At 50.2% G+C, this 61,717-nt stretch overlaps 1 protein-coding gene across 2 annotated transcripts; it reads right to left on the bottom strand.

The window, feature by feature from the left end:
- Positions 1 to 1,123: 1,123 nt before the first annotated feature.
- BCAN (brevican) lies at positions 1,124 to 55,783 on the bottom strand. Of its 2 annotated transcripts, none has more exons than XM_039512090.1 (14): positions 55,553 to 55,783; positions 35,231 to 35,317; positions 30,710 to 31,102; positions 28,378 to 28,552; positions 27,272 to 27,399; positions 26,200 to 26,493; positions 22,899 to 23,321; positions 20,190 to 21,500; positions 13,691 to 13,798; positions 10,943 to 11,101; positions 6,604 to 6,686; positions 4,995 to 5,139; positions 3,138 to 3,320; positions 1,124 to 1,372 (listed from the first exon to the last, which is right to left on the bottom strand). In XM_039512090.1, exons 2-14 carry the CDS (start codon positions 35,307 to 35,309, stop codon positions 1,356 to 1,358), a joined length of 3,498 nt encoding a protein of 1,165 aa, XP_039368024.1. In that variant the 5' UTR covers positions 35,310 to 35,317; positions 55,553 to 55,783; the 3' UTR covers positions 1,124 to 1,355. The 2 variants fall into 2 exon arrangements, with proteins under 2 accessions (XP_039368024.1, XP_039368025.1); XM_039512091.1 differs by lacking the exon at positions 55,553 to 55,783 and adding an exon at positions 47,000 to 47,101.
- Between the last annotated feature and the right edge of the window lie 5,934 nt (positions 55,784 to 61,717).

The raw sequence follows: 61,717 nt of genomic DNA, 5'->3' as shown, positions 1-61,717 counted from the left end.
CCTGGGAAGCATTGCCAAGCTCAGGCAATTTTATCAGGAGTCTCATGAGAATTGCTCTGATTTTTCTTAAAGCTCCAGCTCCTGGAGTCAAAGAACCATAGAACTGTTGGGCTGGAAGGGACCTCGGGAGGTCTCTAGTCCAGTCCCCTGCGCTGAGGCAGGGCTAAGTATTATCTAGACGACCCCTGACAGGCGTTTGTCCAACCTGCTCTTAAAAATCCCCAATGATGGAGATTCCACCACCTCCCTAGGCAATTTATCCCAGTGCTTAACCACCCTGACGGGAAGTTTTTCCTAACGTCCAGCCTAAACCTCCCGTGCTGCAGTTGAAGCCCATTGCTTCTTCTCGGTGGTTAAGGACAATTTATCACCCTGCTCTTTATAACAACCTCTTATGTACTTGAAGACCGTTCTCATATCCCCCTTCAGTCTTCTCTTCTCCCGACTAGCCAAACCAGAACCCCGTGTGGGGGAGACCGAGGACAGAGGAGCCGTGCTGAGCCAAAGGAACAGTGGAGGAACTCTGCAGGGCCTGGGACCACGGGTGGAGAGCAGGGAACCCCAGCCTAGCAGGTGAGGGGTAGAAGGATCTTTGCTTATAGGGGTGGATTCTGTACTGGGGCTTTTGTTACCCCGGAAGGGGGCGGAGCTGGAAAGAGGGGACCTGACCAGAGGGCTGGGCCGCGGAAGACGCAGCCAGAGACAGGCCATCGCAAAGGCAAAGGAGTGGTCAAGAGGGATGCTGGAGAAGACCACCCCTGAAACACCCATGTTCCGACACCAAGGGGCACTGGAGAGGAGGATCCATGCAAGGCCCCACACCCTACAGCGGTGAGTACAACGGCATATGGCGCTGAAACCCAAATTGCAAACCTGCTCAAACTCCAGGCATATCCCAGGTCAGATCTGATTCTGGAGCCCAACGTGGGGCCCATCCCTAGTTCAAACCCCCAGAGCTGGGTGAAACCAGGGAACGTCTTTTCCAAGGTGGGGAAAATACAAAGGGGTGCATTTTGGAGAGACGTCACGTCACTCCTCCCAGATACAGATTTTTTTTTTCCCCATGAAATGGGCTGTGGGGTTTTGTGGCAGGAACCTGAGACAAAATACTCCTTCCACAAAGTGAAAAGTTACATTTTATGTTGCTCTCAATTTTTTTTTTAAAGGGAATATTTAGTCATTAGAATTTCTTTATACATACATAAAAAAAACATGATGGGGAGGAAGGCATCATTGCTTTTCCTGCTGGTTTTCAGACTGTTTTACAAAAGAATATTCCCAGCTCCGTTTCCATTCAGAACTAGTCTCAGTGCTCTGGGAAGGGATGTCTTCCATCTTGGGTCCATCCTCAGTCATCAAGGGTTTGGTCCAACTTTTCAGAGAGAAATATACAAGGAGCAAAAACATCAGTCAGATGCCAGCACGGTTGGATTCATAGATTTTAAAGCCAAAAGGAACCGTTAGATCATCCAGTCTGCCCTCCTGTATAACACAACCCAGAAAATTTCACCCAGTTACCCCGATACTGAACCCAATAACTTGGGTTTGACTCAAGCATCTTCCAGAAAGGCAGCCAGTCTGGATGCGAAGACATCAGGAGCTAGAGAAGTGGTTCTCAACCTGTGGCCCATGGGCCGCTTGCAGCCCAATCAGCACAAAGCCGCAGCCCATGTGACATCCTCCAGGCCATACAGGTAGTATTGGATGCGGCCCACAATGGTAAATAGGTTGAGCCCCTCTGAGCTAGAGATTCCACCACTTCCCTTGGTAGTTTATGCCAGCGGTCAGCCCCCTCACTGTTAAAAATATGCACCTTGTTTCTAATTTGAATTTTTCTGGCTTCATCTTCCAGCCATTGGTTCTTGTCCTGCCTTTCCCCACCAGATTACAGACCCCTTCCGTAGCTGGTGTTTTTACATGGGATAAGGTATTTAGATATTGGAATCAAGTCACCTCTTGGTCTTTTTGCCAACTAAACAGACTGAGCTCTTTAAATCGCCCACCATAAGACATCTTTTCCAGCCCTCAGATGAATATTGTGGCTCTTCTCTGCATCCTTTCTAATTTTTCAACTTTTTTTAAAATCGTGGTACAGAACTGGGCGCAGTATTCCAGGATTGGTCTCACCAATACTGTATACACCCCCCTGCTCCTACTCACGCGTCCCCTTTACACATCCAAGGATGGCGTTGCCCTTCTAGCCAACCCATCGCACTGGGAGTTCATGAGTTGCTTGTCCAGCAGCTCGTTAAGGCTCAGAGTTATCCCACACCAAGCTCACATGTGCATTTCCTCAGGCTATCTGTCATGAGCTAGGATTTTCGACGACACATGGATGGGATCAATTATTTGCTATGCATGTTTTGCTCCAGCTCTCACAAGTTGCCAGGCATGCTCAAGCAGATCACCCAAATCTTTGCACTAGCCCTCCCACGTATACATCACTTCCTGCTCCCCATTCAGCAAAATACACACACGGGGCTCAAGACACGGCATCTTTGCTTGGTTTGGGTTAGCTCACCCATTGCCATAGGGGATCAGACAACTGATCCGTTTAGCCCAATACGCCACCAATGGCCATCCTGTAGCAGACCACGCAAGCTCAGCGTCCCACCTCCTCCCAAAGCAGATCAGAACATTGGTCCACCCAGTTCTGTGTCCAGGCTCCAGCCCAGGACAATAGCTGCTGTTTCATCAGTCGGTGGGAAGCTTCCACAATGCATCTAATTGACTTTGAGTGACACGTGGGGGGCAAATCCCTTCCTGATCCTGCAGGCAATGACGTCCCGCTGTAGAACATGGCATCTAATGACCTTTCTTAGAGTCTCACCATGCCCATCTGGAAACAGCTAGCCTGATTCTGCATTGCTTGTGCGCCCATTGAAATCACCTGACCTTTGGGGGCACAAGCAATGCAAAAACCCACCCTCTGCCAGCGCTGGCGAAAGGAGCCCGTGTTCTAGCCTCCACAGAACTGTCACCTGGGCTGCTCTTTAGCCAGCTGAGAAACTAGGGACCACATCCTGAACTTGTGTAAACGGGCACAGATCCCCTGCTGGTGTGACTAAGCATCATTTCATTGAAATCAAAGGCGCGATGCGGCTAGGGATTCAGCCCTGCGTTTGCCAAGCACTCACTCGGAATGCAGCTGAGCTGCGGCTGCTCCCACCGGCCGTCCTCCTGGCACCGAACCACGGGCGAGTGGCGTTGGGTGAAGCCATCCAGGCATCGGTACAGGACAGTGGCATTGATCTCATAGCGCTGCTTTGGTTTGCCAAACCGGTGGGCGTTTGTTATCTCGGGCGGGGAGGCGCAAGACACTGGGGGATGAGGGAAAGGGAGACAAAGGGTTAAAGGTCATGCAGGATGTGACACTGTCTTGGCCATGGTAGACGTGATGTCATCCTCACAAGTACATCATAGCAAGATGACCCCCCCACCTTCCTGATAAGTAGCCCCTCTGCAAGTCGATTCCCCCCTCCATTGCCTCAGGGAACCCAGAGATGACAGAGGTGGGGGGAGGAACCTTTCAAAATTCAAAATTTCACTGAAACTTTTCACCAACATTTCTCATTTCTACCAAAAAAAAGTGGGGGGTGGGCAGGATTTTAGTCTAAATTTTTGGCAATTTTTTCTTATCCCCTTCTATCTTTCAATCTAATTTAGGGTTTGCATCATTTCCACCCAGTTCTCTTGGTGATATACTTGGGAAAATGAGTCTCGTGCTTTCTTCTCATGGTCAGTCCACATAGAGGATAACGGCCCACTACTGCTGCCTGCTAGCAGTCGCTCAAGGGGCATATAGGGCTGTGGAAGGTCCATATTTCAGACCTGTGCGTGGGAGTGTCATTGTACCTTCAAAGGGGCAAAAAAAATGGAAAGGGAAACCCTATGGCCAACTTGCTTTGTACGCAGCCTGAGCAGATAGGAAGGGACCCCCTGCAGGTTCAGCAAGTCCAATCCCTGCTATCACAGGCATGTCATCCCATTCATAAACCGATGGAGTGCCGTCTTCCAACTAGTTAGCTTGTCTGCCCCCACTACTGCTCTCTTGGGACGCTGAATCTGTCACCTCAGATGGTTAGGAAGCTTCTGGTTTCCAGCCTAAATTCATTCATGGTCAGTTTATACATCTATTATTTATTAGTATTTATTTAGAGGACCAGCTTATGTTTATTATTATTATTATTCTTAATGACTTATGTTGTGGTAGAGCCTAGCAGCTCCGGCCATGGCCCGGGACCTCCTGGCTGCACAAACAGAACGAAAAGCCGGTCCCCACCCCAAAGAGACCGGCTTGATTCTCTGCTCCCCTGCACCTTGTGCCGTTATCAACCCCAGTGCCAAATGGGTGTAAAAAGCTCCCAGGCTGACTCGTAACACGTTGTATGGGTGGAAATACCTACAGAAGAAAGTGCAGTGCAACGGAGAATCAGGCAAGTGAATTAGAAGCTGGTTCGTGTTGCTTTTGTATAGTGCTGCAGGCATGTCTAGGAGAGGCAGTTGGGGATGTTTTGTGTAAAAGTTAATTGAAAACTTTTTTTGTTTTGTTTTTGTCAAAATGTTTTTACACCATTTGGGGTTTCCCCTCCCCCGCCACGCTGAAAAACCCAAACCTGAAAATGTTCGTTTTCAGCAACAAACGTTTTTTGAAAAATGCTGAGTTTTCGGCAACCGAAAACCAAAACCCTCCTGCCGTTTGGGCAAAAATGATTGGCAAAATCAAATCGATTGCCTGACTGGCCAAAATGCTTGGTGGTTTTGGTTTTAATTTACCAAAAACCAACGAAACGTCAATTTAGGGTTTTTTGATGAAAACTTCAAAAGTTTTGTCCAAAGTGAACAATTCCAATGTCTGTTTTGGACACGAGGCCCATTTTCCATTGGAAAAAACCTTTTCAATGGCAACTGTCTTCCCCCCGCCCCCATGCTAATGTCTAGGTCTCAGAGCAGAAGCCGGCGCCAGTGCAAGAAGTGGTACAACCGAGGCTTACCTAGGCCCATTTTACAGGTGTAGGATAGGTGGTAGTTGCAAGGCACGTCGCTCCACTGGCCCCCGTTATGCCACGCTATGACCACGCAGTCTTCTCCAGACAGGAAGTAGCTGTCAGGCTGCCCGTGGTACCAGTTCTCATAGAGCTGCCAAGAAAAGGAGCATGAGTGAACTCCACCGCGGGGAATACACTGCACACAGGGCTCCAACACAAAAGAGTCACCTGGCTGCCATTAGATGTAGGAGACTGGACCGAGCCTGGGGAGATTCATAGATCGATTTATTTTTAAGGCCAGAAGTGTCCATTGTGCTCAAGTCTCACCTCCTACGTTGCACAGGCCAGAGAATTTCATCTTGTGTTGGATGCATAACTTGTCACCGAGCTCAATGGTGTCGTTTAGCAAGAGGCAGCGAGTCTTTAACTCAAGACCCCCAGGGAGGGAGAAGCCACTGTGCCAAAGTCCATCACGCTCGCTGGGTTGGGTTTAGCTAGGCGTAGCATGAGGAGCAATTCTAAAGATTGATAACCTGCAGGCCTGCTCTGGAAGGGATAACGGCCAACCCAAGGTTACCATGGAAAACCTTCAGGATGTCAGACAGTAACCCTAAAAGTCTCTACACCCTTCCTTTAGATGCCGTCACCTCTGGGGTGGTGGGTTTAACTGCCCACAGCAACAGAAAGGGAAGAATACTACATTTCCCCCCCCCGGAAACTGCCCAGCGAACTGAAAGAGGTGCAGCAAAAGGGAATTTAATGTGAATTAGCTCCCCCCTCCCTCTGCTTTGGAAAAAATACCATGAGGGCTTACGGCCAAGAATTCTTGCAAGGTTTCAGCACCTGTAATTGAAAGCAGGCTTTCAGCCGGTCTTAGCTCCCATTGAGAGCACTGAGTAATCTCTAAACACACACACACACACTCTCTCTCTCTCTCTCTCTCTCCTCTCCCCCCCAGCCCCCAAGGTTGAATCTGATCCCAAGTGTGGGTGCTGAGCACTTGACCGTCCAGGCCTGGATCCTTTGACAGTCAGTGGGATTAAGGCTCATAAGGTGTCGGTTCCTGACTCAGTGAAGCGCTGCACTGCTGAACGCAGCGATGCCAAAGTGCCTATTCATATCCTGGGCCCTGGCCCTTAACAACAACGGGGCGGAGGGAGGGGTCTTTCCTGCAAAGATCCCTGAAGCAGCCCAATGCCTCGGCAGTAGCCCAGCACTGACTCAGAGAAGGAAAATGCCTATGGCTGAATCACTGAAACCAGCGCTTCGCTTTTCATCAGCGGCCTCTCAGCCAAATCTGGCTTCGCTTGTCCAAGCTCAAGGTGGTTTGGCACGAGTTTACAGCCTGCCTTCCAGGGTAGCGAGACCACGTACCCAGCAGACTCTCAATGCAAAGTATGATTTAAGTGTCTGATTCATCCTCACAGCTGCAGAATATTTTCCGAGTGATTGTGAAGAACAAAGGGCCATTGAGAGGGTCTTTTCCTCCTCTTTACTGTGTCTGATTTGAAATGGCCATGCTAAGCCAGTCTCTGTGCCTAGTTAACTGAGTTCTCATGCTGACGTACAGGGGCCTTTGCACTGAAGAGTAGCACACGGACCCCTTGTGACTTACCACGGGGCTCCCATCAGACCACTGAAAATCTCCTTCGATGGTTCGATCATTCAGGCCAATCCACTGATATTCCTTGTACTGATCTGGAATCCAAAGGGGGTTTGCGGTTAGTGCAGGGCAAAGTAAACCAGCAGGAATCCCCAGACTGGATCAGAACCATGGCCCATCTGGGTCAGTATCCTGGCTCACATCAGCGGAAGGGGCAAGAATCCCACCGTGGGTAATGAGGGAGCTACGTGGACACAGGGCCCCTGACTCTCATCCTTCAGGGGCTGCTCCCTGATGCAGGAGACCTGACGTCCCTGCCAAGACGGCTGGTTAGATATTTAGCCTGGGACCCGTGTGGGAGGCTGGCTGACTTCCCGTGGGATTTAGACGAAACAGGAAAACTCCCAAGCAACTGCGACCAGCTCTAGGGTCCGAGGCGGTCGCTGTGATTTGGTAGCGTCGGGTAACCCCTGTGCACTGAGGTAAATGCACAAAGTGCAGGGCGGCCCAGAGTCGAGCTCAAGGTATTTCGTTTAAACGGGGCTCATGCTTGGGTCCTTCCAGGAGAGGGCAGCAGAGTCCATCCATTTCCCCATCCTCTCACCCCGCACTCCAAGCTGCAGCTGCTCCCCAGCTTCTCTGGGCAGGGCCACTGCTCACACTGCAAGCGACAGCCCTGCCAGGTAGGGCGGCAGCCTTGGGCATGTAAGCCCCTTCCCCCTACCCTGTCTCACTCCTTCCCTTCCTCCGGCCCTGGACTGCTTCTTTGCTCCACTACAGCATCCGCTTTCTCTCTGATCCTCTGTCCCTTTCTCATCGTGTCCCACTGTACGTCTTTCTTTCCCTCCCTGGGTTTTTCATGATTGCTCATTGCTTTTCTTTAAACCTTCGTTTCTACCTATCCGTCTATCCCCATACATCCTATCTAGCTAGCCCTGAGTTTTCCATGATCATTTACCTCTGTGGCTTTCACCACTTTCAGTGAGACAAGCCTCTTTCACACACGTGCATACACACATGTGCATGTTCGTGCGCACCTCAGACACGTGCACACACGTGCTGCACATACACACGCAGCAGCACTCTCTAATCTGCAGGTTGTTGCTGCCATCACCCTGGCTTAGCAAATGCATCAGGGGAGGAAGGCAAGGGAGCTGCACTCCCGGCTGCAACAAAAAGCAGGGAATGCTGCCCTGGGGAGGGAAGAAGCGTTCACAGGCCGCAGAGGGAGTTCCCTGCTTTGAAACAGGAGTAGATTAAAGTGCGCTAGGGAATTTTCAGTGCACGGCAGCAGGATCCAGACAGACATGGTGCGCGGCAGGCAAGCACGGTGTAGATTGATACCCCATTTTATCATGAATTAACTTGTTCACCTAGGCAAGCCCTCAGCTTTCACTGAAAAACAGAAGTAAGTTTCTAACCATCGTGGTTGCAGGGAAAAGCTCAAAAATGTGTAGGGCCTGTCTACACTGCACGCCAAGGCTGGGCTCTGGCTCAGGTTTGAACCCAGCCCCTTCTGTCCACACACAAATCAGTTGACTCAGGTCAGCGAACACTCGGGGCCCGAGTCCTAGGATCCTGCTAGGGGGTGGGTCAGAGCCTGAGTCCCACTGTGTCTTAGGGCCAAGGCCTATCAGTGTGGATGCAGCTCAAGCCACAGATCTGAGTCAGAAGGTCAGTGTAGTGCAGTGTGGACGCATCAGCCCAGCTGTGAGACCCAGGGCCAGCACTTGTACACCCAGATCTACAGTGCAGTGAGGACGCCCAAGCACGGTCTTGGAAACCCGAGTGTACAAACCCGGGTCCCACGGACGTCGGTTTATTTTGTACCTGAGCCCCTGTGAGGAAGACTTGGGAAGCTAGAGAACAGCAAAGGTAAGTTTTATTCCCTCACTCCTTCACAGCGCTCAAATGCTTGACCAGAGTTGGTCGACCAGAAGCTGGCGTGGTGAATAGAATCGAAAGAGGCTTGTGCTCCGATCTCAAGATAAATCTACCCACAGGTAGGTTCTGAAGTGTCTTACTGCCAAGAAACATGCCAGACCTTTCTCGAGGACATGATCAGTTTTTTCTGGAGCTCTCAGGGCTCTGGAGGCACATGCAATAGTGACTTCTCGTCCATTTTTTAGCTGTCAAGACAGCACCAAGACCATACTCGCACGCATCTGTGGTGACAATCATTTGCATCGCAGACACAAAAGAGCTAAGAATCAGGCTGGTGGAAATTGCATGTTTTATGTTGTTAAAGCTGTTCTTGCGCACTTCATCCCATTCAAGCCCCACGTTTTTTTTTAGGAGATGACACAAAGGAACGACTTTCAGAGCAAACTGCTATACAAACGTTGAATAGTATTCGCACAGTCCCAAGTACAGTGTTTCTCAAACTTTTGTACTGACGACCCCTTTAACATAGCAAGCCTCTGAGTGTGACCCCCTCCTTATCAATAAAAAACACTTTTTTACATATTTAACGCCATTACTAATGCTGGAGGAAAAGCGGGGTTTGGGATGGAGGCTGACAGCTCACGATCCCCCAGGTAATAACCTCACAACCCCCTGTGGGGGCCCCCAGTTTGAGAACCCCTGCCCAAGAAGGATCAAAGTTTGACTTTATTGTCCAGCGCTGGTGCTTCACAAATGGCTTTCACTTGGTCTGGTTTTGCTTGTATGCCGTTCCAAGAGCTAATCTGACCTATATGTCACGGAGTCAGTACAGAATTGCCTTTTTTTTCCCCTGAGAGTAAGTCCATGTTGTTGGAGTTTTTCTAGAACCCTTGTTAGGATGACATCAAGTTCAGAATCATCTTTGCCGTACACCAGACTGGCCTCTTGAAAGGACGCCATTATCTCTCTAAAGATCACATGCATCATTCTCTGGAATACAGATGCTGCAGAGGCTAACCCAAATGGCATCCGTTTGACTAGGAACAAGCCTTCTGGAGTGATGAAAGCTGTGTACATGTGGGATACTTCCATTAAGGCTATCTGGTGGTACACTGAGAATAAATCAAGGGTGATAAGAATTCTTGCTTCCTTCAAGGTGAGCAACTTTTCACTGGTGTTGGTTAGAGGGTGACAATCCACCACTATGTTGGAATGTAGAGCTCTCAAATCCACACATGCAGAGGGCACCTTTAGGCCTCCTTGCAAGAATGACAGGAGAAACCCATTCAGATGAGTCAACCGGTTCAATGATGTCTACTTAGCATAGTTTCAGACAGTCTTGTAACTGTCTGTCTTCATGACAATTTGATCCCTGATCATTTCATCTGTGAAAATGGCAAATACACAGGTTGCACTCAACTCATGTAAGGCAGCCATGTAGTGGTCGATGGGCTCAGGAGGCATCTATACACGGGAACAGAACTTGAAGCATCCAGCAATAACATTGAGTAAAGGATTAAAATGATCTTCCAGGGCTGAGAGAGTCACATTTTGCAGTATGTCAGGACGAGGAGGAAGATGTTTGAAGATTGCTGAAGAAAGACCTCCACTGTTCCCATGGGAGTGGCAGATCTCCTTGGGGAGGCATGAAGAACAGTGGAAGCAGGACATGCGTCATGGTAATAAGTGTGGAAGCAAGTTGGAGGCGTCAGCAAGAAAGGTAGAGAACAATCAGCCGGGAAGATTTTCTGGTCACAGAATTGCTGACTGGCCCTGTAAAACTCTGTTCGCACTGCAGCTGGGTACTCAGAACTGCAGGGGAACGTGCCAGCTGGGGAAAAGGAACACTTTGAAAAATAGATACTGCTCCTTCAAATTTCTCTTCTCGGCAAGCTGCAGTTGCCGGCAGCAGCAGGCTTTTAGGCTGGAGTTTCCCTGGGAGCAGCAACAGCAGGTAGCAGCAGCAGGATTATGAGGTACTTGGTTAACCCTAAAACAGATTTCGGTTTCACTGGGTTTTTTTAGGGCTCGTCACCAATTTTTGTACCTCAACCGCTGTGAGGAAGACTCGGGAAGCTGGATAACCACAAGGGTAAGGTTTATTCCCCTCGCTCCTTCACGCAGCTCTTATTCTCATTTCTCCTGCTCTTCCTTTCTCTCTCTCTCTCTCCCCCCTTCCCCAATGCCCTCACACTCTCTGCAGTGCATCCTGGGAATTCTAGTTCCTGGACCCAAAGCTACAGAAACTACCTAGGAACAAACTTACAAACATGTGCTGCTGTCTGCACATAGCTAGAGACAACCATTTGCAATGCAGTGTAGGCATGTTCCTTAGCCTCTGGAACCTGAAGGCAAATAAAAAGCTCAAATGTTTTTTGTTTTTTTTTTAACTCTCATGATTTTGAAGCCCCCAGCTCATGATCCTAGGGAGGCCTTGCTCCCGATATTTGAAGGCAATGCTGCTTACTGTTGATGAAGTTCTGCTCTTCGGGGGTCATGATGTTGGCCAAGTGACCACCATAACGCCGGCACTGAGTTTCTGCATCCTCCCAGCTCCTTCGGATGGCGAAATGTTTATAGCAGGACCCCTGGAAGCTGTTCCAGCCTGGCCTGCACTTCTCCAGATCTGGAGGGAGGAAAGAGGACAAACAAGAGAGCCAGTGAGAGGAGAAAGAGACGAGATGCCTGGAGAAGCGAGAGAAACAAGCGTGTCCGTCCAGAGACAGATCAACTACTCCCAGCAACTGTCAGATGCTCATTTCAAAAGAAACATCAAGAGAGAACCGTGTTCTGCACAAATCCTCATCCCGTAACATGCTTTGGTTGAGATGGGCTTTGCATAGGGTGACCAGATGTCCCAATTTTATAGGGACAGTCCTGATATTTGGGGCTTTGTCTTATATAGGTGCCAATTATCCCCCACCCCAATCCTGATTTTTCACCCTTGCTATCTGGTCACCACATTATGGATCCTGGGCCAAATGCTCAGCTGATGTAAACTGGATGAAGTCAATGGTGCCAGTTTATACAGTTGAGGATCTGGCCCGATATTTTGGTTAGAGTCAGATTCGCACCTGGTGTGACTCTGGATCCTCCAGACATACACCCAGGAGGGTATGGTGGATCATCCATCTCCATCAATGGCTATTTTACAGCTCCCCTCGAGTCCAAAGACCTGGTTCTCTCAGTTTCACTATGCGTCCTTTACCCTGCTGGGGCAGCGTAAAGAGGATTTAAAGTGAGCACAACTGTACTTCTCTGCCAGAACAGGGCAAAGGGATGTTAATGTAAATGCGCATGAATTCCAGAGTCGTCTCTGAACAGAACAATTCCCCTAGCAGCCCAATTTTCTATAGCATTTTATAGGCCTGATTCTCCATTGCTTTGCACCTAGCTCAGTCATTTACACCAGATCAGAATGTTTTGCACTCACATTGCACTGGTTTAAATGACCGCCCAAGGTAGAAAGCAATGGCGATGCGGGCGTTATAGCGCTTACTCGTTCACTGTCTTTCCTTCTTGCTTCCCTCCAACCTTGGGTCTTTCATGATTTATTTATTGGATTTTTCTTTAGCCTTTAACTGGTCTGGTGAGGCTTAATTATTCGAATAGCTTATTCCATCGTGTCATTTCTGGGTATGTTTTGCCCCGTGGCATAGACACCTTAACATTCTTTTAACAAGTTGCTCCACTTTGTTTGTCACTAGGATTGTGGTTATGTGTCTCTTTGAGAAATGCGGGTCCAATATAGAGTTCACTGGAGAAACTCTGATGGGTCCATAGTCCATTGGACGATGTCAGTGATACTCAGATTAACGCTCGAGCCGCAAGTGGTCTCCTGTGGCTCATTGCAGCCCGTGATAGTAAAACATTGTGTGATTTAATTATTAACCAATCAGGATGCTTTTACCGTTATTAACCAATTGTAGTTGGTAAAATAATACTTGATCAGTCTTTTGCTGTGAGAATATTTTATAGGTGTATAAAATCTGTACATGAAACAATGAATTCACACGACTGGGGCTCTTTTGGGTAATGTTGATCACTAACTTGGGTCCTGAAGCGCTGCGGTTTCAGTATCACTGAACTGTGCGGTTCCGTCACAAGGCCAACACTTTGCAAGACTGGGTCTGTTTTACTGGAATTTTGTTTAGGAAGAAAACTGGAGGGAAAAAGTTCTGACATTGTCAGAACATCCCATTTCGACATTTGTGTAACAAAATGTTTCAATTTTTCCTTTTAAATTTTTTAAAATTATTGTGTGTGTGTGTGTGTGTGTGTGTGTGTGTGTGTGTGTATATATATATATATATATAAAAATACAAAATTTACTCAAAATCAAAGCGAAACATTTCAGTGGACCCAAAAGAAAATTATGCTGGACTTTTTTGTTGTGGAGACTTTTGAAATGTTCAGGTTTTGCTCCAATTCAGAACAAAGCTGCATTTCAAAATCTTGGAATCGTTGGCGAAACGGAACTTCTGTCCATCCCACAGCGCTAGTCATTTGTCCCAGGGCGTGAGCTCAGGACACTTTTTATCCTGATTATTCTCTAGCTGTGTTATTCAGCAGTGAAGCCCTGTAGTCGGCAGGAGGGCTTAGGGGGCTGTATGCAGCCAGGCATCTTTAGATCTTTGAGTTGAAGCCCCACAAGACGGGTGGAGGCCCACGTGAATTGAATTGTTGGGTCATGATCCAGATGAAGAGGCGTCCACATAACAAAAGCACCTTCTTGGTTGGCATTAAATTTGCCCCCTTCTTGGCTATCTTAGTAGAGAGGCCATGGACAGATGGGGTCAGGTAGACCTGAGGTCCTCTCTCACTGCTAGCATGGGGTCCCTGCAGCTCCGGGGCTATACAACGGCTATGTTTTATGCACTGCAGAGTTAGCATCCACCAGTTCTGCCACTGAACTCCCTTGAAACTAAAAACCAGCATGGTTGGTCTGAAGACCAGGGACGACTTTTTATTAAACTGGTGTGTGCGTGCCACTGCCCTCTCCTGGACAGAATCGGAACTGCATCATAGGCCCCTCCACCACTTGAGCTCAGGTGGCTGTTAGAGCCGAAGGATCTGGGTTCTATCCCGGCTGCTGCCCTGAAATTGCCCGTGACACGCAGCACAATTAGCAGCCCAAGCGGGCTGTGGGTTTGTTACGTTTCCTCAAAACACAGCAGCATTTCAGGCTGTCTCTGTGGTGCGCGCCCGGACTCACCTGTTTCACAGGAATCTCCTCCATAGCCTGGCAGACATATACAGCTGATGTGGTCTCCTTCTTCGCTGCAGGTCCCTCCGTTCATACAAGGGTTTGGGATGCAGTCATCTGAAAGCACAGGCAAAGAGTGAAGCGGGCAGCTGAGCCCTGGGATCCCAAGTGACATTAATACTGGGAGCAAATCTGAGCTGAGCAGCACCCCGAGAGATCGGGTTTGGCTGCAACTGTTCCAGACTTCTCCAGGAGCCAGCGATGGGGTCTCAGGCCTCTCTCCTGCTGATGCTGAATCTTTGGAGATGGGATGCTCAGAATGCAGTGTAAAACGAGGTGGACTCCAAGCCTCCGATCTGCCACCCCCCAATTCCCTCTCAAGTGTTGGGAGAGGGCAGGATTCAACCCCCCCCCCACACACACACACTCCCCCGCAAGACCCGAGCATGCCCCCTAAAGTTCTGGCTCTGTGTCAGATCTTAAACCAGAAGGAGGCCTATTTTGTCTAGGCCTAAGGCTCGCAAGAGATGCAGAGCAACGAGCCAGCCTCGTGGCATCGTAAAGAACCGAATGCCCCAATCCTCTTGGAGAGCCGGGTGTGACCGGACACCCCCATGTCGGGGGCTCCGCTGCAGGTAAAGAGGCAGCACCAGTGTTTAAGTTTCCATCTGCGCGGGAACCTCAGTCATGTTGGGAGACCCGCGTAGAGCAGCCCCTCCCCAGACGTGGCGAGCGCTCTCGGACGCCATTACAAACTTGGTTCTGTCCCGCAGAACCGATGGGACAGACCTGAGTGGTGGGAGCCGTTTGACCTTTCAAATGATCCGTAGAGAAGGTAAATGCTGGGCAGGGGGTGAGGAGGGACATTCAATAATTCTATAACCAAACATAAAACATTGTGTGAGCTCAGTGGCGGCCGTTGGATTGGCGGGCACTAGGGATGGAGTGGACTCCAGGGAGAAGGTGGATTCTTTCAGAGCAAGAGGATCTACCGCCCGTTCTGTTTGCACCCGGAGGATTGTTTGAGGAGCCATGAGGGGGCAGGGGTGGAGACGTGCATCTCAAGAAGGGATTGCTGTCTCCCCAGGAATAGGAATGAATTCTGGTGGTGGGTCCCCTCCTGCTAGATTGGACTGAGCTAAGAGTCAGACTCATCCGGGGATAGAGAATCACGTTGGCTGGGAAATACCCTCAGGGGATGGCGGCCTGGGCTAACGATCCAAGCACTCGCCCCCAATCAATCCGAGTCCCATTCTTGGCTCTGCCATTCCCAGGCTCTGTCGCCTTGTATTAGTTAAAGTATTCTGTGCGTCCGTTTCCCCATTTATAAAACAGGGAAGAATTACAGTGATCTTGCCAAGGGACTTGGAAGGATGCGATTTTTACTGGCGAATGTCGATAAGCGTCAATTGCGCCAGACGCACACACAAACCCATGGAAACATACTTCCATCAATTACAATTGAAATGTACAGGTAGGCAAAGGAAGCAAAGTGTGGCTTGAGAACTTCTTAGAGCTGGGTTTCAGGATATGCCCTTTGTATACTGTGACAATTGGTGTTCTAACGGTTATAAAGCATTAACTTTTTTAATCCGAACATCTCTTGCCTGATCTCTCCCCCTCCCCCACATTGCCTGACCTTCCCATAATTTCCTGCAACTGTGAAAATGTAAATTGATAAAAATTTGGGGGGGGAATGCACAAAATTATGGGGCTTAAGTCACCGTGAACATTTAAATTGATTAAAAATTGAAAAAAATGCTTAAAAATAAACATCAGTATTATATATAAAAAAATTATCATCAAGTTCCTCCAAGGCTATTGACGGGGTGTCCTTTGAGGGTTACTTAGAGTGTGGCATCTGAAGAAGTGGGTGTTTTACCCACGAAAGCTTATGCCCAAATAAATCTGTTAGTCTTTAAGGTGCCACCGGACTCCTCGTTGTTTTTGTGGATACAGACTAACACGGTGACCCCCTGATATTAGTGGTCACAGCATTCTGAACATGCAGGCTACGATTTTAATTTGAGTGGCAAATGGCCATCCAAATCTTTTGTTTTGCTTTGAAAATTTCACCCCCTAATGAACATCAGCAGGCGGCAGTGTCCCAGAGTCACATTCCTGAGCTCCAATACTGAGCTTTTCATTTGCAGATCTGTCCTCATCCCTGTTTCATGGATGATGAAACTGACATAGAGGGAAAGAGAGAGAGACAGGAGCTGCAGCAATGTCCCCACTATCCACTAGGCAAAACTGCCTCCCATTGCTGCTACCTACAAGGAAGTTCTTTAGCTTGAATATATTTGAACCTCAACGCTCAGCTGTCCTGGTGCCTAAAGTTTTGTTCTACCCACTAGACCACACTTCCTGCCAGATGCAAGCGTTGAACTGAATAGTTGCGCCCCTCAGCCCATCCTTAGTTCACTAATTTAGCTTCTTTATTTGTAGCTGTGCTCGCTTGGTTTTTCCTGTGGGTCACTCCCAGCCTTGGGAATGCATCTGCTGGTGCTCACTGGGCCTTAGAGGGTACATGCCTCCTTTAGACAACGCCTCCGAAGAGCGTTCCAGCCATTAAGGCTTTGCAAACCAGTTGGATGCTTCCACCCCCTTCTGACCCATTCAGCAGAGCAAGAATCTGGACACTGGGTAAGCGAACGGCCTCTGTTAGCTGCCTTCGCAAGGCACGGCCAGATGCTTGCAATTAGGCTGACTGGATGAGCTGCCCTGCAGATGACTTAGCTTCAACATATTGTCCTGTAGCTTTTCTCCAGCTGGGACTCTGACGCCCCTGTGATCTCCAAGTTATTGCTATCTGCTTAAATTACGAGACATGATTCTCTCTCTCTTGGTTAGGCTGCAAGTGACTTGAGACCTATCGTGCTGACAAATCTTGGCAGCTTCCTTGTACGCTCCCCCGTGCCCCCGTCTGTTGTCTCAGGACTGTATTTTTGGTCTGTGTTTGCACAACACCCAGCACCATAAGGTTTTGGTCCATGATACAAATAGGTACTTATCGGTCTCCCATCCCCATAGCATCCAAGCATCTCGCTAATCTTTAATGTACTTATCTTCAGTGCTGTTTTCTCCCTTAGACCGCCTCTCTAGGGCCCAGTTCCCCCTCTAAGTGAGATGCCCAAGCTCCCAGTGGAAGTCTGTGGCAGAGCAGGGACTTGAATACAAGTCTACCAAGTGATAGGCGAGGGCCCTTATCACGGCATCATCGTTCCTACATGGTACTGATGCGCCAGGCTTTCAAACCAGATTGAGGCGCTTCTCGCCACAGGACGCCATTGAGGCCAAGAACTGAGCAGGAGTCAAAGAGGTTCGGGAGGTTGATGTGGGTAACAAGAAGAGCCAGACGTAGAATAGTAAATGCTAAAAAACCCGGAAACTAGCAATAGATAGAACTAAAAATAAACCCTCAACGCTTAAGAGCGTCTCTGCTAGGCAGGGCCGGCTGCCTATCCTGAATCTAGCTACTGCACGGGGTTCTTTTGCATCTTCCTCCGAAGCACCTAGAGTCTAGGGCCATGATGCTGCATGAAATAATGAACGACGGCCCCATGGTTATAGGCTGCTAGGCGGGGACCCAGGAGTCCTGAGTTTCATCCTCTGCTGCAGACTTGATGTGTGATCTTAGGCTCAGATCCTCCAAGGGATTTTGGTGCCTAACTCCCACTAAAATCAATGTGCTCTGCCTTTGACCTTGAGTTAGGGATTAAAAAGGGGAACGCGCCGTGCATACAGTATTTAGAATCACAGCAGCATTTGCTTTAATCAGACCGAGAACAGACGCAGGGCTTGTGGAGACCAGACTGGTTCACGTCGGAGTCAGCCTATGCTTTCTGCTGGGAGCATCGCAAGATTTTGGATTAATGGGAGTTTCTGAGTGAGGAGATCAGGAACTCTGTGAGCTTCTTAAAGAGGGAAAGGACCCAGGAGGTCATCCGGTCCCACCCTACCACAGACCATGTCTAAGGATCGTTTCCCCATTCTAATCTCAAAGTGCTTTGTCTGGTCCCACCCAGAGTGACCAGACAGCAAGTGTGAAAAATCGGGACAGGGCTGGGGGTTAATAGGAGCCTATATAAGAAAAAGACCCAAAAATCGGGACTGTCCCTATAAAATCGGGACACCTGGTCCCACCTAAAATGCCCCCATGTGATGGATACCTCCCTTAGAGAGACTGTTCTGCGCTGAGCAACAGGAAACATGTCTTGATCCGCAGTCCAAATTTGTCTTTGTGCCTGGTGAGGCTTCCTTAAAGCCACTCTAAACAATCCCTCTCTCCAGCTAGTCCTAAGCTAACGTCGTCCGGGGAGGTGATATTCCTACGTCGGCAGAAGATCCCCTTCGCTTGGGGTACGCGGCATCTGCACCCGGGGCCTATGCACAATTGACCGGACCCTGGAAACCCAGGTCAGCTACCCCAATACAGAGTGCGTTGCACGGCTTACATCGTGCGTAGGACACCACTGCCGCTCCACCAGCGGCTACAGTCCCAGAATCGTCACGCCCTTCGGCAGCCTAAGGGATAAGGACAAATCCTTCTCCTTAGAAGCACAGCGCTGACTCCTTATTTCCCTCACTCCGCCTGCGATCTGAGTGAACTGGGCCATAGGAGCTGGGCTGGGTCAGGCTAGGTCGGTGAGTAGATGAGAGACGTCTGACGTTGCTGCAGGAGGGCGTGTTTCTGTGCCAGCAGAGGGCGCTCTTCCCTGTGATTCAGCACTGACCCACAATGCCGTGAGGCCAGAGGCGTTCTCTTTCATATGAAGTGTGACATGGAAGCCTCGCCTATTGGTGGTCATAATTACATTTAGTTCTTAATTCACTACTACAATGGTTTGGGCCATTCTTTTCAATATACTCAACTTTTGTTGGTTTAATGAAGAGTTGCCCTCTGTGTTGGATTGGAAGCTCTCTGGTAAGGGACTGTGTCTTTTCTGTGAGTTTGTACAGCTCCTAGCACCAGAGGCCCGATCAGAGTTGGGCAAATTATATCTTTTGGTTCTCTGGCAATTCAGAAAAATCAAGGAAAAAGTCGGTTCGAATTAAACTGAATGTGACATTTTTCAAAATGTTGGGCAAATTGAAAAGTTTGAAAAAAAACTTAGTTTTGGGTCACATGAAACACTTTGTTCGACATGGAGCAAAATGATTTGCTTGAATTTTGAGCATTTTTTAAAATGTTTTTTTTTTAATTGAAATATATTTAAAAATTTAAATAATTTAAACAAAAAGTCATTTTGAACCAAAAAATCAAAACGTTTCATTTTGAAACTCTCCGAATGGAACACGGGGACTTTTTTTTTTCTTTTTTTCTTTTCAGTTTTGGTTTTGGTTTTCTGGAATTCGCCAGGGTTTTGGTGTTGCTGAACCTGCACTCTTCAGCGAAAAAAAGTTTTGGATGAAAATTTTCACTCTGTTTGTTCCTGATCCCTGACTGGGGCCCCCCAGACACAACTGAAACCCTCTGGTAAGCATAGGCTCCAGGTCCCCCTCTTTGCCAATTCATAGAGGAGATGAATCAGTTACAGCCCCAGCTAGACATCCTTAGCCCAAGCAATAGCAGCTAGAACTCGTCAGAAATTTTTGACTAAATGTTTTTTTCACCAAAACATGCTGATTTCATCAAAACTGAAACTGTTCATGGGAAAGGGTCAATTTCAACGAATTTCCTGGCCCAAACAAAAGTGGAAAAAGAAACGTTCTGTTTCGGCATTTTCTAAATGAAAAGTTTTGGGTTGGTTTTTTTTTTTTTCTTTTTCAGTTCAAACAATTTTTTGTTTCAAAATATAATTTTATACTTTAAAAAAAGGTTGAAAAGGGGGTGGTATATGGTCAAAATCCAAATGAAATATTTCAAAATGCTCAAAAAGTTTCCATTTACCCAAGCTGATTTGGTTTGTCAGTTTGCAGAAATTTTCAAGACACTATCACAATGCAAACAATAACATGTTACACCGGCAGAGCTGTGCAAAGGGGCCTCAGGATAAATGAGAATCAGGCCCACTATACAGAAGGGGTTTATAATCTGGCCCATAGTTCTTAGGCCGGGTGTAAAGAGAATTAGTTCATCAGTGGGAGACACACACACACATATGAGGAAAATTGCAATAAGACACAAGGCAATGGACCAATAAAGACAAAGGGAAGCACAGATCTAGCCAAGGTGGTTTTGTTCTAGAAAGCTTTTTAATTCCCTTTATTAGTACCGTGTTTAGTCATAGTACTTTTTTTTTTCATTGAAACAGTTGTTAAAAACACTTCATAGAAGTAGCGAGAGATTTAAAGTGCATGCGCGGTTGAGACCAATTTGTTTGACAAATATGTGCTTCTCCGGAACGTTAAACTTCCCTGATCCAGCTGAATGGGGGGGGAGAGAAAGACAGACAGACAAATGGACAGACAGAGGAAAGCATAGTGTGCAAGGGAGGTTTTTAGTGCGAGAGGCCAGTGTATATGGCTGCCCAAAGGGCCAAGGCAACACAGCCATATGGGTTACCTGAAATGTTCACCCCTGCTCCCAGGCTGGCGCTGTCTGTTGGCAGGACGGGAAGAGGGTGGGTGGCGGTCAAAGGGGCGTCTGTGAAAGGGATCCCCTCCAACGCTGGGCCTGATGCTTCTTTGGAGATGTCTGCAGTGGTGGGGGTGAGGCCGTGCTTGGTGGTGGATGAGCATCTGTCCACTTCTGGTTCTCCAGGAGTACCTGTGGGGGAGATGGCCGCTGGTGCCAGGGTAGCAGAGAGAACAGTTTGCCCTTCAATGGCCTTCTCCTCCTCAGATGATTCACCTATCAATGGGCCGCTCGCGTCGGAGTCAGGCGGTCCCACCCGCTTGTGTCCCACCATCTGGCTGTCGCTCTCTGCTGGAGATTTTCCAATGGGCGGCAGCACGGTATGGACCTGTCCTACTTCCGTGTGCGAAACGGTGAGGGCAACCATCGTCACCTCCGGTCGGGAGGCAGAGCGGACGTCCTCCACCTGGGAGCGGGTGGCAGCAGGCAGCAGAAGCCAGGTAGAACCTGAGTGCTCCTCATTCTCCTGGAGGCTGGACTTTCCCATACCAGGGGATACGGATAGCAGGATATCCTGAATCGCTGGGGTGCCTTCTGGCCACGCTGTGCCAAGTGCCCCGTCTCCAGATAGCTCTGCATCTTCAGAAGCACCCGGGTGTCTGCCCAGGTCAGGGAAGCGTGTGCTGCTCAACCCGGAAACAAGCCCACTTGGGGGGGTGGCATAGGTCTGGGCACGTTCCGTAGAGAGAGCCCGACCTGGTTCTTTGAGATCTTCTGCCTTCCACCCCACAGTTGGGGCAGCAGAAGCAGCGATGGTAGGAGAGTGCTCTTGTACCCCAGAGTCCTCCTCGATGCCCCTGGCGCTGGTGTTCTGAGCATCTGCCTCCTTCGTGGCAACGACCTCTAGGTGCTTGGAACCATTGATGAAATCCGCCTCTAAGACATCAGCAGAGCTGCCTTCTGCTGTGGGGTCCTCTCCGTGTTCTTGGTGGGAACTGATGGGAATGCGAGACATGTTTGGTTCGATTGCATCACCGGATCTGGCTAGTTTTGGTGAGATTTCCACTGGCGCATTTGTAGGGCTGGTGGTCATGTCTCCATCAGTCATTTCCACCTCTGCATGGGGGACCATGGATTGGGGCTCTCCTGGAGCCATCTCAGTGGGATGAACTGGGTTCTGTACCCCATCTGATCCCTGGTGGCGGCTGCCCAGTAGCTGCGTCTCTTTAGTAGTCCTCACGTTCTCTCCCTCCAACAAAGACTTCCAGGTTTGCTCCGGGTCAGTTCCGTGTTCTTCCTCTGCAAAATTCAAATGAAAAAGCAATCAAACTATCTCCTGCCTCCTTCAGGACGAACAACCAGAGCTGCTCGGAAAAGGGGGTTTTCGTTCCCCGGGGAAAACGCTGACAGTTCAAATTAAGTTCCTGTTCCTCAAAAGCTGAACTATCAAAACTTCTCGCGAAACGAAAAGTTTCTAAGCGGAAATGTCAGAGCTAAATATTTCAGCCTTTTCAATCAAAATGAAATGATTCAACAGGACGAAACCACATTTTTCATTTCAAACCAACTTTTCAGAACAAAAATATTGTCATTGATCATCACAACATCTCTCCAACATTTGCCCTTAAGTTGATCATCCATATTATATCTATCTTAGGTATTTATATGGCCCTCTTACCATTATATCTCAAGCAACTCACAATCTTCAATGTATTTATCCTTATAACAACCCTGTGAGATAGGGCAATGCTATTATCCCCAGTTTACTGACTTGGCCAAGTTTACACAGGAAGTCTGTGCAGAAAAGAGAATTGAATGCAGGTCTCCTGTATCCCAGGCTAGTGCCCTAACCACTAGACTCTCCATCCTCCTTGTTTTGCGAACTTAACATCAACCTTAACTCCATTTTAACAGTGTTTTGTCTGGGAACTATAAACCAGATCCCTTAGCTGGTGTGAACTCCCATTTAAACGAAACTGAGTGAGGCCATTTACACCAGGCAAAGAGCTGGTTCCAAGTCCTTCGTTGCCAGAACTACAAAATGAACTGGCTCTGTGCACGTTTTACTTTTCATAAATATGTGAATTCCTCTCTCTTTTCACCCCTTTTATTTTATTAAAAGTGGAAGGAAGGAGCCAGCAGCCAAAATGGGTTCTGGATCCAGGTTCTGAACTTGCCATGAATTTCAGGGGATTTCAGCACCAAGCCCAACACTAGTTTGAGCTACTGGGACTTTTGCAAATTTTGATTTTTCATTTAATTTCAGCTGGGGCAAAAAGAAGCTGAATGTTTCTGACAAATGTTTTTCAGTTTTTTGATCCCCTGGATAGAAAAATTTTGAAAATTTTTGTCAAGGTTTCAAAGAAACAGTTAAAAAAATTCATTACGTTTCGTTTTACTGGTTCTTCAACCAGCTCTCCCCATAAATATTGCCAGTGAAAGTATTTGGCGAGATCCTGACAATGGGGCCAACGGACATAAGCCACCTGTAGGAGAGACTGGATTAGCTTGCAATTGTCAAAGATGCCTAACTCCCATTGTAACATGGGCATCTAAATCCCTTTGGCTTCTTTGAAAATACAAGTCCTATGGACTCTGGAGCTTTGGGCACATGCCTTCAAAGCTGTGTTTGTGACCCCATTCTAGCCATCGCCTTAAAATCGTTCGCTGATCACACTAAGAGGATTCTCTACCTACCATTCCTGGGTGTGTCTGTGCAATTTCCAATTCTCCCCGTTTCCCCTTCCTCAGCTGGAAGGGCAGGGCTCCCTGGTTTTACATCACTGCTAATCAGACCTGCCTCGGGACTGGCTGGGCTCTCGGGGGAACGTGATGGCGGGTGAAGTCCTAGATCTGAGGATACGGCGTTATCTAGAGGGGGTTCCCAGGAGACAGGAATTTTGTCCTCTTCGGGGGCACCGCTTGGCTTTTGCTGCTCAGCGTCTCTCATGTCTTGAAAAAGAGGGACGGTGTATATAGCCCCTCTCGACTCATTCTCCACTTCCGCTTTGGACAGCTGAAGCTCCTCCAGCTTTTCTGTCACTGTAACAATCTCCTTGGTCCCCTCAGGCTCAGTGGCTCGGTATTTTTCTGGAGACGCTGTGAAAGCATCTGTCTCTTCTGTGGGCAAAAAGAAAGTGGGAGATTACTGCCTCGGCCTGTCCCCGGGGCGTCAGGCAGCGACACCTTCCAATCAATAACCTTCCAAAGCAGGACCACCCTCGCCCTTCGTCTGAGGTTCAGGAGGGTCAGAGAAGATGATCTGGATTCATCCTGGTGAACTCCAGTGACTCCCATGGAGTTTCCTCAGGGATAAATCCAGCCTATGTTAAGCTTTGGGGCTTGATTCTCATTGACACCGAGGTTCCTTGCAGGGCAAAAGGACCTCAAAATGGGTATCATGGCATCCAGGCTAAGGGTCCCTTTACACCATCGGAGCAGGGTGTAGATGGGACTTACTGTAACTGAGAATCAGGCCCTTCGAGTTTATATCTGAGCAAGGCCTGAACTCAGCTCAGAGAACACCCTGGCAATTGCGATCTAGTCCCAGCTCCAGAGCTGAACAGTGAAGCTAAATCTTGGCCCGGACGCTCAGCTGGGCCTCACTCCATGAAAGCTCCCCGGATTCATGCCCACTGAGGAGCTGGGCCTCCGAGCTTTACGATAAACCAAAGCAAAACTCCCTACCTCTGACCCATCCCCCACCCCCATAACTTCGAGAGGGTTCGGTTCCACTTCTCAGTCCGAACCTTGCAGCTGAGACGGATTTCCAGTTGGCATCGATTTTTACACTTGCATCGTGTTAGCTCTTCTTTTCTCTGCCCTGAGCTTATTTTATCACCTCTCTTTTTTATTTGTGAGATCTTAAACCAAACAGCTTAAAAGCACGGGGAGTGTGTAACCCAGGGGGGAAATGTTATAGAATCAGCCCTGCAGAAATCCAGAGGATATGAGTCTGCTACAGCCCCATCTACGCTGGCTTAGCGCTGTAGCAGCATATGCTTTTAGCTCCACTGGGCACCGGTTCGATCCCCGATGGGTCAGCCAAGATGGCGGCCATCACAAGGGGATTTATGGGTAGCTTCAGAAACTGAAGCCCTGGAATTAGCCACAGCAGAGCGTGTAGGTGGTAAAAGCTTCTTCCGTCTCCCCCCAAAGGGGAACTGAGGCCTCTTTGAACGCTGCCAACGATGGGGCTGAATGGGCCAAGATTCTCAGATTTGGGAGGGGGCCACCTTGAGACCCCTTAAGGCCTATGAAAACCAGGTCCCTCTTGAAGGCCTCTCCTGCTGGGCACCCAACGGAAGTAGGTGCTTTTGAAAACTGTGGCCTGTTTCATGATGTGGGGAGCTCCTCCTCCAATGGGACATGGACTGAGATGGGAGCTGGTCAACACACTTTCTTCAAAGCGTTTTTCCAACTGAAAATGGGCTTTTTAGTCAAAGAGAGAGAGACAGAGAGACAGAAAGACATTCTCATGGGACCTTAGTTTTTCACTAAACATTTTGAGTTTTCATGAAAAATAACTTTTAATGAGAACCCCCAAAAAACTTCGGAAGAAAAATATTAACGGAAATGACATTAATTTTGGTCAAAATTTGTCACTGGAATGAAAAAAATCTTTCCAGGTCCGGACTGAGCCCTTCGGAGTTATCACAGCGGGGGGCTCAGAGCCATTGGTGTGTTACAAGGAGCTTTGGCCATCACTGGTCAATTGTTGAACCAGCAGCCAAGAGGGGAAAGTATCCACACTACCCATTCCCAATTCCCTCAGAAATCCATTCCCAATCCTGCCTAGTTTGTCTCAGAATATTGTCACTCCGGCCCCATGGCCAGTACAAAGAAAGACCCTGCAGCATTTTGCAGTGTTGTTATTTTGAATAATAATTAATAAAATGCAAACAGGCTAGATCCTTATCTGGGGGTTTCAGTTTAGCTCCGATGAGGCCAATAGATCTATGTCAAATGATCCAGTTGGGGGTCTGGCCCACTGGCTTCAGTGGAGTGATACCCATTTACACCAGTTGTGATTCCAAAGGAGTGACACTGATTTATATCTATCAGAAGCCAGGATTAGTATCACTGCCCTGAGGGATGCCTGCCAGAATCCAGAGGCTCGCCCACTCCCCGAGACCTCGGCACCATGCCCAACAACCAACATAAGATAGCCAGCAAGATACGTTTTGGGCAACTTCCTTGGCTAAGTCTCAGCGGTCGTACAACGCCGGGTTGTGTCCCATGCTGTCATGCAGGGGAAAGTCACACTGCCCTTGTTACGCAGCACAATGAAGGACGTGCGATAGGAAAAGGAGACCAACGGCAGTTCTGTGGCTCTGAGGAAGGTTCGGCTTGCAGAAAAGGCACTAACCTGGACCCTAAGAAGTCCGAGTCTGATTCCCAACTCTGCCACAGACTTGCATTAAAAAAAACAAACTCTGTGCCTCAGTTTCTCTCCTGTAAAGTGAGGGCAATGGCCCTATGTTTCTCCCACCCATGTTCATCTAGGCTGTGAGTGCTTTGGGGCAGAGACCGTCTCTGACTACGTGTATGTACAGCACCAGCACCGTGGCACCGTGAGCTCAGCGAGGGGTACAAATAAGTATCATACAGTATCCGTGCAGGAAAGCTGCATTTTAAGACTGTGGGAGTAGATGTAAAAATGGCAACAGTTACTCCATCGGGCTGCACCCCGTGGGTCAGTTACACTAGTGAAAAGTGTCTGATTAGCCCAGAAGCAGATCTGAGCTCAAATCAATCTTTCCACCACCCCTTTTTTTTTTTTTTTTTTAAGACGCGGGTTGGGGTTTTGCTCAGGGGAAGGCTGCAAGCTCAGGGAGAAGGAGCTCAGCAAGGGTTGAAATGAGACCGTATCAATGCAGTGACCGAGGCCTAACGCTGGCCCCTCAGCATGGGGAAGCATTTCACCCGAGGGTGCATCAACATGGGCTCCTGGCGGCAGCCGGCAGGCAAATCTGTCTGCGACCCCGAGGTCCTTTACCTCGAAAGCAGTACACATCGTATCTGCTCTGGGCATCGGGGAATCCAGTCTGGTTCCGGAACTGGAAGACGGTTTTGACTCCCGGCTGGCTCCCGCCGCACCGTTCCCGCGGGGTGACGATGGGGTAGCGGACGCTGCCGTCGGCCAGCCAGCCCGAGCTGCACTGGTCCAGCCCTTCGTTCCAGGCTGCGTACAGCTGGCCCGGTGTCGCTATCTCCTCTCCCAGCGCCTCACAATGAGCCCTGGCCTCCTCCAGGGTGAATTTGTCTGGGGCGGTCCTCAGAAAGAGTTCTCCTGCCAACGCAGATGGAGAGGGGAGGAATCAGAGCCACAAGGGTCTCCGCCAGTCCAGGAGAGAGAGCTCTTTCAGCCTCCCTCCCACCCTTTCTTACTGCTTCCTACGGCTGCATGACCCACCCCACCCTTCTAATTACAATACTGAACAAACTCCCAGTGGATCCACTAGCTACCATCGATCTCCAAGCACTATCTAAGACAGGGGTGGGAAAACTATGTCCCGCGGGCCGCACCATGCGGTTCGGCCCCGCTCCGGTCCCCCTCTGGCCAGGGCACTGGGTCAGGGCCGCACCACACGGCTCCCGGAAGCCACGGCATGGCCCCCTCAGGCGCTCCAATGGGAGCTGCAGGGGCGGTGCCTGCAGATGGGGCAGCGTGCAGAGCCGACTGGCCATGCCTCCGTGTAGGAGCCAGAGAAGGGACATACCACTGCTTCCAGGAGCCACTTGAGGTAAGCACCACTTGGAGCCTGCACCCCCTGAGCCTCTCCCCAACCCTCCGCCCCAGCCCCGATTACCCCTCCCACTCTCTAAACTCCTCAATCCCAGCCCAGAGCACCCTCCTGCACCCCAAACCTCTCATCCCCAGCCCAGAGCCCGCACCCCCAGCCGGAACTTGCGCCCCTTCCCACACCAGGGCCGAAGCCAAGCCATGTGGGTAGTTTGTTCCTCTGTTGCCCTTTATGGGGTTTACTGGACAGGAAACTGGACTGGATTGTTCCAGCATGGGCCATGAAGGCAGCTAAGGACACAATGCACTTGGGCGTCAGAATTACCGTGCAGATCTTCAACGTAACAGTAGACATCGTACATGTCTTCTGGGTCCACAACGCCATAGTTACGGACCCCCGGCAACCCATCCATGTCTCCATAACAGCCCTCTCGAGGGGTGTGGATTGGGTACCTGGAATGAGGAAACACAAGTATTGATTTTCCACAGAGAGAAAAGGACGGCTGGAGCCAGCCGGTCAGGTGCTGCTGCTAAACCCCTGGCTGGCTCCCAGCAGAGGGCTTAGGTGACTCCGGCAAAGAAGCCCTACCCCAATTGGCCACTGATTTTTGGGACACCCCCTTTGAGACCACCCTGGGGGCTTGATTTCCAGAAGCACTTGCAGCTCCAGCTGACGTTGTGGGGAGTCAGCACTTTGTAAAAATCCAAGGTGAGGCAACCCAAACCCCCGCATTCAAAGTCAGTGGCCACATCTGGAAATCTTAGCCCATGTAGGGCCCGTTGACTAGGTGACCAGCAACTCTGCTCTGAAGCTCACTGAAATCAATGGGAGCCTTTCCTTTGACAACCACGGGGTTTCAATCAGGCTCCTAGAGCAGTGGTTTTCAACGTTTCCTTTTCCAGGAGTCTCCTCCAAGCCAACCAGATGTCCCATTTAGCTACGTGGGAAGCGCAAGGTGGTCATGACCGCCTGGTGCTTGCTTGCTGTCTCCAGGTTAAGGCGATTGCAAACTGTGCCCAAAAGCTGCTGTTTGCAATCTCCTTTGGAATTGTTGCAGGTGGAAAATTTCAGCCTGCTCTAATCAGTGTTTAATTTGCAGCAAAGTTCACAGAAGCCATGTACAGTGTCTTAGACAGCAAGTTCTTTGGCGCGTGGGCCATCTTTTCGTTATGGGCGTGTGCAGTGCCTAGCACAATGCGGTCCCAGTCCAGTACTAGGGTCTCAAGGCACTGTTGTAATATAGATCATCATCACTACGCAATGGCATAGGAAGAATTCCATTTTGGTATTGGGGAAGTGGATTGCCCCGTATTGGAACTCATCATTATTCATCGCCTTAATATCCAGTGGCGGTGAGTTCCACAGGTGAACAATGTGGTTCACGTGAGTTCTGCATCCACCTGAATCTAGCCTCTGCGTGAGTTGCCCACCTGACTGTCTGGTCCGCGATCCAGCCTGCGTCGCATTGCTCGTAGCCGCTGAAATAGGCGGCGTACAGCTGTTCGGGGGTGGCGATCTGTGCCCCTATCCTGGTGCAGGCCTCCCGAGCCTTGGCAAAGGTGTAGGCGTAGCGCATGGAGCCCTCCCGATAAAGGAACACCACCCCTAGAGGACAGAGTGTGAAACAGCATCTAAATGTCTGTGCAAACGCAGGTCTGGCGGGCCATTAAGCCAGGGGTATTGGGGAGGTGCAGTATGGTATACGCGCCATCAGCCAGCTATGACACTGTCTCAATGCATAATGGGGTCACCAGGGATGGCGTTAGACTTGCTGGGGCATGGGGCCAAAGCTCGAGCCCCACCACCCAGGGCGGAAGCCAAAGCCTGAGACCCAGCGCCCGGGGCTGAAGCCTGACCCCAAGGGCGTCAGCCCTGGGTGACTGGGCTCAGGCGTTTGGTTTCGGCCCCCCTGCCCGCAGCGGTGGAGCTCGGGTGGAGTCAGGCTTCGTGTAGTAGTTTTTTGTTGTCAGAAGAGAGGTCGTGGTGCAATGAAGTTTGAGAACCCCTGGCCTCGGCCCTGTACGCCCTGAGTCCGAGCCCCAGTGGTCCATTCGCTTGCTGCGTGCATCGGTAGCCTGCTATGACCCATCATAGGATCTTATGCAAAATCTTAAGGCCAGAAAGGACCGTTTTGATCATCTGGTCTGGTCTTCTGCATAACGCAGGCCTGAGAACTTCGTCCTGTGATGCTGGAACTTCTTGTTGAACGAGAGTGCGGCTTTTAGCCAGTCTTGATTTAAAGACTTCAAGTGACGGACAGCCCACCTCCCCGGAGGTCAGTTGTTCCTGTGGCTGATTGCTCCTCGCTGTTAAACATTTGCACCTTATTTCTAGCCTGAATCCCTTCATTTTCCAGCGGTTGGGTCATGACTGTTCTGAAAACACGACCATCCACTCAGTGTGGGATGGGGGTTAGAGCAAAGAAGCCAGAGAGGGGGGTTCTATGTCCAGTTCTGCCCACCGACTTCCTTTGTGGCCTCGGCCATGTCATTTCCTGTCTTTACGTGCCTCAGTTTCCCTGTCTGTCAAATGGAGATGAAAATACCCATCTTTAGGAAGTCAAAGATATATACATGCTGTATAAGTGCTAACTCCTAGTCAGAGTTTTGCCCTTTTGTGCAATGATCATGACATAAACTAGCACTCTGTTTCCCTCTGAGCTGGACAAGAATCATTAGTGGCCCCATCCCCCCTTACAGATAGGGAAACTGAGGCACGACGAAGGGACATGGTTTGCTCTGGGTCACACAGCAAGTTAGTAACAGAACACAAGAGTCCTGACTCCTGCTTCTAAGCTTTAACCACAAGACCGTGCTTTCCCGCCACTGAAGAGCCACAGCTAAACTGCAGAGGGAAATCATCCTTTAAACCAGGCGGCCCATCACTCTGGTGTAAATTGCATGCCTGGCAATGTCGAGCGAGGAATCAGAGCAGCCGGAAATTTTTCTAACATGAATGGGAGAACTTGGGCTTCTTGCCGGGTTTGAAGAAAGGCAGAAAACAATGAGCAGAGATAGGGAGGCTGGAGAGGAGAGGGTGCGTTGCCAGCTGGACTTTTGCAAGGCAGGGGGAGGGGGGAGACCTGGAGAATCTTATGAGATTAACACTTAAATATTAGAAGAGTGCAAAGTTAATTGAAACTGGGAGAAATAGCCTTCAGCGTGCATTAAGGAAATTGTTTGGTTTTGCCAGGGAAATCGATCACAGTGGAAATAAATAGCAACCTCTCCGCAGTCCTGGCAATAAATAAAAGCTTTCATCTAATGATCAGCGTGAGCCGTCAGCGGTTATTGAACGCTGGACCTTCTGCAAGCGCTAGCTGTCAGTGCTGTGGTGAACAAAAAGAACAACTCCAAGAAGTGATTGCTGTAGTAGGCTGTTATCCTTTAGGAGATCAGCCGCTAGAGGACGACAGGGTACACGCTGTGTTAGTGGCGGGGAATAACAAGATGTAGTAATACAATATATTAACACTATTATAGCATTAGCCAGTAGAGACGGGCCTTTTAGCTCAGGCACTAGGGGCTCGTGCGCTTACAGCCTGACGTCGCCAGTTCAATCCCCGCCACTGACCGTTCACCCAGGGGTGTGGCATGACACATCCAGCCCTGAGTTAAAAGACCCAAGGCTGTCAGCTTCTGTACTGGCCCAGCCACCGATAGAGGGAGCCAGCCCCACGCAGTGGGTGTGGCTTATACATGCAGTCAGACTCCCATCCCACCCCCATCCCCGTGACAGATGTTAGGGTTAGGGAGCTGTTACCTTTGACCTTCACCTCCAGCTGGTCGTGCCCATCCTCGATGCCGTGTTGCACGTTGCAGCGGTAGATCCCGGAGTCGTTGGACCGGAGCTCGGTCAGCACCAAAGTGGCGTCGGTGGGCGAGGCCGCGTTGAAGGGCAAGGAGACACGGTTGCAGTAGCCTTTGCTCACCTTCACCTTCTGCCCCCGGGCCACCAGGATCTCGGCCTCCTTCCCCTCAGAGATGAAGGTCCATTTGATCCGGGGCACCCCCAGCACCGCCCGGCGCCCCCCTGCAGTAGTGGTGGCCAGGGGATGCAGGTAGGTGACGTGGCAGGGAATGGTGAGGGTGCCCGACAGCACTGCCTGGACAGGCGGGTGTTTGGCGATAGAGACTCTCAGAGCCTTGAGGTCATCTGCCAGGGAGAGGGAGGAAACAAAAAGTCAGCAGTCGCTCAGGAGAAGCCCCATTAACTTAGTGCAGTATAGGGTCCATGACACACAGTTGAGCAGTAATTATTCCATCCATCAGAGGTCATGGGTAACATACACGCACATGGACACAAACACACTTACGCCACCCAGTGCATGGCATTTTCAGTCCGTTTGTCCATTAATTGCTGCTTTGCTGTCTTTTCTCCCTGTCTGATCCCTCAGTCATTTTAACTGCCTGTGATTCCCTCTCCGGACCTGGATTTCAGTGTGACATCTGTCTGCTTGGACCTTGCTCCATTTAAAGTCACATTGACAACAGGGCTGAGCCCAGAACCTTGATCGGAACGCCCCGTGTGTATGCGGGGCGCTGGGTTAGCTCCCAGGTAGGGTTAAACTAGCAATGAAAATATGGAGTCAGGTTAGCAGCTCCAAGTTCAACCCCCGGTTCCCTTATATTATTATTTGTGTTACCTTAGCACATAGTCCTTGACCAGGACGCCATGTGCTCGGAGCTGTACAAACCCACGTTGGGAGCTGAGTAGTTGTGTCTCCGCTGCTGTTTTAACCCGAGTTAACTAACCCACATTAAGACCGTGCCTCGTAGAGGTTGCAGTGTAGAGGTATCCGTAGAGACCTAACTAAAACATGCCCAGGGACAGCTCAGGAAACCTCCCTCTGGGGCAAATTCCCCCACAGACTTCAGGCGTGGGTCTGGCACCCCTCCCGCCAGGACTCCTGCTTTATTCAATGCCAGGGCTCACTCAGCCAGCCGCTAGGCAATGCATCACTTTCGGCTTCTTGTTCACTGCATGGCCCCAGGCCTTAATTTAGCGAATGCTGCTCAGCCCCTGCTCTGAAGACAGAAGGGCCAATTGCCTTGTGCTGGGAGGTACAGAGCTCAGGCTGTGGCAGCCAGGAAAGGGTTAATAGATGGGCCCATTAGCTCCCCAGCTGGTACTCACTGGCCCGTTAACCACAGCTGCCGGTGGGGGGAAGGCTGCAGCTCTGGCAGGGGAGTCTGGGTGCCAGAGACACTGGTGTTGCTCTGAGAAAGCTCCTCAGCACCAGAGGAAATTGCACAAAGCCCCGAAGTGCCAAGGAAAGAAAGATTTGGAGAATGCAGCACTGGGGGAGAGACGCCTGCAGACAAGCCAAGGTAGGACGCAGTCCAGATGAGGGATTGTAAGAAATGACAGACCCTAGCTGCTTACTACAAGGGCTGTGGGCTGGCACCCTGGGGGGGGGGGGTTCCCTTATTACCCTTCCCCACACATACACCCCCTTGTAGGATGGGCCATATAAAGCTTTGGCACTAAGAGGGGGAAGGGGAGAGAGAGAGCTCAGTGTTTTGAGCACTGGCCTGCTAAACCCAGGGTTGTCAGTTCAATCCCTGAGGGGGGCCCCTTAGGGATCTGGGTCGTACGTGGTCCTGCTAGTGAAGGCAGGGAGCTGGACTCAATGACCTCTCAGGGTCCCTTCCAGTTCTATGAGGTAGGTATAGGATCAGTATCCAGACTGAAGACCCAGTATAAGACATTGGACCACAGGGTTTGTATCGGGACTCTCCTGTTCACCTGGATTGGGGTTTGGGGGACTGGGTGGCAAGCTGGAACAGACCCCACCCACGCCAAGTGACTGGGAGGTGACAGAGACGGAGGAGCTGTGCCCAGCCCAGAGGTGGCCTGCCAAGCCCTGAAGGAACCTGTGACATTCCTCAGGGTTTTTTCCCTGGTGCTCCATCGCTGTGGTATCAGGGCACTTGGCTCAATGACTTTATTTTCACAAGACCCCCATGTGGAGGCAGGGTGCGATTATCCCCATTTTACAGAGGGGGAACTGAGGCGCACAGAGATGAAGCTCAGCAGCAGCAACTGCTGCTAATGTTGGGTGCCCGATTTGAGGCACCTGGTGTTTTGTTTTTCATGTGACCTAGCATTGTGTAGCACTTCATAGGCTCAAGACTAGCTCCCACTGACGCCCGCTGTGGCTGTGAGCACCCGGCACTTCTGCCGGTCGCAGCCTAGGGCCTTGAGTCAGGCATCCAGAAAATGAGGAACACCAACTAGCGACCTTTGGTTGAAGCCAGCTTTGCACCAACAGGGGTCCTACAGACCCCTGATACATCCCCAGAGCACCCTCTATCGAGGCAGGGGCCCTGGGGTGGAGGGAATCCTAGAATATCAGAGTTGGAAGTGACCTCAGGAGGTATCTAGTCCAACCCCCTGCTCAAAGCAGGACCAACCCCAACTAAATCATCCCAGCCAGGGCTTTGTCAAGCTGGGCCTTAAAAACCTCTAAGGAAGGAGATTCCACCACCTCCCTCGGTAACTCATTCCAGTGCTTCACCACCCTCCTAGTGAAAAAGTTTTTCCTAATATCCAACCTAGACCTCCCCCACTGCAACTTGAGACCATTGCTCCTTGTTCTGTCATATATGTACTGATATATGACAATGGAGTATATGATCATGTAATTAAAGATTGTCTCATAATGAAGATGACCAAGGGGGAGAGTTTCTGGCATTTCCTAACCCTTGAGGGCTTGACTTTGCATGCTCAGCGTGGGCCCAGCAGGGAGGTCTTTGAGAGCACAAGGTTGCCTGCTCTCAGTTCAGGGGCCTGCCCCCCCGTGGCAGCCCAGTGCTGTAATGGCAAGAAAATTCCTGCTGAGCCCCAGGCTCTCGCTTGGTGCAGGCAGAATCTTCTGGGAATTTAATGCTAAAATCGAAGACCACCTACGAAAGGGGACTGCGGGGCATCCCGCTAGAAAGGAGCGGGGGATTCCAGCGGATCGCTAACTGAATGAGCGGACAATGAGACAGAGTCCTGGAAAAGGCAAATATCATTTTAGGGGGTGTACGAACGGGTGTCGTCCGCAAGGCGGAGGCGGTACCTGTCCCGCTCTACTCGGCACTGGTGGGACCCCAGCGGGCATATTGTGCGTACTTAGGAAGGATGTGGACAGAGTCCAGAGGAGAGCAGCCCAAGTGATCAAAGGTTTAGAAAACCTAGGAGGAAAGACTGAAGAAAGCCCTGGGCACGTTTAGTCTTGAGAAAAGCAGACGGGGAAGTGGGGCGGATAAGTCTTCAGAGAAATGAAGGGCTGTTAGAAAGAGGAGAGGGATCAATTGTTCTCTGGGTCCATGGAGGGCCCAGGCCAGAAGTAAGGGGCTTAATCTGTAGCAAGGGAGATTTAGGTGAGATGTTAGGAGGAACTTTCGAACTCTCGGGCAGGTAAGCGCTGGGATCTCCCCTCACTGGAGGTTTTTAATAACAGGTTGGGCAAAGCCCTGTCAGAGCTGGTCTGGGCTTATTTGGTGCTGCCTCAGCGCAGGGGGCTGGGCTTCGTGACCTCTTGAGGTCCCTTCCAGACCATCTTTTCTACGTCTCTGTGGCACGTGCAAACTTCCCCTCCTCGCCCACCAAAGACTTGGTCAAATTTGAGTGGATTTTCACAGGGGCTGCAAAAGGCAGTTCCCGGATACAGAGGCCGTCCCCCTCCCCCTTACCAAATTTCAAGTCCCTGCTCCAAAGCGGGGGGGGGGCAAAGGGGGTGTTAAAGCTTGTCAAAGAAAGGTCACCTGACTTCTGTAAGATGGGCCAAAGAACGTCTCTATTCCTGGCCTTGCTTTCAGAACTGGTTGATCTATTTCATCAAAAATCCCTCCCTCCCCGCCACCCCACCCTACCCCCCAAAAAATTCAGCCTAAGACAAACACCTGGCATGGAAAATTTGCAGCCCAGGTGGTTTAAGTTTGGCAAAGTTAAAGGCAACTGAAAACAGGGTCTTATAATGGAAAGTGTTGGGCAACCTTAATAAGAGGCAGTACTACAGCCTTACAATTAGAGATCAGGGAGCCCAAGCCAGGATCAGGGCTTCATTCTGCACGTGCCCATAGCAGGAGCCAGTCCCTGCCTTGGACCCAGCTAGACAAGACAGACCCAGGAGAAGTTACTGGCCCAAGGTCAGAGGCAGAGCCGGGACTAGACCTCAGGTCTCTGGAGGGGCAGCCCAGTGCCCTAATGCACTCGACTCAGCTTTGAATGGATCTTGGCCGTAGCCATCGCACAAAGCTGCCTGTTGGCCGGCTCGGAGGGTGTCCGACTTACCTGCACCGTCCTCAAAGATAAATGCGTCTGTAAAAGCAAGGCGGGCGAATACCCAGAGCAGCAGCAGCATGTCCGTCATCGCTCCACCTGGGCGGGAGGAAATATACAGGATGAGCATCCCCCTTCATTTTCAGTTTAAACCAATTTGTACCGAAAAATTCCCGGGTTTTGCAAAAAGTAATAGTCCATTTTTTTTTCTGATTTTTTCACCCTACTTTTGTATAATTCAAATATGTAAAAAATAACTTGTTTTATTAGGAAAATACAATACATTGCGTGAGAGATCTGTATTCTGGTCATACATTAGTCCGTGTGGATATGCAAAGCTCCCTGTTTCTGAAGTAGGGGTGTACGTATTTAGTCTAGAAGCTACACACTGTAAACACAGGCACGCACACGAGCTCTGAGGTGCGGGCGCATCTGAACGAACTGATGAAGCTCACGCTCAGCACGTGCACATTTCAAGCTGTTAGCAGAGAACGGTTTAAAGAGCTGACGCGCTAAAATGGGAAGAAAACAAAACTCTGTAATGGAATACGTTTCAGAACACAAGGAGGTATCCGAAAGTTTAAAAAACAAAAAAAAAGATGAAGTTGAATGTAGGCAAATGGTGTGGCCCGATTATTACATGTCAATATTTATAGGCTAAGAGTTCTGAGTCTACAACAGTAAACTCTTTATTCAGATGAAAAGTTTTATTTGGGGATTAGAGAGAGAGCGTTTTCTTAAACTCAGCGGTGGCCTTGTGTTCTGAGTTCTGTGTTAGTTCTGCAGCCATCCACACTGATGAACAGAATTCAAAGCATTGATCTGCTGAATACTTTTTCCCGCCGCCTTTCCACCCAACAAAATAAACCCTGATATTTACCCAGAAAAATTATTAATCGTGTTTTGCACTGATTTTCGCCTGTTTTTATTGTGGTGGTAATAAACACTGATAAATTCCCAGGGGGAAATTAAATAAACTAAAACCTGCCAGCTAGAGCGAATGGCCCAGGATAGAAGACTATGGAGATCTGTTGTTGGCGGCCCATACCCCGGTTGGGGTGACGGGCATGAATGATGAATGAATGATGAAGCTGAAGGGCCATAAAGATGAGTTAAAGCCGTGCGGTGGGGTTAAAGAAAACCCAACCCTTCCACTCCCCCTATTCGAAAAACCCCAAGGGGCCTGAAAAGATTTGCTTTAACCCATGACGAGGGTTTAGTGCTAGCGGCGCAGGACAAAGGAGTGAGAGAGATTGTGGATGCAATGAGCGAAAGAGACAATACCAGCCGCAAGGACAGAGAAAGATGGCTAGATTGAGGAGAGGTTAACTAGCTATAGAGATAAGGGTCTATCTATGGACAGAGACCAGTGTAGGTAGGAAAATCAGGCTGGCTAGAGACAGATGAAGGGGAGGAGAGAGAGAAAGATGGCTAGTTAGATCCCATCTTGACACTTCCCCTGCCCTCACTGCTAGATCTTATGGCTGGAAAGAGATGCAGAGAGAGATTTCTACCCCTCATTCGCATATCCAAACGCCCCTCCCTCCTTGCTTGTGGCAGTAACTTGCATCCCATCACACCAACTAACAGCACCCAGCGCTTCCGGAGAGGAGTCACAATCAGTCTCTGTATTTTTTTCGTACTGTGCGATAGCTGCCAAGGGGTAACCACAGCGTCTCTGCAAATCACCCGCGGTGGGGAGAAATGTCGCCCCTGAAAGAAACCCAGGGTTGGTCGGGTTTTTCTTTCTCTCTGCTTGTGTGAGATTGTTCTGCAGAACTGAGGCTGTTCAGTTTGGTTACCTTCCTTCCATGTCTGTCCAAAGAGTTTCAGAGCAGCTAAGAAACTCATTGCTCAGGGTTGTAGTTACAAACAGCCTCCTTTGCTACCCAGCCCTGATTCATTCCCAGAGAACCGGCCTTCCTGGAGGCTGAATGAAGCAAGGGTCTTGTAGGGAAATAAATGGATTCTAATTTGCACCAAGAACCTCTTTACCCAACTCTGGCAGAGTAGAGGGGCCTCAAGAGGACATCAGTTGGAGTTTCAGGGTCTGGGGGGTAAATGAGAATCTGGGTCTGTTGGCATGAGCCAAATCTTAAGGGAGAAATTCTTATCCCCGCATAAAACTGGCGATGCTGCCGTAAAACTGGCATTGGCGCTTGCCAAGTTCTGAAACTGTCCCGAAGCTGGTGGGCAGGGGGGGGGGCATTTGGCTCCAGGGATTTGGTTCTGGCCCAAGCCTCATGCACCCCTGCCCCAGGATGCCTGGCCTTTGGCGACAACCGGAAAGCTCCCGGCTTCATGGGACGCTGAAGAAAAGCCCTAATGTAGTGAGACCGGGGCGGCCGGGCGTTAATTTGGGCGGTGGCGTGGTTACGAACCCGAGATGCGCGTTAATAATGTGTGTTTTGCAAGGTCCTGTTTGCCTCAGACGGTCTACTGGAACCACCGGGGCGGGTGCTGGGGCGGGAGAGGTCATTGATTAGTTTGAGGAGCCGCAAACTGATTTCTTGGTGATGTGGGAGGCCCAAGATGGCCTTTCTTTGAAATTCTGCTCACGCCGGAGGTTCGCTGCTGACAGGCTGTGAACGCCGAGCGCTGACCAAAGAGCTTATTATATCCCCGGCCTTTTCTCAGTGCTGCTTGGCACAAAGAGACTTCCCCATCTCCCCCACTGCTCCCAATGAATAAATCTCTAAGAAGTTTTCCGAGGGCTGACGCTGGCTGTGCCGGGTGATTTTTCCCCGCTCTGCTGACCGCCAGTGTGAGTCTGGCTGCATCTCGCTCTGCAGCCAGCAGGGAGAGGGAGCCTGGTGCATTGGCTAGAGCACCAGCCTTGGATTCCATTCCCTGCTCGGCCGTGGACTCTCTTTGTGACCTTGGGTAGGTTACTTAGTCTCCCCGAGGAAACTGAGGCACGCTGTGCAACGGGAATAACAGCCCTGGCCTACCTCACAGCACTGGTGTGAGGATAAATACACTGCAGATTGTGAGGTGCTCAGAGAAGTTTCTTAGAGGTGGGGCACATGTGGAAAGGTTAATCCGGGGCCACTTCTTCCTCTGCTGAACAATGGGGGTTTAAAGCCAGGCTACAGTGGCTTAGATCAGTGGAGAGTTCACATGGCTTCATCTTGGGGGTAGGAGTCACCTATTCTGTGGCTGTACAGCACCTAGCACCGGGACTGGGGCTCCTAGGGGTTACTGCAATACCGATTATTATTAACAACCTTAACCATGCAGCCACGCCCTGCTATTGGTACCTGAGCTAGCCAGCTTAAAGCTACCTCAGGTACGTCTACACATGCTGCAGTTGCGCTTCCAATTGCAGTGTAGACGTCCCCTAAGAGCTGAAGGGAAGAGCCCCCCATGAAATCACCAACACTTCTACTTCTAGCATCCAGTCGGATACAAAGGAAGAAGTCCACCTTTGCCTGGGAAGTATATAGGGTGACCAGATGTCCCGATTTTATGGGGACAGTCCCGATTGCTGGGTCTTTTTCTTATATAGGGTCCTACTACCCCCCACCCCTTGTCCCGATTTTTCACACTGGCTGTCTGGTCACCCTAGATTAGAAGTATATTGGCTTGTTATCCAGGGTATGATCTGTCACGCTTGCCTTGATGGGAGTTTAGCATCAGGGGATGCTTGCACCGTTTAAACACTTTAGGTCTTTAGACTCAGCAGTGACTCCCTTTCCCTTTCTAAAGCCGATCTGTTGGGTGGAACAAGGGCAGATGGCTGTAACTCAATGTGGTTTTATCATCTGAATTCGGTTGGAAGGGTTAGATTTTTATAGGCAAATGCCGGTAGATGTCGATTTCATTGTTCGCACCCACGACAGCTCATGCTCCAATACGTCTGTTAGTCTATAAGGAGCCACAGGACTCTGCTGCACATACAAACGGATGATACTGGTGGCTGCCTTTAAAGGTTGGGTTCCCTGGACAGGGACCGGGCCGTACGCTGTGCGTGTCTCGTTAGGCAGAGGCGGTTGGGCCCAGACAGAACAAACCAGATTTCTTGTGAGCCTGGAGAGATCGCTGAGCACCACGCGCCCCTCCCCAGCTTTCCTGCTTCTTTCCAAACTTAGCGGGGCTGGAGCCAAGTGGGGGCTTTTGTTGTTCTCTCCGGATCACTTGGAATTCAAGATCACAACTCGGGAGAGAGACGGAATAAAAATACAAAGCCCATGGCTCTGCAGCCATGGCTGGGATTCAACCCCAGCCGCAGGCCGCTCGTGGGATCAGTCCAATCCCACCAGGGCTGGTTTGCCTTTAGCCTGTGAAACTAGAAAGCCTTTGTTGATTTTTATTTTTTTCCGTTCCCAAGGCGCCATGGCAGCTTGAGTGATTTGCTCTCGAGACTGCTTCAACCCCAGAAAGGGAGTGACGAAAAGCACTGGGGCCGAGTTGAGGGGGTTTTTTCTTCTTTTTTCCCTCTCCCCGCCACCCATCCTCACATCAGGACCACAAGGGGTTTGGCCCCTTTCCCATCTCAAGTAGGTGGCAACGCCCTGGGCCACGTTAGTGTTGCGTCTTTTGCTTCTTATTGGCGTTGCCGATTCTGAGTCTCGCTAGAATCAGTGTTTTCCTTAAAGCCCCAGCTCCTGGTAGAACATGATTATGGGAGAATCTCAGCTGGGTGTTTTGGAATAAGATTCTGGGGGTCAGATTTGCAAAGAGAACCTTGAAACGTGTGACCCCCATGCGTCCACCGGCCCGGCAAACGCAAGACGTCCCCAAATCAGCTTAAAAATCATGAGGATTTTTTTTAGATGCCTAAATCAGGAGGGTAGGCTCCTGCCTCTTGAACATTTAGCGCTGGCCAGGCGGCTCTGCACGCAGGCGCGTTATCTAGGGTTGCCAGCATTGTATTTCAAAAATAAGGGACTGTTTTCTTAACACCCCCGCCCTCCCCCAATTCCTGATATTATCGTTATGATTAAGAACAATACGAAGCAGCGCTCTCCTACACTTACCAGGGGCATTTCTTCCCGCATTTGGCAGCACTCGGCAATTCCTGATCTTGTTTTACAGAGATGGGGGGAAAAATAAGGGACGTTTCTTGTAATAATTGGCTGTTGGCAACCCTAAGCCATCCTCCCCGGGGCAAATCCCAGAGCGGCGTGGCCACCTGGCAAACCGTGCACCACCGGGGGCACCACTAGAGGGCTTGAGAACTATTTCAAGCAGTAGTTCTCAACCTGCAGCCCAGCTGTGTGCTTAAAAATTTTTTCAAAATTTGCCACCCTGGTCTGGCAGGGGACGAGGCTGGCTGAGGGGGACTCGGCCTCTTGCAGCCTGCACCAGCGCTCCTGCTCATGGGGTCCCCGGTTGAGAATCACTGGCCTGGACGACCCTTGCGGTCCCTTCTAACGCTGGGAGTCTGACTCTAAAGATAAGCTTTTGAGGTGCTGGGACACTGCGGGAATGGGGGACCCGACAAAGGTCCTAGACGGATGCTTGTGCACCCCCTTGGCACTGGCGGATTGGACCCAGAGTTTCAGCCTTGGGGGCCCACCGCTCCCATCCCCAGGCAGTGATGGTGGGGTTCATGGGAACCCCCCGAGTCAGGAGCAATGCGCTGGGCTGGCTGTATTAGCAGCCGCGTGGGGAAGTTTGAGGGAGATGGCTGGAGCAGCTGCGTCCCTGTTCCCAAGACCCCGTTCCCCCCACCCCAGCGCTTCTAGCTGAGGCTGTGATGAGATGCCAGGGCCCCCGGCCAGAAGCAGAGAAGTCTGGCGGCTGCTTGGCCTGTCCTCAGCTTTGCCATCTCCTCTGAGACCCACATTTGCTCGGCCCCTCCCCTGCCCCCCAAGCCAGCTCCCCCTTCCCAGCAGCTTGTCTCCTTGTTGGAGGGTCACCTGCTCTGATCCCCATTCAAGGCCTTCTCATCCGCTCCCCCAGCCCACCACTCCATGTGATGATTAGTCATCTCCGATCACAAGGTGCATTGTCAGCCGGCAGGAGGCAAAGGAGATGCACAGAGAGGTGGCTTTTTTGGCTGCAGGATGAGTCAGCAGCAGCACATCCTTGGCCCTGGCACGGTTCCCAGGAGCAAGGGAAGAGAAGAAATCCTCCCTGTAAAGTCCTGCTTTTGATGTGCATCTCCAGGCACGCCTGTGTTTGCACATATCTGCACCTGTGTTACACATGCCCCACACACACGTGCATGTGCAAAACCATGCATGCGTGCACACTCTCCACACTTGCACACAGGCATGCTCCCTGCACACGCAGTCACACGGCTAATCTCCCCCGGGCTTGTGCCCTCATATAAACATATGCAATGGCATGCATCTGCTTTCCTGCACACCACCAATGCTCACGCGCTCGCTACACGCATGCAATCCCATGTGCATATGCTTGCCCGAACGTGCTTTCCCAGGACAGCTGTTCAGAACGCTCTTGCAAAGGAAAAGCGCCGCTCTGCTTTGCAACGACCAGCCCGTAATTTCCACGCAGCCTGCGGACAGCTCCCATGGTATTTTCCAAGCACGTCTCCCACCTTCTCTCTACCTGCCGCCTTCAAATTCCAACTGCCCTGTGCAAAGGGGAGGGGGGGATTTTTATTTTTTTTTATACAAAGCCACCCTCCAGAGCTGGCAAGAGACGACTCCCTGGCCTCACGCCTCTCCCAAGAATAGGCAGTAAAATACCATTTTTAAAACCAACTCCTAGGGACCAAGTGACTAGGCAGCAGTTCTGCAGAAAAGGACCTAGGGGTTACAGTGGACGAGAAGCTGGATATGAGTCGACAGTGTGCCCTTGTTGCCAAGAAGGCTAACGGCATTTTGGGCTGTACAAGTAGGAGCATTGCCAGCAGATCAAGGGACGTGATCATTCCCCTCCATTCGGCATTGGTGAGGCCTCATCTGGAGTCCTGTGTCCAGTTTTGGGCCCCACACTACAAGAAGGATTTGGAAAGAGTCCAGCGGAGGGCAACAAAAATGATCGGGGGCTGGAGCCACATGACTTATGAGGAGAGGCTGAGGGAACTGGGATTGTTTAGCAGAAGAGAAGAATGTGGGGGGATTTGATAGCTGCTTTCAACTACCTGAAGGGGGGTTCCAAAGAGGATGGATCTAGACTGTTCTCAGTGATACCGGATGACAGAACAAGGAGTAATGGTCTCAAGTTGCAGTGGGGGAGGTTTAGGTTGGATATCAGGAAACACTTTTTCACTAGGAGGGTGGTGAAGCACTGGAATGGGTTCCCTAGGGAGGTAGTGGAATCTCCTTCCTTAGAGGTTTTTAAGGCCCGGCTTGACAAAGCCCTGGCTGGGATGATTTATTTGGGGTTGGTCCTGCCTTGAGCAGGGGGTTGGACTAGATACCTCCTGAGGTCCCTTCCAGCCCAGATATTCTATGATCCTCTCGACAGGAAAAATCAAAACGATCCATTCCGGCCTCATCAAGACGCTTTCGTATTTAAATTTTGGTTTTGCGATGATTCCAGATCTTCAGAGACAGCATATGGCTTGGCCTTGGCAAGATGTCGTGCTCACAAAGGCACGTGGCCTCCAAGAGCGTGCACTCCCTGCCCCCTCCCTCAGCCCCCGTTCGTCCCCCGGTCGTGCCCACGGAGTCAGGCTTCTCGCTCGGGGAACGGGCTGCTCCGCCCAGGGTCTGCGAGAGCAATGGAGCGCAGCCGCCACTCCAGAGGGTCGCAGAGCAGGGCTGATAGTTCGGGTGCAATGAGCTGGAGCCGGGGGGGACTTTGGGGAAGAGGAATAAACCCGAGGCGGGTGCGGGGAGCGGGCCCTCGGATGAGTTTTCCATTCCGAAATGGAGTTGGGCAAGTAGCAGTGGTCCAGTGGTTAGCACCCAGGCGATGTCGGACAAGTCCCATTCCTTCTCTGCCTCAGTTTCCCCTCCCATCCTCTGTCTGTCTTCTTTAGCTTGAAAGCCCTTCAGGGCAGCAGCTGTCTTGTGCTCATGTACAGCTCCTGGTACAATGGAGTCCCGATCTCAGTCGGGGGCCCCTAGTGCTGTCGTATTGCAGATCCTAACGGAGTCCAGGTTTCCTGGGGATTTGTGAGATCTCCGGCCTGGAAAGGGTCCATTTGCTAGGGAGGGCAGGCTGCTGTCAGCATCCTGGGCTGGCCTTCCCCCTCAGCTGGCTCTCACCCGGGCTGAGTCAGCGCGGCTGGGAGCGCTGGGTGAAGGGCAGAGCGTCAGCGTGGCAGATGGCTGTGCGGAGAGCCAAGGAAGGGGGGAAGGTCAGAACACAATCTGCGGGAAGGTGGCGTCTCACAGCAGTGTGGGAAGATCCCCACACACACACACGCATGTACACACTGATACACAGTCTTGTACAAACATGAGCATGGCCCCACACACACCCCGTGCAGCTATCTGCATGCACCCACACACTTAAGTATGCACACGCACACTTACATATGCATATAAACACACAACCAAGCACGTACACATACATGTATATACCTACGGACATACAGGGGCACACACAGATACATATGGACACGGAGATGCACATGTATACAGACATATGTACACACAGGGTAAGATCCAGGAGACCTGGGTTCGAATCCCGGCTCTGCCACTGGCCTGCTGGATGACCTCGGGCACGTCATGTCGTCGCCTTGTGCCTCAGTTTCCCCGTCTGTACAGTGGGGGTAATGATACTGACCTCCTTTGTAAAGCGCTTTGAGATCTACAAGTGAGACATGCTCTAGAAGAGCTAGGGATGACGATTATTACTGTGCAGGTGTCCTGCTATGCCAGGCTTCTGCCCCCCCAGCCAGTACGTTAGACCTCGTTCCAGAAAGCTGTGAGTGGGTTTTCTTTTCTTTTTCTTTTTGCATTGATCCTTTAGGTCAGGGGTCCCTTCTCTTTCCTCCCCGCCCCCCAGCGCGCCACATCCCAGCTCCTCCGCTTACCTCCCGGCGCTTAGGACTTTCCAGGAGGGATGGGGGAGGAGCGGGTAGGCGGCACGCTCAGGGAAGGAGGTGGGAGGAGGCGGAGTTGGGGCAGGGATTTGGGGAAGGGGTTGGAATGGGGGCGGGGAAGGGGTGGGAAGAGGCGGGGCCTCATGGAAGGGGTGGCGTGTGGGGGCGCGGGGGTGGTTTTTGCATCTTTGTATGAAAAGGTGTCAGGGATGCGGCCCTTGGGCCAATGTCCTAGTCCACACGTGGCCCTCGTGGTGGTTTGAGTTGGAGATCCCTGCCTGAGTTCAAGAGCTGGGAGCATTTTGAAAAACCCACTAGCCCTGGCTTCCCCTCCAAAGAACCCTGGAGCATGACCCACTCACGGCAGAAATGGGCCGTCTTCCTGCCAGGGGAAATGCCTATTAAAACCATCTCCCACATCAGTCCATGCATATGCATTTAGCATCTTCCAAGGACTTGCGAGGACCTCCCCACAGGACCCCGGGGAGCTGAAGGAGTATTAGCTCCATTTTGCAGATGAGGAAACTGAGGCGCGGGAAGGGAATGTGACTTACTGGTGGTCACAGAGGGACCAAACCAGGAATAGAACCCAGGAGTCCAGGAGCCCTGTGCTAACCTCAGGCAGAGAGAAACAGGAGTTTGTTGTATTAACTCAATAAGATGAGGGGCATTTGGTGCAGGGCAGAGCTCTTCTCACACGTGTTTTCAGGAGAAGGGAGCTTGGGGCACGCTGGGATCAAAGCAGCGAATGCATCAGACCAGCAGCAACATAGGAAGCTTGAGGTCACAACAGTCGTCACCGTCGGGTCTCACAAGCCTCTGGGTGCTGGGCAGAGCGATCTGCAAACAGAGATTGCTGAAATGCAGCCACCTCTGGGATGGGTCACTGTGGCCTCATATAACAGCACCAACGAAACCATTTAAGGTAGGAAGTGAAGGAGGAAACCACATCCCATTAAAGCCCCTGGCGACATTTAAGCAGGAAGAACATAATTACCCAGACTGGAACTTGGCCAGATATCCAGACTCTTGTTTAAAAACATATTAAAGCGCTTCCCCTGCCTGTCTCCCTTGGGAATGAAAAAGTGCAGCTTACCCCCTGCAGCGTGTGGTACTTGGTATCAGCCAAGCAGCTCAGGAGAGCCCTCAGACTAGACTCCGATCTTCTTGCTTTTACTCGTCTGAAAGCATTTTACAAATTCTCATTTGACAGCGGGGGAAACTGAGGCACAATGAGTGGTGTTGCTGGGGACGTGAGTTGCCCATGCTCACACAGTAGCGGAGGTAGGATAGAATCCTGACCCCCGGTCTGCTCTAACCACTAGACCACATTCTCCTCCCACAGCTGGGAAGAGAACCTAGGAGTCCTGTATATTAAATACATCTTTTACTATAGGAATTCCAGCCCCCGTGTCCAATAGAAAATCTGCAAGCCCATCCCTGACTCAGATGTTTAAATGGGGGTGCCCCCAGACAGCTATTGTTATGGGGTGCTGGAAAATGCATTCCGAGTTGCAGGGAGGCCTGGCCTACGCTACTGACTTACTAACAATCGGATCATTCAATCCAGACGCCAAAACAGGCGCCTTGGCCACCTTCATCACTGCCTCTTATTCCTGCTTTCGAGACTCCTTGCCAATCAGACATGCCTGTAGCTGCGCCCGCAGCTTCTCATTCTCTCCTTTGAGATCTCCTGTTTCAGCGTTTCAGGCGACACCCATTCGCTCTGTCTATTCACTCCTCTACCTCTGTTCATTCCACGACCTCTCCAGCCACAGCCATGGGGAGGGTATCCAGGACCCTCTGTTTTCCACTGTCCTAACTGTGTTCAGAGCTCGCTGACAGGAGTTCCTTCCCGCCATTTAACTGCAGTCTCCACTTTTTCAATCCATTCGTTCCCAGATACATCTCTGCCTCCATTCTCCACCAAGCATCCATCCGTTCTATCACCTCCAAAACAAGTCGCTTCAAATCCTCGAGACCGATATCCCGTGCTGTTAGCCCAACATCCATTTATATTCTGTCAGCCAGCTTGGCCGGAGCCTCTCCTGGCATTCCTGTAATTCCTTTAAGTGCGGCTAATCCACTAGATAACTTAAAATGCTTTTGAGCCACACGTTTAACCGTTTGCGTAGCATCATCATCAAAACCAAGGATATGACGAGTCAGTGGTCCCCACAGGGTTTGTACTAGAACTGGTTTCTGTAACGTGTCAATTCCCACTGCTTTTAACAACTGCAGGTCAAGAGAGGATGGTCCAGGTGGGTCATTCCCCATGTCCCCAGTGCAGCATCCATTCCAGCCGTCCCATGTTCCATCTTTTAATTTAGCTAAGGATGCCCTCATCCTTCAGGTACTGTAAGAGCACTCGAAGTCTGTTGAGCAACAGGGGACGGTACCTTTTTCTTCTGCGGGTTTGTTTTCCACAACTGTCTCCAATTTTTTGTTTTCCTGCTTTATCTGTTGGAGCATATCATCGGTCTGGACCGCCTGTTGCACTGTTAGAAGAGCTCGGGTTTTCCAGGGCTTTAGTTATCGCTCTGCTCCCCTGGTTTTCTCCATTACTTGACTGGCCAGTGTGGTGGCGTGTTGTTGAAGCCATCTTATTGCGATGGACATTAATTGCAAAATCCTAGCTTTTTACTTTTATTATTATTTTTTAAAGCTTCTGTTTCTACCATAGCTTTACATAGGCCAGTCCATGTTTCACCATTTTCTTTTTTAAATTCATATGGACCCCTTTACTGGCAATCCAGCCCATTCACGAGTTATCAAACTCTGTGGGGATTTGAAGGGAGGGGATAAGGGGGTTCCCTAGCGCGCGGCTTTCTGTCCTCACGATTCCTACAGCGGACAGCTCGCTTACTCACCAGATCAGCAGTGAGGGTCAGCAATGTCGTCAGATGTCACCGGTGTGGTGCTCTGCTCAAAGTTGATAACGGTCAGCAGCATGCGTGTGTTCCCACTGCGTGCTGCCCCGGCTCTGCGCGGATCGCTGGCACAGCAAACCCAAGAGAAACCCCAATGACCACAGATTCCGATAAGGTACGAAGGCACCTGGCCAGGTTTATTGCCAAACGAAACAGTCTCTAGCTTCCCGGATCAGATGTCTACAGTTCTGCTAGTACATATGTGCCCCCTGACAATGGACCAGCTCAGTCAGTGGCAGGACTTACCACTGCCCCCTAGGCCAAAGACAACCCCTCAGGGGTGCGTTCTTATACACAGGTACAAGCAAGTTACACATCACTCCTGACGTATTGAGGTACAACCCCTCTATGTAGTAAGGTGCCGCCTCTCACCTCGTACCCCATCCATCATATTACCCTTTTGCCCCTGTCTTTAGGATGAGTCAGCCTGTTCCTTGTTATCTGTGAGGAATGTGCAAGAGTCAGAGTTTCCGGTACCATCCTGGCACATATTTGTATCCCTAGTGTCCAGTATCTTTTAGCTACCATCTTTTAGATGGTGTGTTTGCACCATCGGCCCTGCCCTGGCCAGACTCTGAGCAGGGCCTGTCTCTGGCTCACAGCTTAACTTTGCTTTATGTTAACCAAGTCTTGACCATTACTTTAGCTCAGGCCTCTGATACAACGGTTTATGTTTCAGGGCCTCCTCTTACTATACCTCACAGGGCCGTTGTGAGGATAAATACACTGCAGGTGCTCAGAGGGGGATATGAGAGAGAAGGGCAACTAAAATGATTAGGGGTTTGGAGAGGGTCCCATATGAGGAGAGATTAAAGAGGCTGGGTCTTCTCAGCTTGGAAAAGAGGAGACTAAGGGGGGATATGATAGAGGTCTATAAAATCATGAGTGACGTGGAGAAAGTAGATAGGGAAAAGTTATTTGCTTATTCCCGTAATACAAGAACTAGGGGTCACCAAATGAAATTAATGGGCAGCAGGTTTAAAACAAATAAAAGGAAGTTCTTCTTCACGCAGCGCACAGTCAACCTGTGGAACTCCTTGCCTGAGGAGGCTGTGAAGGCCAGGACTAGAACAGCGTTTAAAAGAGAACTGGATAAATTCATGGAGGTTAAGTCCATTAATGGCTATTGGCCAGGATGGGTAAGGAATGGTGTCCCTAGCCTCTGTTTGTCAGAGGATGGAGATGGATGGCAGGAGAGAGATCACTTGATCATTGCCTGTTAGGTTCACTCCCTCTGGGGCACCTGGCACTGGCCACTGTCAGTAGACAGGTACTAGGCTGGATGGACCTTTGGTCTGACCCGGTACGGCCGTTCTTATTTTCTTCTTAAAGTTTCTTAGAGGTGGAGCACATGTGGAAAGGCTAAATCGGGGCTGCCTCTTCCCCTGCTGAACAATGTTGGGGGGGGGGGCGTTTAAAGCCAGGCTACAGTGTCTTAGATCAGTGGAGAGTTCACATGGCTTCATCTTGGGGGTAGGAGTCACCTATTCTGTGGCTGTACAGCACCTAGCACCGGGACTGGGGCTCCTAGGGGTTACTGCAATGCCAATTAACAACCCTCCCCTCCCCATATCCCGAAACAGAAGGGACTAGAGGCAGGGAGAATCCCCACCCAGATGGAAGGTGGGACCTGGCATGGCAAAGACTGAGAACAACTGAGCTAAGGTGGAACGTTGGCTTATGAGCTCTGAGTTCTGTGTTGCCCAGCAAGAATCTCCCCCATTGCGACCGCCTGTGATTACTAATGCCCCTGTAGTTGTTTTTCATAAGAGTTAGGGTATTGGCAGCAAAGTCCCAAGTGTAACTGTAAGGTATATTGCTGTACATGCAGCCACTTCTGGAGTGAGTCACTTAGATCACCTCAAATTCCCCCCCCCCACCACCACCATTTCAGCAGGGTACAATATTCTTCATCACTTCCTGCTCCAAATCGTGATGGACCATGTGCGGTTAAACAGCTGCCTCTTCTCAACCCAGAGGTGGCTGCATTCATTGCTGCTTACATTATAGTAACGCTCACAGTGCTAGGCACTGTTTCTCCCCCTTGTAAGAGACAGTCTCTGCCCCCACAGATTTTACAACCTAAGTGGACAAAGGAAGGATTACCATCGCCCCTACATATGGGGGGAGCTGAAGTGCAGAGGGACGATGTCTCTTACTCTACATCACATAGTAAGACTATAGCACCCGTGAGAATTAAACCCAGCTCTCTAGAGCGCTAACAGCCTTAACACAGGCAGTCTTCTGCGTAACATCAGCATTGGCTGAAGTCAGTTTTCTAGGTCGATTTATTTATTTATTTGGTACAGAGATGTCTAGGTGTAAGGCCTTGTGACCGCAATGCTATTCTAGAATAGCTCTTATTCCAGAATTGCTAAATTCTTCCAGAACTCCGTTGTGTCGATGCTCTATTCTGGTTAATGAGGTGGTATGAATTCAGGACGTGGTCTGTGATATGGGTTATCATAATTTTTCCATAGCTGGCAACATTTGGCTTAACATTCTCAGGCCTGGCATAAGGGACTGAAAACAACTGGAAAATAAAATGTCTCCCAGTCAGACGAGGGAATGTGCAGATTAAGTGGCATGAGTGTATGGATGGTAAAATAAGGTAACCACATAACAGTGTTTAGCCCACTGGGTTGTCTTCCGTCCATGCATTCTGCTTTTCTGGGACGATGGGTAAACATCCTCCCCATAAAAAGACAAAAAGTGGGGGAATGTGGCAGGATGAGGCCCTGAAACATAAACCCTTATATCAGAGGCCCAATATGAGGCTTAAGGCCTAACTAAAGTCATGGTTAAGACTTTGCTAACATAAAGCAAAGTTAAGCTCACAGGAGCTGGCAAGAAGGCGTCTGATGTTGCAATTCTACACACAACTAAAAGGTACCAAGCACCAGGAAGATAAAGATGTGCCAGGATGGTACCGGAACACTCTGCTACGAGCACATTCCACAGATAACAAGGAATATGCACCACTAAAGGCTGGGGACCGATTGACTGAGCAGCAGTTCTGCAGAAAAGGACCTGGGGATTACAGTGGACGAGAAGCTGGATATGAGTCAGCAGTGGGCCGTTGTTACCAAGAAGGCTAATGGCATATTGGGCTGCATTAGTAGGAGCATTGCCAGCAGCTCGTGGGAAGTGATTATTCCCCTCTATTCAGCACTGGTGAGGCCACACCTGGAGTATTGTGTTCAGTTTTGGTTTCCCCACTACAGAAGGGATGTCGACAAATTGGAGAGAGTCCAGCAAAGGGCAACAAAAATGATTAGGGGGCTGGGGCACGGAACTAACGAGGAGAGGCTGAGGGAACTGGGATTCCTTAGTCTGCAGAAGAGAAGAGTGAGGGGGGATTTGATAGCAGCCTTCAACTACCTGAAGGGGGGCTCCAAAGGGGATGGAGCTCGGCTGATCTCAGTGGTGGCAGATGACAGAACAAGGAGCAATGGGCTCAAGTTGCAGTGTGGGAGGTTTAGGGTGGATATTAGGAAACACTATTTCACTAGGAGGGAGGTGAAGCACTGGAATGGGTTCCCTAGGGAGGTGGTGGAATCTCCATCCTTAGAGGTTTTTAAGGCCCGGCTTGACAAAGCTCTGGCTGGGATGATTTCATTGGTGTTGGTCCTGCTTTGAGCAGGGGGTTGGCCTAGATACCTCCTGAGGTCCCTCCCAACCCTGATATTCTATGATTCTATGGAAGTGCTGACCTGTCCTAAAGACAGGTTCAAAAGGGTAATATGATGGATGGGGTCGTTTTGCTCAAACCAACATGTACAAGGTGAGAGGTGGCACCTTACTATGTAGAGGGGTTGAACCTCAATACGTCAGGAGTGAGGTGTAACTTGGTTGTACCTGTGTATAAGAACACACCCCTGAGGGGTTGTCTTTGTCTGGCCTAGGGGGCAGTCGTAAATCCCGCCCCTGACTGAGCCGGTCCATTGTCCGGGGGCACGTTTTGGTAGTATGCCCTGTAGGTAATGTGACCAGATGTCCCGATTTTATAGGGACAGTCCTGATTTTTGGGTCTTTTTCTTATATAGGCTCCTATTACCGCCCCCCCCCACCCCATCCCAATTTTTCACACTTGCTGTCTGGTCACCCTACCTGTAGGGTCTGCAGGAAACTATTACTGTGCTTCATTTGACAATAAACCTGGCCAGGTGCCTTCGTACCTTACCAGAGTCTGTGGTCATTGGGGATTCTCTCAGGCCTGCTGTGTCGGGGTCTGCAGAGCCGGGGCAGCACACATGCAGCCGAGTGTTATCATCCTTAAACAGTGCAGAGGACCATACCAGTGACATCTGACGACACAGGCATCCTGCCTCCCAGTCCCGGATGGCAACATCTAGCCCATGCCACCTGCCTTTATGATTCCGCTAAGAAGCGGCCAGCAAGGCGACGTCACTTATAAGCCTCCGGAGCGCTTCGGAAGAACCAAACAGCCATAAATAAATGGCCAGTTTGGGCAGCGCGAGAAGCGAGACCAGCGTTTCCCGCCCTGCCTGCTGCTTGGCGTAAAGATGCAGGGAGCCCTCTGGCAGCAATAAGGAAAAGCGACAGGTTTGGATTTTTTTGCTTGGGGTTGCTTGGCATGTTTCAAAGCGCTGGAGAATTGAGATGTCGGGGGAGGAGGAACCCATGGCTAAAACCAGCGTCCGGGCTGTGAGCTCTCAAGAGCATCCCCTTTGTCTAGCTTCCCTTAATAGCACCAGTGTGTTCCCCTCCTATTGCCTAGCCCCGGCCTCCTCCTCCCCTTGCACGTAGTAGGTGCAAGAGCCTTCTCCACTGCATCCCAGTGTGTCTCTGTTTCTCAGCCTTGCCACCTCCGTTCAGATCTTGGCTAGAAAACTGCCTTTCCCCCTTGTCCTTACAGTGGGAAGTGTTGTGGAGGGTCAAAGATCTAGGGTTGTGCTGACTCTGCAAGCTTCTAAACCCCCTAGGCAGGTGGCTGGGAGACGAATCCAAACCCCTGGGATCGCTAAAAGAACAGGAGTACTTGTAGCACCTTAGAGACTAACATATTTATTTGAGCATAAACTTTCGTGGGTGACACTTAATGCTATTAATTCTGGAAGGAGCTCAGATACTGCCATGACAGGCGTGGTACAAGAACCCAAAACCCAGATCCCAGGAACACCAACACTGGGGGAAAGTTCTGATCCAAATGGGCTCTCCCTTGTGGACCCCCCTGTGAAGGGCAAATTGTCCTTGCAGCAGGCCAGGCAGTGGTGGTTAGTAGCTAGGTCATCGGGGTAGGAGTTGGGATACGTGGGTCCTAGTCCCGGCTTTGCAGCTGACCTGAGGCAAGTCATGTCGCTGTGTGCCTCAGTTTCCCTTCACCTATTTAGACTGTCAGCGCTGCAGGACAGGGGCTGTCTCTTACTGTGGGGCTGCTGTGCTTAAAGTGGTCTGAACAAAATGAGGGATTTGATCCTGAACTGGGAGCGGCAGCTTTAGAAAGAGGGCTTAAATTGCACGACCCAACTCGGGGTTTAGATTTTGACCAGGGGAGGTGGGGGGTTTGACCTCCTCCCTCCACTTTAAATAACTCCCCTCACTTTAAGCACCGTAGCCAAGATCTTCATGTATTTAGGCCTTTCGCTCCAGTGGGAGTTAGGTGCCTAAATCCCCTTGAGGATTTGGGCCGGTGTGTCTAGCACCCTTAGCCGCTGATCTAGGTTGGACCCTCTAGCCCTTATCATAATAACGCTAAATTAATTCCCTCGCCAGCCTGGAAACTGAGGGCTGGTCTCCACTGGGAACTTCCAGCGGCAAACACCCCTGGTGTAGACAGTGTTAGGTGGGCAAAAGAATTCTTCTATCCCCTCTGGCTGCCACCTCTCGAGGAGGTGGATTTCCTACTCTGACGAGAGAACCGCTCCCATCGGCGGAGGTAGCGTGAGCGTCTACACTGAAGCAGGGCAGCTGTTTAAGTGGAGACATGTCACCCTAATACTGAGGTGTTGGAGCAGAGAGCCTGATTCTGCCGTGCTCCCCGGCAAAGCTGCCATTGATTTCCACGGGCTGAGGGTCGGGCCAGGGTGGTTAAAAATCAATGGTGGTTTTTTAAAAGAATTTTAAAAATCGTTTTTAATTTAAATCGGATTTTTGAGGAAAAACCATATCTAAAGATAGTTTTAATTAAGATACATCATAGCCCAAAGAGACCTCCTCATGGAATAGGGATTATAAATTCTAATTCTATAGTATGAGACAATATATTCATGTCGTGTTTTAAGAAAAGTTTTGTAAATGAGTTCCAATAGTTCACGGACTAGGCACCCAATCTTATGGGGCTCCAGGGGCTTCTGTATCGATTATTTAGGTTACTCTTTCCATCTACCCAATGGGACTCAGTGCTCAGTCTAGAAGAGACCATCAGAGATGCTTAGTTTTGCAGTTCTCAAACTGTGGGTTTGTGTCTCCAGAGAGAACATGCTTGTTAACAGCAAAAATGGTTTTAAATCAATAAATAATATATAGAGGTGAGAAATAACAGACCTCAGCCCTCTTGTCCCTCTGCAAATTTGTGTTCACAAAGTCAGTCCCTTACCTCTCTCTCTAAAAGTGCAAAGTTTCAGAAAGTTCGATGAATAGAAGATTGTTGGGGGTGGAATAGATCTGGACAAGGAGAAGCCGTCTGGAGATAAATGTGAGAAGGGAGGGACAGGCAGCAGAAACAAAAGTGTACTCCAGAATGTACTTTTATGTAGAAAATCCACGATTAAATCACTAGTCAGGAAGACTTGATTTAAATCAACTTGATTTAAATCACATCCCCCCTGGGGCTGGGTGCGTTAGCTGCACACGGGCTGCGCGATGTGGCCCGCGGGGCATAGGGTGTATTTGTGGACTGGTTCCGGCTCGTCGTATCACAGACCATAAACGTGCCGTTGCCTTGCATGGGGCAGGTTAGTTGTGAGCTGGCAGGTGGAGTTTCTGTGGGGGTCATTGCAGCTGACCAGATATGTGGGGTTGGATGCAGCTGGCCTTCCGTGCTTCTCCGTGGAGCCCACTAGGGAATCTGCAGTGCTGGATCATTGCAAACTCATGAAACTGAGTAACACCCCCACCCTCGCCCCGCATTTCCCTGCAAAACCTGCCTCCAGGAAACATACTAGGCTTCTTCCGCAGAGGAGCTGCAAAGGGTGTCTTGTTGATTTCCAGGCCGCTATGCTCCTTCCTGCTGCATAATTCACGGAGAAGAACCTCTGCATCAAACCCAACACCTGAGAGCTGATTCCAAGCAAGCTCTCCAGCTGCTTAGCTGGCCTCTTCACCGCAGTAGACTATCACCTCCCCAGCATGGGTGCACTTAGCCTCACCACACCCCTGGGGCAGAGAACAGCCCCATCCCCCATTTTATAGGGGGAAACTGAGGCACAAGGTGGATGGAGTGGATTGTCCAAGGTCACACACAGCAAGAACCCAGGTCTCTTGGATCCCAAGCCAGTGCCGGAGCCACGAGCCCATCCTTCTTAGGAAAGCCACCTGCCCTTAGCACATCTCCCCCCTCCCCTCCCAATTATTGGCGGTCTCAGCAGAAAGCCCATGGAGTGAGTCACATTGAACCTGCTCCATTATAGACAGCCTGGCCAGGGCAGAGCTCAGAGGAGCATTAGCAGAAGTTCAGCACAGGCTTGCCCTGCCAATGCCTTGTGCCTGCCCTCTAGGTACAAACAGCAAGTGCCAGGCTCCAGGCCTGTTAATGCAGGACGGGACACGGGCCAGTGGTAAATTCTCTCTTACATGCCACTTTGAGAGAAAAAAAGGAAATAAAAAGAATTCAAACTCCCCCACTCGTTTCCAGGGCTGGAGCCGGCAAGGAGGGAGAGGACGAGAGAGTTTGCACACGTAACGCGAAAGAGGAGGCAGTCTATTAACAGGCTTGCTCGCCCACAAATAAAATTGTTCAGTGCGGAGAGAGAAACCCTGGAACATCGCAGCTCCAAGGACAAATCCCCGAAGCAGCCACGTGAGGGGCCAAGGCTTAGGTGACGAGCGTCCCTCCTTGATTCCCTGCCTGCTGCGCGCAGCTGATTGTTGCAAGGGGCATATTTACAGCATGTCCTCACGCATCAATTGCAACACACTCACCCCCCCTTAACAAACAATTGTTTGCACTGGGAAATGGCTCTGCATGTCAAACTCTGCAACAGACTGAGATCTCCTTCCCTGGCTGAGCTTTCCTCTGACTTTCTGTCATTCAAAAACAGAGAGAGACTGAACAATAAATCTATTCGCACTTGGAAAAACAAACCCGAGGGCCAAATCGTGAGTCCTTTAGTAACATGGGTGAGCCCTGTTGCCCCATTACATCAAGGGGATACTCATGGGAGTAGCTATCTGCGGCTCGGTGATGCTAGGAAAGGATTCACAACCCAGCCCCAGAAGAAACCAAAGAGCCCAACCTTGATCCAAGTGCAGCAATTTTCTGTCTCCCCTGTTCCCAAGGAGGAAGCAGCTAAATCAAAGTCCTTCACTCACCTCTCCTGAGAAGGCAGCCGGCTGGCGGGGTGGACAGTCACTCGAGGCGTGCGGGTGCTGGTCTTGTGAAGGGAGACGGAGAGTGAGAACTTTTCCTCCGGAGCTGGGTTGGATCCTGCAGTGGGCCAATGCAGAGGTGAACTGCAGTTATTCCAAAACAGAGCACAGCTCAATGTACAGCCAGGAGCTCAGACAGCAGGCGAGGCAGGACCCAGTTTGAAACAAGCTCCCTGATGCACAGACACACACACAAAACCTTCCCCCCTCCTCCTTTTATTCCCCCCCCTTTAAAAAAAAGAGTGCCAAGAAATTACACAGCTTTACAAACCTATTTCTAATTCAACGCTGTGCTGGCAAAATCCCCCCCTCCCCCCTTTGCAACTGGCAAAGCCCAGCAGAATATCCCAAGAAGAGAGGGGGAAATGGAAGCAGGGCAGATTTTTAATCCAATGCACCCAAACTTGCGGATGCCCCTGAGTTGCGTCTGCTTCTGCTCTGGAGAAAGGCAGGTTTTCTTTTTCCCTGTCTAGTCCCCTTCTCCTGATCATCTCACTGCACACACAGGGGTTTAAAGAGACACACCATGTGTGGCTACCTGCCGTAGCCAGCAGCATGGATGTTAGTTGATACCTTTCTGCATCATTTCAGATAGCAAGCAGAAATGCACAAACCAGCCCTATTTTTCGGGGGGGGGGACCCCAGACTGAGTTATTTTCAGCCTTTGGCGGAAGGCACAAAGGGGCAGGACGGAGGGCTGCTGCTTTGTAATGTAAATTACCCGAAGTCTTTGTGAGCGTTGGGGGAGCCCGGATGAATCCGAGTGGCCCCTCTCTCTCTCTCTCTCTCTCCCCAACAGAAGTTGGTCCAATAAAAGATATGACCTCACCCGCCCCGTCTCTCCAATATCCTGGGACCCACACGGCTCCAGCGACACTGTGTAGCATTTGGCTGAAGTTCGCGCCAGCAAAGTTAGCGACAATCAAGAATCTGGGATGTGGTTTTTTTTTCCCTGAACGCTGCTGCTTTAATAGCGGGTGGCAGCTCCAATGGGCACCTGGCATCAGCAGCGCAGGGTAGGGAAGGAAATCCTGTTCACTTTATTCTCCTTGTTACCATATCGCCTGGGAGTCCCAGTCACGGCCCAGGGCGCTCGGTGCTGTACAGACACAGAACAGAAAGACAGTCCCTCCCCCAAGGAGGTTCCAATCTAAGCGCACATCTGTCATTCCCAGCGCCGATAAATGTATCTGTCCACATGTCTCTCTAGTGGCTCAGGCCAGTGGACCACTGGGTCAGGCAGGATTGGATTTGGGGCAGCTAGTCTGAGCAGCTGCCTTAGGATGACCAGACAGCAAATGTGAAAAATCAGGATGGGAGTGTGGGGATAATAGGAACCTAGACAAGAAAAAGACCCAAAAATCAGGACCGTCCCTATAAAACCGGACATCTGGTCACCCTACGCTGCCTATCCTGTTGCGGATACGCAAGCAGCGCTAGCGCAGGTACGTCCACACGAGCTGGGAATCGCAGCTGCCGGCTCAAATGTAGCTGTGCCCGAAGCATAAGCGACAACCGATGGGCACAGCGAGCCCGACAGGGAAGCACAATGGAACAACATCTGTCAGCCTGACCGTTCCCAAGTGCAGTACGTTCCATGAGGCCACCTGGATGTCTTCAGTTGCAGAGAAGACTAAGTAGTCTTTTCCCCCATGAGAACCCGCTTCCTTCCAGGCCTTGAGTGGAACCCTCCGTGCCTCAGTTTACCCATCTGGAAGAGGAGGAGGAGCATAAGGGCCTAATCAAATCACAAAGGGGTCCTGTTTAAGTGCTGGATAAGGCCATGCAGGGGCTAAGTATTGGCACTACATTGTCAGTTTATCTGCTCAGTTGAGTGGAGCCTGATTCTCAACTGACTCCAGGGGTAAATCAGGAATTGCTCCGTTAGACGCTGTGTGGTTTGGTTGCGCTGGTGAGCAAAGACTCTGTCCTCCCAGCAGCCGCCGGTTCAAATCCTGGCAAGGCAGAGTAATCAATCTATTTCAGGCACATTGTTTGCTGGACACTCACGGAATGAGCACTTTAAAAATCAAGCTCCTGTCTATCTGCCCTACATGGGCATTAAGTATTTCTGGGCATGTGGAGTTTTGCCTTCGTTATGCTTGGCGGGAATCTCTCCTAAGCCACAATGTTGGTGCTCCGTGCCAACTGGCTGCAGCCTTCCACCCCAGAGCTGGCTGCATGTCAGCAATGGCAGAGCCAAATTCTGCCATTGTTTATACAAAGGCATCTTCTTCTCTGATTACGGTAGCACCTACAGGCCCCAGCTGGGCTCAAGACCCATTTTGCTAGGGGCTGTACGTGCACATGCAGGTCAATGGCAGAGCCAGGAACAGAACCGAGCTGTCCTGATTTAGTGTCCTAGTCACTGGACCACCCCCGTCTTTAGAAATTAATTGGATTTCATGGAAGTAACGACAGACGTAAACTTGTGCTTAGTTTGTGAAGGCCTTGGGCTCTCTTGGGAGGATGAAAGTTACTCTGAAAGGTCTTATATCCTGCAAGTAGGATCCAGAGTAGAACTTTGTATTTTCTAACTAGATCTCTCGCAAACATCCCTTACCAGAGGGCAGCAGGAGAGGGGTCTCTAGGATAATTGCTCCATTGAGTTTATAGAGAGCAGCAGCACCTGACTGGAATTAAACATTTATCACTTATCACTAGAATTAAGATCTCGTTAGCGGTGCTGTCTGAACACTGTGAAGCAGCTGCCAGGTTCCATCCCAGAGGTGGTGGCATTTTGGTGCTGGGTGAATGATCTCTGTGCAGTGTTGCTGTGCTCTGTCAAATAGCTGGTGCATCCTGCCCCAGAGTGGCAGCATTTCAGTGCTGGGTGAGTGACCCCTGTGCAGGCCATATCAGTACCTTGGATTGATGTCTGAAAGGTAGCACAGTGCCACCATCACCATTTTACAGATGGGGAAACTGAGGCAAAGAGACTAAGTGACTTGTCCGAGGTCACCAAGGAAGTAGGAAGCAGGGTCTGAGCCCACAGGCTAACCACCAGACCACACTTTGGCTAAGTAGAAGCATACAGAGCCTGGAGAGAGGTGACCTTGTTTTAAGAAGGGTAGCAGACGGGATGGGACATTAAGCAGCCATAGCTTGACTTGATGGAGGACCTGTGATTTGCCAGAGTCCAATCCAAACACTTAGGGCATGAATCAACATTACCCTCCAGAGCGAGCAGAGCTGTCTGTCGACGCTCCTGCGACTGTGAAAAAGCCATCTGCGCTGAGACTGCCTGCAAACGGACAGGAGAAGAGAGACTCCAGCCCAACAGGGCAGCCCAGACTTTCAGGCTAAAGGAGAGGGGAGATGGAGATTTCCCTACAGAGTAAAACAAATGAGAGAAAAATCTGCTTCACCAATAAAAACACTGGGTTCCACTAGCAGAGTTGAGAGAATGTCCTAATGCCCATCCCAGGGCTGGCAATGCTATCAGGAGGCAGTGTGACCTAGTGGGTAGAACACGGCACTGGGACTCGGGAGATTTGGATTCTGTTATCAGCACTGGGACTCAGGCAAGTCCTTCACCCCTTTGTGCCTCGGTTTGCCTGTCTGTAAAATGGAAATAATGATACCGATCTTTGTAAAGAACTTTGGGGTAGAGCTCAGTGTATAAGAGCTCGATATTATATTTCCAAAGAAGTAACTGGGCTGTCATTGACCGATGCTGGAATTTCATTCGTTTGTTTTCCCATTTACAGGCTGGGGCACCTTATTTAATGAAATGCCTGGTGCTGTTGCTTCCTTGGATGTGGGGTGGGGGAGAGGCTTCACCACTAGAAAGATTCATGGGTACCAAAGGTGAAAGAGTCTGCTAGCAAGTCTTGTGGGAGGGTGTAAACCCACAGAGAGGCCAGCTCTGGACTCAAAGCAGCGTTCCAGCAGCTGTCGCGATCAGAGGCCTGGGTTCAAAAACCTTAGAGTAAAATAAGCTGAGGTGGTTGAAAGTTTTCTGTTGGACAATGCTGATTCGACAAAATCAGAACTTTTGCATGGGATTTCACTGACATTTCTTCAGGAAACGATCAAAACCTCTTCCTTCCAGAACTTGCTGGGTTTTGACTTTGTTATTTGGACTTTCTGGTTATATTATAGGTTAGAATATGTTGTTTTCTTCTTCCCCTTTTCCCATCAACTGGGGTCGGGGCGTTGTGCAAGCGTCCGGCACCGTTGTCTGTCCCAGGCAGCGCCACGGTCCACCTGCTGACCACCTCTGATGCAGTCCAGCCACTGCTTCCTTGGTCTTCCTCGCGCTCTCTCCTCCCACCCTCTGCCAGACCGTCTTCGCCAGCTCCCCTGCATTCATCCTCCCCAGGCCCCCAAACCGGCCCAGCTCTGCTTGCTGGATTTCGTCAGCCACATCACGGACTCTGATTTGCATCCTCATACTCCCGTTTTGAAATCTGTCCCTTTGTGTATCTTGTCGTATGCTGTGAAGACATCTCCTCTCAAACACGGGCTGGCGTTGAACTCGCTTTCTCTGTCGCCCGTGTTTCTGTGCCGTAGAGCATTGTGGGGGCCCGTGGTCCTATATAATTGGGCTTTTTAGTCTCAGTGGTGTGCACTCATCATACGCTACCCTTGAGATGTTATCCTGCCCCTGCACGCTTCCAGCGCTCCCCAATGTGGCTGGATCTCACATTTAAGTTCACCGTCTTCTGCCGTATTTATATTGTATGTTGGACTATATTATGAATTTACATTGATGTTGTTATATGTAGCATATACACACATTTTTTGGCATATTTCACTTTGCGAAAAATTCTGAGATTTCAACCCGATATGGGGCTCAAACAGATTTTGAAATCTTGGCATTTCCCATGGGATGCAAATTCCATTTTTAACCAGCCCTAAAAAGAAGCCCAGGAGTGTGATTTGCATCCAGAGCTGCACAGAAGCCCCATTTCCACCAAACGTGTCTTGGACCAAAGTAAATAGCAGCATAAGGGCCAAGGATTCAATCTATTGGATCAGACCAATAGTCTGTCTTGTCTGGAGTCCTGTCTCCAATGGTAGCCAGTGCGATCTTCTTTGAGGCAAAGCTGAAAACCCATCAGACTGGACAATAGTTAGCCCATAGGGGATGTATCTTCCTGACCTCTGCCAGGGTTTTGCCCTGAAGCATGAGGGTTTGCGTCTAGATCTGTGCAAATAATGGATTTTTTGCTTCTCTGGCAAATTCCGGAAAAAAATCGTTTCAGGTCAAACAGAAAACAATTTTTTTCAAAAATGTTTATTAATCAAAAAGTAAAAAACAAAAACAAAAAAGACCCTGTTTCAGGTCAAATGAAATGTTTTGTTTTGATTTCAACTATTTTATTTGGGTTTTAAAAATAAGATGAAAGGAAATGTTGAAACAAGAAGTTGCTTTGAGCCAAAAAATCAAAACATTTCATTTAGAAAATGTCCAAACAAAACATTTAGATTTTTTCCAATGGATGGGGGGGGGCTCTTTTTAACTGGAACAATTCAGCAAAACTGACACAAACTCGCAACATCTTTTTTCTGTCGTCAAATCTGTACTTTATGCCAAAAACAATTTCAGCCCCAAAAACTTCACTGAGCCCGATTTGTATCGCTTAGAAATGTCCGGTGTGGCTGTACCTTTTCTCCTGTACCAAGCAGGGAAGGCACTGGAAAATACTATATCCCGGCGTGGGTGGGGACTGGAAGATGCTGCCATCTTTCCTTGCCCGACACAAATGAGCCCCTTTCTCCTGCAGTCCCTCTCTTTTAGGGCCGGGGTGCTGGGTGTATGAGCCTAGCTAAACCAGCACATTTTAAACCTAATCCCGTCCCCGCCCTGAGTCACAGCAAAAGCGACTTAATTTTTTCCTAAACCATCTGAAATAGACGGATGTCTATTCCGGCCTGGAATATTTGCTAGGCCAGCAATTCTACAAGCTCCTTTGGCAGCTCTGCTTTTCCCCCCAGAGTTGGAAAGGTTTTCCTACCATATAACTTAATCATTGGCCTTCATTTTCATCTGATGATAATTGTACCCTGGATCCTGCAGGATCTGCTGATCTCAAAGCACTTGACAGGCATTAAACACCTCAGACAGGTAGGCAAGGGATATATCTATACAGGGGGTCACTT

The sequence above is a fragment of the Mauremys reevesii genome, linkage group 24 (assembly GCF_016161935.1).
Source record: "Mauremys reevesii isolate NIE-2019 linkage group 24, ASM1616193v1, whole genome shotgun sequence".
Lineage (NCBI taxonomy): Eukaryota > Metazoa > Chordata > Testudines > Geoemydidae > Mauremys > Mauremys reevesii.
This window is presented reverse-complemented; position numbering and strand designations above follow the sequence as displayed.

Coding starts and splice junctions, on each gene's coding strand:
- BCAN (XM_039512090.1), bottom strand. CDS start 35,309: ATGACGGACATGCTGCTGCTGCTCTGGGTATTCGCCCGCCTTGCTTTT. Junction 26,494..27,271: donor TTACGTTGAAGATCTGCACG/GTAATTCTGACG, acceptor CTGCGTTGGCAG/GAGAACTCTTTCTGAGGACC. Junction 21,501..22,898: donor CACAGACACACCCAGGAATG/GTAGGTAGAGAA, acceptor TGAATTTTGCAG/AGGAAGAACACGGAACTGAC.